The 72089-nt window shown below is 35.8% G+C and overlaps 3 protein-coding genes across 3 annotated transcripts; 2 read left to right on the forward strand and 1 right to left on the reverse strand.

Moving 5' to 3' along the window:
* Positions 1-3808: 3808 nt before the first annotated feature.
* On the forward strand, positions 3809-7291 carry LOC145017717 (probably inactive leucine-rich repeat receptor-like protein kinase At5g48380). Its single transcript, XM_078975694.1, has 3 exons — positions 3809-4064; positions 4957-5855; positions 5938-7291. The coding sequence occupies exons 2-3, from the start codon at positions 5031-5033 to the stop codon at positions 6952-6954; spliced, it is 1842 nt and encodes a 613-aa protein (XP_078831820.1). The 5' UTR covers positions 3809-4064; positions 4957-5030; the 3' UTR covers positions 6955-7291.
* A 434-nt stretch (positions 7292-7725) lies between these two features.
* On the forward strand, positions 7726-9312 carry LOC145017718 (UDP-glycosyltransferase 74G1-like). The gene is made up of 2 exons (XM_078975695.1): positions 7726-8435; positions 8528-9312. The coding sequence occupies exons 1-2, from the start codon at positions 7794-7796 to the stop codon at positions 9251-9253; spliced, it is 1368 nt and encodes a 455-aa protein (XP_078831821.1). The 5' UTR covers positions 7726-7793; the 3' UTR covers positions 9254-9312.
* A 20565-nt stretch (positions 9313-29877) lies between these two features.
* LOC145014886 (formin-like protein 2) lies at positions 29878-33231 on the reverse strand. Its single transcript, XM_078973325.1, has 4 exons — positions 31526-33231; positions 31236-31444; positions 30897-31141; positions 29878-30811 (listed from the first exon to the last, which is right to left on the reverse strand). Exons 1-4 carry the CDS (start codon positions 33082-33084, stop codon positions 30041-30043), a joined length of 2784 nt encoding a protein of 927 aa, XP_078829451.1. The 5' UTR covers positions 33085-33231; the 3' UTR covers positions 29878-30040.
* Positions 33232-72089: the final 38858 nt, after the last annotated feature.

Below are 72089 nucleotides of genomic sequence, written 5' to 3' on the forward strand. Positions count from 1 at the left end.
CAAATAATGAGTAATCGATATGGTGATAAATAAAACGTGTTTTGTTTATACTCAAAGGTTTGAGGCCATATGGGATTAGTATTATTCTTGTGTTTCACCTTGCATGTTTTGACTTCCAGAATAATTGAGTTTATTAAGAATAATCGAATTATTCAAACGGGCCACAGTCGTTCATATGTTGGAAGTAGATATGAATGAAGACTGTCGTGAATTGGTGTGTGGATTGTCTAGAAGAGTATTAGACATAAGCAAATGTTTGCTGCAACGTTCATGAGTGCTTATGAATATGATTTGAGCATTGGATTAAACCCACGCTCACTTGGATCACTCCATGAATTGTATTACGAGTGATTGGTGAGACGATAACATCTTATATTCTTGAAACTGAGATGTGTGAGTTGTATCTTGCGAATCGGTTGCACATTGATAATATGTAAACGCACCAGTAACTTGGTGTTATAAAACATATTGTTGTGTGTAATTCGGTGAGTGAGTGCAAGCAAGCATTGTATCAAAGTTTATCCGTTCCTTTTATCCAAAGTAGGATAAAAGTGATATCTTTGGGCCCCTCGATGGTTTAGTGATGACATACGTAAATGCTCGGCCGGGCTAGGGCTAATTTGATTTGTTCAATTAGTCTGTCGTCATAAATCGGAAATCGAGAAGTAGTACAAAGAGAATGATTAGAAATCATGTCTCAGACGATATCAAGAATGGAGGAATATATGATCCCTTATCTAAGGACACGCATATCTGATATGATCAGAGTTGACAACGGCTTTGGAAAGCTACGATTGCAGATCAGGATCTGAAGTCATACGCAGAATAGTTGTTAGACTTATCCAAGTGGGAGACTGTTGGATTAGTGTCTAAGTCCATAACTATTTTGGTATGTACTTGACCCGATGGTGCATGGTCCTTTTGGGTTGCCTTCACCAAAGCAACTTGATTGGAGAAATGAATAAAGAGAGAGAGGATAATATGATTTATTAATATGTTATAAGAATAATATATTAAAGGAGAAATCATATTTGTTTAATTAATATTGGTCAATAATTAATTAAGAATTAGTTTTGTGATCAAATGTAATTAATTAAACTAGAGGGGCTGATTTGTAATTATGTGATAGTTATAAAATAAGGTAAGGATTATCTTATATATATGGTGAACGAATTTGAGGTGTAAATCCCTTAGAATTCGAGTATGATAAGGATTCAAGGATTATCTTATTGGTTGCTTAATGGATAATCAACTAGATAAGGATAATGACTGAAACCTTATCTCTACACCTATATAAACACCCCTAGGGTCATGAATTCGTGTATCCCTTCCCAAGAGGTCCTAGATACGAATTCTAACCTCTCACCTCTCTCCTTATACCTTCTCCACTTGCTTATGGTGTTTGTGAGCCATTAGAGGAGTGACACTTGTGACTCTAAGCCTTCCAAAGTCAATACAAGGAGATTTGGGATTGTTATTGCTACATAACAATCAAGGTAACACTATAAACTTATTCTCATGTTAATATGATTATATGTATGCTAGAATTAGGGTTTATAGTCTTGGATTCAAAGCATGTACAATAGAGAAACCTAGATCCAAGCATTAGGGTTTGTATGAGCACATAGGATGTCTTATGACCAAAACCCAACAGTTTTCGCCTACAAGTTTCTAACGAGATTATTTACAACTTTTAATAATATAATTTTATTTATTTAAAATTTTATATTTTCGCTAAATTTCACTATTTGGTTTTTAATTGGAATCTCATAAGACTTCCAATATTTTTTGAGTGATTCTAAACATAGTTTTACTTCATTTCTAGTAAAAACCATCTGTTAGAACTCAACACTCAATTTCACATAGTATTTCACAATTTTATTCATTACAAAACACGATTTCAAAACGTGTATGTTACACAGGGTAGGTCGGACACCCATATATGCCTGACAGGGTAGGCCGGGCACCCATATATGTCTGACAGTATATGATTATGTGGTATGATGGGGGAACTCACAAAGCTTATGCTTAGGGTTTTCAGTTTTAGTTTTAGGTACTTCTTCTTCGAAAGGAAAAGAGCCGACATGATTGCAGCGCATCACACCATGATTCCGCACATGTGATCTTTGGGAGTTATACTCTGATGTTGTTTTATCATGAAATGTTTGACTATCGATACATTGGTTTGATATGAGTTGATATTATGGATGTTTTCAGAAAAATGGTTTTATAATTACTAAATTAAAAATAAAATTTTTGGTCTTAAATTTTGAGATGTTACAAATACCTACAAATCAATTCTAACATTTCCATGCTATTTACTACAACTTTGAATTTTACACATTACTACAAGTCAAAACTCAGAGACATTAATCACATGTGATAACCTTAACATTCACTCTTACAAATTATGTTGATGTTGAAACCATAGGACACAAAAAAAAAAAAATAAATAAATAAATAAAAAAATTACGAAACATATTATCATTTATCAAAATATCAAATTCGAGTAGCCTTAACATCAACTAGTAATAGCAAAGTAATTGGACGTCTGGATCTAACATGTATGATTGCTTTAAAGGAATAAGTTGATGAAGGTAAACGGACCGACAATAATTGCATAGTTTGATCAAAGCTATTTTTTGTTGGGGTGGGAGAATGAGGTTTTTGCAAGGAAGTAGCCAGTTGTAGACTGTAGAGGGCAAAGTGAAGGGCCAAAGTGGAGAGACTGTATAACGACACGGTTTCTGACAAAGTCACAAAGTGACAAAACCCCACACTCCCTTTATGCATTTGCTACTTGTTAGTGTAATGGAAAAAAGTTGTGTTTGGTTACAAAAATGGTTCTTTTTGAGTAATAATCATTTTCATCCTTATATATTCCTCCCTTTTATGTTAACTAGTCGATAGTTAATCGAGATATTTGGTACGGTAATTCAGAAAATATCAAATGATCTAAAGTGAATGATTAGATGTTAGAGAAAAAAGACAAATTTAAGTAAAGGTATTATTATTATTATTATTATTTTGAGATTAGAGAAAATTAAGTTTTTTTACTCAAATAATCATAATTTCGTAGGTCAAATCCGTGAAATAACCAAAACAATAGAGTTGTTTTTTTTTTTCAATCGTAATCGCATGTTTGACCTGTGAAAATGTCCAAAAATTTTCGAAAAATAAAATTATTTTTTCGGAAACCTCAGGTTATGAAAGTGCTATTCATTGCGATGTTGTTCATATTTTTACAAAAGCCATGGGTTTTTTTCTTGTTAAGAAAACATTTTTTTAGAAATTTCCAAAGATCATTTTCACAATAAATAGAGCATTATTTTGCTAAAACGAAAGCCTAAGTTTGGTGAATTCATATGTTTGACCTATGAAAATATGCAACATGATGGTTCAAAAACAATTCGCTTGTGAAATAAGTGCTTGCACCCTAGGAAGATCAGGTTAGTCAGGGGATATTAGTGAAGAAATAGAAAGATTGGCTGCATATACACGGTGAAGGGATGATTTTTTTTTTTTCTTTAAGTTCAATAATAACAATAATATAAAGCTCATGATGACATGATAACAGTTTATAAGCTTGAGATTATATATTACTTATAGTATAGTTATAAAAGTTAAAATCTATTGTTACTATGATTTATGAATAAGTATACAGTTATTTCAGATCACTTGCATAAAAATAATTCACCGCTTAAAAATAAAGAGGGGGAAATAGTAAAAAGTGTGTGGGTGAGTGTGAATTGGGTGCATATAAAATACCAAAATGGTCTGGAATATCATTTCCTTCAAAGTCCACACAAAAAAAACAATAAAACTTTCGTAAAAGTCATGGCTTCACACGGCTTTCGTTTTACTCGGTCAAGAACTGCTAGTCAATCATTCCATTTATTAGTGGCTGCAGCTTTCGGTCCAGTCGTCGCATGAATCTGCTATAGAAAATTTGTTCTTTGACTAGATTACCAACGATTTTCTCTTATATCCATTCAAAATTTCTTCTTCTTTCTTATCAGTATACGTAGCGGCACCTTCCTCCTGAAGATCCTCACTCCCTCACTGTACGTTCTTCATCTTCAGAATTCCCTTTTGTTGTAGTATAACTTCAAATTTACGTAAATTATTTGTTGTAGTGGTGGAATTGCTTCTGGGTTTCTTATTTTCTGAGTAACTGATGCTTAATTTTGTTCACTGTTGCCGAATTTTATGATTCAATCATTTGGATCCACGAAATATTCAATTAGGGTTTGTTATATCTCAATTGGATAACTGAAATTCGTGAATTCTAAATTGAACATAAAATTACGGGGTGTTTGTATGCGCGTTAAAGTTCTGATCTTTATTTGGGTCAAAATAATCAGAATTAAGTGTTTGGTTGCCTATTTTTGGAAGTTTTAGTGTTCAGAGACTCTTGTTTATCACTTCCCATAACGCTGTCCTTTTTGGTAATGAAATTCCTTTTGTTACTTTATTTATTAGTTCTTTATACAATCTTAAATGACATAAACACTTCCTAAAACACTATCAAGATAGGGGCTGTTACATTAGAGCTGATTATCTTATTCTTATCTTCTAGTCATTATCTTATCCTTATTATTCAATTTCACGTAATCATTCATTCTCAGTTCCCACAGCCATAACCCTCTTAAGATGAGAGTTGCAGCAAGAAAACTGAATAAAAGATTTCATAACGATGACCCTAGCTATAATACCAGATGCTGTTTTAATAGCTAATTATAATTGTTTAGGTCGTAATACTTACTTTAAAACTCATATCCAACATGCTCAGTGTCTGAATTCTGAGATAAGTTGTTTTATTCTTTGACTGTATGGGTACAGTAGCTTGTTTTCAGATTACAAAAATGAGTTAACTCAATACTATATGACATAAACATGTCATACCATCTACACATATCACTGAATACGGCTTGTTTGTTTTGCTATCTTTTGCAGGTTTGGTTCTTGAAAAAAAAAAGGTTTTCTTGGGTATTACTAAAGTTTGATATGTGCCACATTTGAAATCTTCAATGGCACCAAGTAACATACCAATAATTACCACTTGTGTCTTCATTCTTTTGTGTGTCACATGTACCAATGCTGTCCAGAGTGATATTGATTGCCTTAAAGCCTTTAAAGCTTCAATTGAAGATCCAGAAAACGTCTTAATTTCATGGGATTTTAATAACAATACCGAAGGATACATCTGCAAGTTTGCAGGCATCGAATGCTGGCATCCTGATGAAAACAAGGTTCTAAATATAAAACTCCCAGACATGGGACTCAAGGGCACATTACCTCTTGCACTCCAGAATTGTACCTCCATGACAGGATTAGATCTTTCTAGCAACAAGCTTTTTGGAAAGCTCCCAACCAACATGACAAAAATTCTAGGGTTTGTGACAACTCTCGATCTATCTTCAAACAATTTCTCGGGGAAAATCCCTTCAAGCTTTGCAAACTGTTCCTATCTTAATGTTCTCAGACTCGGTAACAACCGGTTTTCGGGTCAGATTCCTTTAGAATTACGTAACCTTAATCGCCTCAAAGAGTTTAGTGTTGTTAACAATCAATTATCTGGTCAAGTTCCATATTTCCAAAATGGTACAGAAGTGAGCTACACGGGTAATCCGGGGTTATGTGGGCATCCTTCTTTGTCCCCTTGTCCAGGAACCGTTAAAAAATCCAATACGGGTGTCATTGTGGGGGCCGCTGTTGGTGGGGCCACTATTGCTGCATTAATTGTAGTTTTTGGAATGCTGTTCTTTATGCGTAAGGTTGTTAGGAAAAGGAAAGATGATGATCCAGATGGAAATAAATGGGCCAAGAGTATTAAAGGAGCTAAAACCATCAAGGTAAGATATAATTTTAATCCTTTTTTATCTCTATTCTGTCATGTTTGGTGAATCAATCTGACAGCTTCTAATGTCATTGCAGCTTTCCATGTTTGAAAACCCGGTTTCCAAGATGCGATTGAGCGATCTAATGAAAGCCACCAACAGTTTCAGCAAAGATAATATCATCGGGTCAGGAAGAACCGGGTGTTTATACAAAGCAGAATTCGAAGATGGCAGTTTGCTTATGATCAAAAGATTACAAGACACTCAACATTCCGAGAAGGAATTCGCATCTGAAATGTCAACCCTCGGAAAAGTCAAACACCGAAACTTAGTCCCACTTTTAGGGTTTTGTGTCGCGAAAAAAGAACGCCTTTTAGTCTACAAATACATGGCAAACGGTAACCTCCATGACAAACTCCATCTATTGGAAAATGACACAAAACCCCTCGATTGGCCTTCGAGGCTAAAAATCGGAATCGGCATAGCCAAAGGGTTAGCATGGCTCCACCATAACTGCAACCCGCGTATCCTTCACCGTAACATAAGTTCAAAATGCATTCTACTGGATTCCGACCTCGAGCCCAGAATCTCTGATTTTGGGCTCGCAAGGCTCATGAATCCAGTAGACACGCATTTGAGTACTTTTGTAAATGGGGAATTCGGCGATTTGGGATACGTGGCCCCCGAATACGCGCGTACCCTCGTGGCCACCCCAAAAGGCGATGTGTATAGTTTCGGGGTTGTCCTTTTGGAATTGGTGACCGGTGAAAGACCAACACATATCAGTAAAGCTCCGGAAACTTTTAAGGGGAGTTTGCCTGAATGGGTTATTGAGTTATCGTCTGAAGGGAGGCTTCAGGACTCAATTGATAAGTCGTTTGTGGAGAAGAGAAATGAAAGTGAGGTTTTTCAGTTTTTGAAAATTGCGTGTAATTGTGTGGTCCAGGCTCATAAGGAGAGGCCCTCGATGTTTGAAGTGTATCAGTTGTTACGGGCGATTGGTGCTCGGTATAATTTTTCAGCGGATGATGAGGTGTTGATGATGCCGAGTGATAGTGGTGATGGTGGTCATATTGAACTTATTGTTGCTGGTGGTGTACAGAAGGAGTTTTGAAGATAAGGTATGATTTATATGTAATTAATTTGTTAGTTAGTTTGTTGTTGTTGTTGTTGTTGAAATATATATATATATATATATATATATATATATATATATATATATATATATAGATACATATGTTTACAGATTATGGTGTCCGTTTTGAGTTTGACCTTTGATAGAAAGTCAAGTGTCAACTTTTTATTAGCGATATTAGTTCACAAGTGTTTTTGATTTAATCTGATTAAATTGTATTTTAGGTATGTTTTGATTAGTGTAAAACTTTTATAGACTCTGTTTAAGCTGGAAGCTGTATTGGTGTGTAAATATAAAGATGCACTTTTGAATCAAAGCCGATTAATATAAGGTTGAAGTTAGAAAAAAAAATCAACACTTATTTGGTGCTGTAAAGTTACATATTCATTAAGATGATAATATCCTAAAATAAAACATTAAGATTGATGTTTATTAAGAGGTCAAAGGTATGGATATAATTATAAAAATGAAGGCGGAATTTACTATTTTAAATGCTCACCAACGTAAAACAATGATACCTCGTTCTTATCGTGGTTGCAAGATAAACGGTATGTTTCATTCATATTGAATAGTGATCGTCTCTAGATACATATTAATAAAATCATATTTTCCCATATTTGTTATGGCGTTTAGCGTATTTGGGATCATTTTGGTAATTAATTAGCCGATATATATATATATATATATATATATATATATATATATATATATATATATATATATATATATATATATATAAAACCATATGATTCAAATGCAAGACCTCTATCTTATTTTAGACACGTTTCAACCAAGCATTTAGCTTCGACGCTAACACAATGAGTTCAACACGAAAACAGCCTCACGTTCTGGTGCTCTCATACCCTGCTCAAGGCCACGTTAACCCCATGATCCAATTCTGCAAACGCTTGGTTGCCAAAGGCATCAAAACAACATTTGCAACAACATTTTCCTTCTCCAAAAATGTCCATATCGACCTTAACAACACCCTCATCACCTTCGAAACATTCTCTGATGGGTTTGATGACAATTGCCCTGATCAAATTGTGTCCCCAGATGTTTACTTCCCAAAGCTTCGTGAAGTAGGCCCAAAGTCCCTATCGGATCTTATTCAAAAACTAGGGGGTGTCAACGCCATTGTTTATGACGGGTTTTTGCCTTGGGCTCTTGATGTCTCCAAGCAATTCAAGATCATGGGAGTCGTCTTCTTCACTCAAACTTGTGCTGTCAATAATATTTACTATCATGTCAACAGAAACCTTCTCCAAATCCCATTGTCGGATTCGGATTCATTAGTCTCACTTCCTGGATTACCACCACTTGAATACTGGGAAACTCCTTCATTCGTGCACAAATTTGACTTGTTTCCTGCTGTTTCTGATCTAGTTTTTGGTCAATTTACCAACATTGATCAAGCAGATTGGGTGTTGATCAACTCATTTTACAAATTAGAGGAAGAGGTTGTGATTTTTCTTGAAACTATTTACTACTGATGCGTAAAGGATTTTATCTGATGCTAAAAATCGTAATTCTTTGATTGTAACATGCATAGGTGGTCAATTGGATGGGGAAGTTGTGGCGTGTGAGGACGATAGGCCCAACGCTTCCATCAATGTACCTTGACAAACGATTGTTAGATGATCGAGAGTATGGAGTGAATGTGTTCAAACCAAAACGGGTTGAATGCATGAACTGGCTAAACAACAAGCCGAAAAGATCGGTTGTTTACTTAGCATTTGGGAGCTTGATGCAGCCTGGATCTGAGCAAATGAAAGAAATAACATGTAGTTTGAGTGATGGTGGTTTTAGCTTCTTGTGGGTGGTTAAGTCTTCTTTAGAGGACAATATCCCGCAAGAGTTTGTCGATGGCATGTCAAAGAAAGGGTTAGTTGTGGCATGGTGTCCTCAATTGGAAGTATTGACTCATGAGTCAATAGGATGCTTTGTTACACATTGTGGGCTCAACTCAGTTCTTGAAGCAATTGGTTTGGGTGTGCCGATGGTTGCAATGCCACAATGGTCCGATCAGACCACAAATGCTAAGTATGTTGAGGATGTTTGGGGTGTGGGAGTCCGGGCTAAGCAAGATGTTAATGGGATTGTGACCAGACGAGTGTTGGATGCGTGCATAAGGCAAGTCATGGAAGGAGAGAAAAGCATCGAGATCAGGAAAAACGCAACCAAATGGAGGGATTTAGCGATAGAAGCTATCGAAGAAGGTGGAACCTCAGACAAGAACATCAACGAATTCGTAGCAGAATTGAGCCTACAATATTGATTATTTGTCTACAAGTCTTTAATACATTTTAAAAATAACATATAGCTTACATTTCTCCACCCACGTCATTAAATATTGGATAATTACACAAATCATCTCTCTAGTTTGGGGCAATTTGACCGTTTCATCCCCATTTTTTTTTTCACTCGGACCATACATGTGGTATTTATTTATCACATATTTAGTCCCCTCGACACAAAAAAAGATTGTAGTGCCTTTACTAGGGATGTGCATTTGGACCGAATACCCGAACCGAAACCGAAACCCGGACCGGACCAACCCGAATTAGGACCGAATAAATTATTTGGGTCGGTTCTCGGGTATCTATTTTTGCCCAATTCGGGTTTCGGGTTATTCTGTTTGGGTTACCTGAATAAAAGTTTAGTCGGACCAAAAAGACCGACCCGAAAAGTGAATAGTCATTTCAACCGAACAACCCAAATAAACCGGAATGACCCGAATAACCCAAATAAACCGAGATGACCCGAATAACCCAAATAAAGAAATTCTATATTTAGTTCATGAAAAAATTTATATTAAATTAATATTTTTTTTCTTGAATTAGATATAGAATTTTCCTTATTTTGGTTATTCGGGCCATTTCGGTTTATTTGGGTTATTCGGGTTATTTCGGTTTATTTTGGTTATTCAGTTCAAAAGCATAGTGTAAATGTTTTTTTGGGTTATTTCAGTCCTTTCGGGTCAATAACCGAGCCGAAACCCGTATTACCCGAACCGAACTGGTTTGTATTAGTATAATCAGTCCGGGTTTCGATTCTCATTTTTCATCCAATTTGGGTTTCGAGTTATTCGGGTTCGGGTCGGTTCCGGCCTGAAGTTGTCACACCCCCGTACCAGACGGCGGAAACGTCCAAGGGCTCGCGTGACTTACATTGAAATATCATCACAATAAATATACATGAAACATAAAATAAACATCACCATGCATTAATACATTACAACTGACATTGTTCACATCAAGTACATTGTCTAAATTTTACATATCCATAGCATAAATTGTTTGAGAGTCACAAAACATAACATCCTAACATACTTGGTAATTTTCTTCAGTTTATCTGTTATCTGAGAATACAAGTTATTTTGAAAATTGTCAACATATATAATGTTGGTGAGTTCATAGGCAGGTTTGATATGAAAATGTTTTGTATAGTTTGTAAAACCCACAAAATCCGATATTTTCTGAAACGGCAATTGTTCACGAAATAGGTGTGATGATCCATTAGTATATGCGTGAATAATTTCAAAACGTGTAAGAGTTATATGTTTCTCATAAAAAATTATTGTATTATAGTTATTGAAAGTAAAAGTGAATAATGTTGCTCCCCGAGAAAACCCGATGTTTTCCGATATGAATAGTATGATCTTTTTGTATTATTGTATCGTCACAATGGAATGAATATGATTCCCCATGATTACTTAGATGGTATTGGATCTCAATGTAAGTCGTTATAACCATGCATAATAATGACTAACTCGTCTGTCTTTGCATTCTTGCGAATGTCGGTATTGAATTAAGATTTTATCACCCTAGACTGGCCGAGTCTAACTATAGCAAACAACTTAGGTGTGAGGAGTTACCCCCGTCTAACTATAGCAAACAACTTAGGTGTGAGGAGTTACCCCCGTATAGATCTATACACAAACTCGCTCTCCCTCCAGGAGACTTTGATTATAACTACAGACTACGACCGACACTTATTGGTGTTGCGTGTTTATTACTCACTAAATCCAAATGAAATTGAATAACCTTTTTTAACGACCTGATTTATGTTTACTTAAATAAAAGGTAAGCCTAACAGATGAAGAGAAGAGGACACGGGGGCCCACTAATCACGTATGTTATTATAGGGTGTCGAGTATGCGACGAACATGTTAGCCCATCACACATATAATTGATTTGGACCTTACTAGCAATACAAATTGGCCACTACGGCCCAATAGCATGTAAAAGTCATTGAGGGTCCTTTAGGCATGTAATTGAGTCACTTGTAACAACAATAAACATGTGCAATTATGTTGGGCCCAAAAATCATGATATTGGGCCACAAATGCCCAATAGCACGAATAGAAGGTATTTGAGCCCAACAATTGAATCGCTTATGTTTTGATCAAGTTTAAGTTTGTATTGTTGGTATTTGTTGTATGCTAAATGTTTATTCACAATGTTTAAAAAAAATATCTTAACGTTCGAATTATAACGAAGTTATATATATATATATATATATATATATATATATATATATATATATATATATATATATATATATATATATATATATATATATATACTAGCAGTGTACCCGCACAAAGCTGCGGAGCACGTAGGTTCTTTCGGTGATAGGTTATATCAATGATGCCCAATTATTTTACCATCCTACACACAAAAAGAACCATCTGACACTTCCCATAAATAAGCACCCGTTTAGATAGCACTCTCTTTCAACTTCGATTGTATCACATGCCCTGCAAACCTAAAATGTGAATCCATAGATGTCGCTCAAACACATAACACTCTTAATGAACAACTATTTAACACATAAACCATAAAAAATGCATCAATTGTTTTATTTAAGTGATATTATTATTATATTATGACAAAACATGAAACGGCCATATAAAAAAAATGACCGATGATATTTTTTCAATATCGGTTTTCTGATTTGCATAACAAGTACATTTTTCTCTGTAGCTACAAAAAAAAAAAAAAAAAAAGAACATAATACGCATGATACTTAATGTTAGTCTTAATAGAACAAAAATGCCAAAAAATAAACAGAGCACATCAATCTAAATAGTGAAGTCTAAATCATAAAACATGAGAAAGATAAAAACTTACAAATGTGGATTTTCGTTCATTTCCAAGCACCAAACACATCTAGAAGATGAGCATGATGTCGAATAAGAAGGATGCACCTATAAACCCTGGATAAAGCCAAAATATTCACGTAAAGGTAAAATCTTCAACAAAAAACACACCAAATGGTGTTTTTTTTATGTATTTTATACTGGGGAAAAGAAAAGAAAAATAACCTCGTGTATTTCTTTAAAAATACTTGAGAAGAAAACCCATAAATCAAACCAAGTAAACAGAAACCAGAACCTTTATCTTGTTTGTTCGATACACTCTTGGAAGACTTCAAGAACATTTGATACCTAGGACATGAAATCGTGGGGGGTTAAATAAAGAAGTATGGAGAAGGAGGTGTTGTAGACAATGCGATTGAGAAAACAAAATGAAAGAAAATCACATCTTAAGAAAAAGTATACACGAAAATAAATCGAGTTACATGTGAACCGTGAGAGTTATGAATTGTGGCGGCTGTAGGTGACAGCAAACTTGGTGGTGAAGGTCTTGATGGAAAATCGTAAGATAGTGGTGACTGTGGCTCTAGGTGATGCCGATTGTGGTCGTCGTAGCAGGTTGTAACACCGGCAGCTTGTACTAACGTCCGTGGTGACGACAATGGTAGGAGGTAGGGTTTTTGGAGAGATTATGATGATAGAGACTATATTAGGGGAGGGTGGCTTAAAGAGATCAGGTAAGCGTAAATTTCAATTTGAATTTGCAGTGTGTGTTAAATTAGGGAGCGTATGATAAGAGATGGTCAAAAGCTTTCTAAAGATATGGGCGACATTTAAGCCTAATTTGATGACATTTGAATTTGAGAATTAAAACAAACGTGTAAACTTGATCTAGAATGTTTGGGTTTAAAAGTTTAATATTATTTTATTATTGTTTATTTGTACTATTAGCTTCATGGTTTGGACGTCTTAAAAAATATTATTTTTATAATGAATCTATTTTTAGAAATAGTGAGATTTCTTTTATAAGATAGTAAATATATATATATATATATATATATATATATATATATATATATATATATATATATATATATATATATATATATAATCATGTGTTATAAGCTTGATACTTTTAACCCAAAAAACTCATAATCGTTTATTTGGCCCAAAAACATTTAGATTGACCATTTTGGCCCATTTTTCTTTAAAAATGGCACTTTTAGTCCCCTTTTTAAGAAAATTGACATTTTTGGTCATTAAACCATTTTTCTTGACATTTTCTACCCAAACTTTATGTGAATAGTAATTTCAATCCAAAAATATTGCATTTGTCATTTCCAGCCTTTATTTGAAAAAAGTTTACATTTTTGGCCCATTTTCCGTAAGTTTTACAATTTTGACCCCAAAATCAAAAACTTTGCATTTTTAGTCCAATTTGGTAATAAAATCATTTTCAACCCTTGAAATAGTTTATTTACGTTTTAGACTCATGGTTTGTTAAGTTTTTCATTTCATCCCCTCAAAACTTCATTTTTTTGCGCAACCTTGGGCCCAAAAACTCGTGAGGCACAATTTAAAGCCCAATAAGTTAAAATTTACGTTTTTGACCCTTTGAAAATTATTTTTTTCATAAAAATCAAATTTTATACAAATAAACACCTTATAACCCCCATAAAACCGATAACTTACAATTTACACCCAATCTTTGTTATTTTTGCAAAAATCACACTTGTAAATTTCTTTGGCTTTGTTTTTCACTTTTTAAACTTAAGGACCCTTAGATCTATGATGTATATTGTTTATTATGTTTTTTTTTATGATTCTTTCACCCTTTTTGCTATAGATCTCAAAATGTCTCAAATATTTCATATTATCACAACCAAAAACTAAAGAAATCACACATAACATGCAAACACACATAGATCATCACAGAATACTTGTATTCTCTCTCCCCCCCCCCCCCCCCCCCCCCCGAAAAAAAAACAAGTCAAAACTAAAAACAAGGGGGTATGAACTCACCTTGCTTAGTTTTTTCGGTTTTGAAGAAGATGTGAAGAAGATTTTTGGTCCTAGCAACACCTTGATGTGGATCTCGAGCTTATGGAGCTTCTAAGTTGTGATCATGGAATAAAACTATGTAAGGAGGAGTTCTTGGTGCTAAAATGAAAGAAGGTGTTGGTTTTTGAGAATAACTTACCAATAATAGTGATTGTGGTGAACAATCCCCTCGGAAACACTCTAAATCTCGAAATTTTGAGGAAATGAAGAATGAGTTTCTCTTGAAAACTTGAGAGAGTTTTGGAGGAAATTTGAAGGTGTGTATGTGTATTTTCCTCTGACTCTCGACCGAAGAAGAAAAATAGGGGGAAGAAAGTTGAAGTGATGGGTGTATGGATGCATGAGAAATGCATGGTTATTTGTTGTGTAATAAAGAGGTGGCAATATAAGTCAACTCTCTTATTCTATTTTCTTATATATATATATATATATATATATATATATATATATATATATATATATAGTTGGGCCGAGAGGGAGAAAGGAGAGAAGTGGTTTGGATCTATAGTGCTTGAGTCCGATAATATGAAGCCCAAATTGATGGTTTTTGGCCCATTGGGCCCTTAGGTGGGTTTACGGCCCAATTTTGCATAAAAGAATGGATTTGTGGCCCATTAGGATAAACTGGATTTGTTATGGTCCAACAAGGCCCATTAAGGTAAACCAATTCATTTGGGGTCCGTTATGGCCCAAAATGTTAAGTTTCATAAAAGTGGGTCCAATTATGGCCCATTTAAGGATCCTAAGCCCAAAATAGTCAGATTGGAGACTTATTTGTCCATTAGGCCCAATAAGGAAATCCTAGTCCATAATGGACTTAAACCGGTATTTTTAGGGTTTCCAATCGTTTGTTGACCATTTAAAGTGTTTGTATAGAGTGTTTGATGGAATTTTTTGTCACTGCATAAACATCATGCATACTTTCAAGCTTTAACCACAAATGTTACTCTTGTTAATGTTTACAAAAACCTTAGAATTCCTAGTTGTGACAGAAGTACATCCCTAGCCCTTAACGTTTTTTTATATTTTAATTATTTAAATAAATATTTGAAGGATTGTAGTGTCCTCACATCACCTTCATTTTCTGTTATGAGATATACTAAGACTCTCCATTAAATACATAGGCTTGAAGAGGCCAGACAACTACACAAAGATGTGTGAAGCCATATATATATATATATATATATATATATATATATATATATATATATATATATATATATATATATATATATATATATATATATATATATATATATATATATGTTCAAATGAGAACCAAAAAAGATTAGGAATCTAAGAACCACTTATATTAAGGTTATCACTAACGTATTTTCGTATTTGTTTTGATTTTTTTTTTCATTTTTGATAAGTTGTTAAAAAGAAAAAGGGACATTGTTTGATCAGGTGTTTCATTTCACCATACTTGAAAAACACTTTTCATATTTCCTTTCTTCCATCCTCTGGTGATACCAACCACTGTCGCCCCTATCACCAGCAAACAACGTTACTCCAACGACTTTCCACCACCAACGCCAGCTCCTCTGTTCACTTCGGCTATCGTCTCCTCCGTTCACTTTGGCTACCGTCATCTCCAATCTCCGATGAACCACCAGATCTGCATCAAATCTGACTTGATTTACATCAGATCTACAATAAATCTCACCGGATCTACATCAGAACGTGATCTCGAAACTGCCACCATGAATTAGATCTAGATCTAGAAATCACCATCACTAAAAACAACGACTGATGCCTCCAGGGAACTAAAACCAACCACTGTTGTCCCACCGTCACGACTTCTCTCCTCCGTTGCCTTCTCCGGCGACATCAATTTTTTCAATGAAGCACGCGGACAGTGTTCCTTCCGCTACCTCCCGTTCCAAAACCTTAGGCAAAACCCTAGGCATGCAACTCCATCAACAAGGCTCTTAGATTTGGAGTGGTATGGTCCAAATCTATGATCTCCAGTGGCAAATAATAATTTTCGACTTTAGATCTTTGATTTACACCTCCAGATTTATGAGCTCTGATGATTTTGCCAGACCAAATCATAGAGGGCCGCTAAACGCCACCATCGCTGCTGTCATGCGCTTCGGTAAAACACCGGCAACTCCTCTCTCTCTCTCTCTCTCTCTCTCTTTCTCTCTCTCTCTCTCTCTCTCTCTCTCTCTCTCTCTCTCTCTCTCTCTCTCTCTCTCTCCAATAAAACACCACCATATATGCATCAGGTATGTTGACTTTTGCTTTGATTGTTTTCTCTTCTATTAAGTTGTGAATTTAATGTTTAAATCTATTATTTATTTGTTTACTTTTCTTAATAATATTGTGAATTCACACTTTAGCAAAATATAAGACGAGATCTGTAAAAAGTGAAAAAAAATAATAATAAAAACATCTGAGACATTTTTTCACATCTTTGAAACCACCTTGCTTCTTACTATGTGCAGAGTCTGTACAAAAAAAACTCACTTAGAAAAATGAAATATAGAATATCAATTCAAATTTTCCTTAATAAGGTCGTAAAGTGTAAAGAAAAAGAAGTAAAGTGTAAAAAAAAAAAAAAAAACCTCTTCACAATACATCAATACTTGTTTTTACTTTATTTTCAATTAAAAATTCTTCAATGAGAAATTTTAATTTTAAGTTGTAAATGCATTAGTATTTTTTTTCTACTTCCATCTGTTATAGATCTCTATGATATAATTGTTTTGTTTTGTTTTTTCTTTTAAAGTGTGAATTTGATGTTTTAATCTCTCATTAGTCGTAAAGTTAATCTTAGTTTTATCTTCTATTAAGTTGTGAATGTATACTTTTTTTGAATTAAACTTTGAATTTATTATACTAATTTGTGAATTTACTATATTTAATTGTTTATTAACTGTAATAAGTGGTTTAAGTTGATAATATGGATGTGAATACTAGTTTTTGTGTATTAAAATGTGAATTTAGTGTACTAAGTTGTGATTTCTGTGTTTTAAACTGTGAGTTGATTGCATTAAGCTTTGAATTTTCTCTTTAAACTATAAATTAACTGCATTAAGTTGTGACTTTTCTGTTTGAATTGTAAATCGACTAGATTAAGTTGTGAATTATGTGTATGAAATTATGAAGTTACTTGTATTAAGTTTTGAATTTTGTGTATAAACTTTGAATTGACTATATAAAGAGTGTTAAGTTGAAAATATGGTTGTGGATGCATACTTTTTGTGTATTAAACTTTGAATTTTGTGTATTAAACTGTGATTTTTGTATTTTAAATTGTGAATTAACTGCATTAAACTATGAATTTTCTTCTTAAACTATGAATTGACTATATTATGTTATAAATTGTGTATTAAATTATGAAGTGATTGTATTAAACTGTGAATAAATTAACATTAAGTTGTGATTATTTTATAATTTTTTTGTTTGCTTTTGAAATAATATAAATTTATTCCCCGCTTAATATATTAAATTCACAATTTAAAATACGAATGACTTATGTATAAATTTTTTTGTTAATTTTCTTTTGAATATATTTATTTTTTGTGTTGTATAAGTATGTAAGAATACATTAGTTTTAATAATAGTTTTGCATTAAATTCAAGAAGAGTAAAATAAATGGTTTATTATGCTGTGAATGTAATAGTATTAAAGTTATTAATGCATAACTTTATTTATAGATCTGTAATGAATTGATATCAAGTTGTGATTATTTTATAATTTTTTTGTTTGCTTTTGAAATAATGTAAAGTTTATTCACGACTTAATATATTAAATTCATAATTTAAAATATGAATGTTTTATATATAATTTTTTTTATTAAAATTTCTTCTGAGTATATTTTTTTATTGTATAAATATGTAAGAATACATTCGTTTTAATAATAGTTTTGCATTAAATTCAAAACGAGTGAAATAAATGATTTTATTAGACTGTGAATGTAGTATTTAAGTTATTAATGCATGACTTTATTTACAGATCTGATTTAGAAGAAAATTATAGTTGTGATGCTGATATAGATGGTTGGTGGCAGCGTGTGGTGGTGGTGGTAGTAGAGTTTGAATTTTTGATTTCTTTCAGTTTGTGAATTATTGTAAAATTGTTTGTATTAAGTTGTGAATTTTGTGAACTAAACTATAAATAGACTATATAAACTTGTAATTTATATAAGTTTTGTGTTCAAATATTAGAGCATATAAAATGAAAATATTATACCGTAATAATTACAATTTTGCCCTTTTGTATCAAAAAGAGAAAAAAAAAAGATTTTCACACGTTTAATAAAAATATCATGTATATATATATATATATATATATATATATATATATATATATATATATATAGAGAGAGAGAGAGAGAGAGAGAGAAAGAAAGAAAGAAAGAAAGAGAGAGAGAGATTCATATTAACTCTCTAAAAAAGCCTTTATAGAGAATATATATATATAAACACTTGTAGGACTAATGTGAGATACACTAACAATTAGTATAATACACTAATAATTAATGTATTATATTGTTATTTCAAAGGAAGATGAACTTGCTTCCAACTATATTTTCAATAGATAACTTATTAAACCTATAGAGATCATAACTTACTTGTTGATCCTTATTTGAAATCAAAAATTGATTCAAAAATCGTATTTGAAGCTTTTACACACCTCCATTTGTACGTCTAAACCATAAATAGTAACCCATATACAAAATTAGTAGGTTTCATAATATATTTAGGGATTGAACTCTCACTCTCGAAACTGGCCCAACGATTTCATTGGACACCTACAACTTGCAAATTTATTTTCACCCTCAAAACTGAAACTGAAACCCATATTCAAATTTAAAACCCACAACTTGATTTTCACCTTCCCTCTCGAGACTGACGGATGGAGTTAACAAGTAGCAGGTTTCACACTGTACTTGCGTTAATCGGAGTCGGGTCAGGAATTAATTTGAATTTAGTGATTGAAGTATGGATCATCGAACCGATGCAATCATTGTTTTTTAGATTTCATCTCCTCTCACTCATACACCATCAAATCAAATAAAATTTGGTTGGGGAAATATAGAGAAAGAAGATATGCGATATGTCATTTAAAAGCGATTGGTCAAGAAGTGTATGTCTTTGGCAATTGTTCTGACATTAAAGAGAAACAACGAAACTAAATGGGGACGAGGGAGATGTGGCCTAAAAATGGATATGGTAAGGGGTGGGAGAGTCTTTTCGAATTTGTCAATGACTAAAACCATAACAAGATATTAATATAATAAGGATTGTTCGAGAATTTGTAATTTATATTTATCACACGCTTTTGTTGCCACCACCAGATCTTCAAAAGAGTTTCTTATGAGTTATGGCATGCTCGTCTAGGCCATGTGTCCTTTGATGTTATTTATACTATGAATAAGTTAGGATTTTTGTCTATTCCTTCATTGTTACAAAAAACTATTGTTTGCACACCCTATCAACTTGCTAAAGGACAACAATTATCTTTTAATGTTAATTATAAACGTTCATCTCATCATCTAGGGTTAATTCATTGTGATTTATGGGGGCTAGCCCCTGTTTGCATCTTGTCATCTAGGGTTAATTCATTGTGATTTGTGGGAACTAGCCCCTGTTTGCTCTAATGAGTAGAGAATTGATTATATATAATGGATTTACAACAAATTCCATTACAAATAAGGAGATAAATAGAGGTACAAATAAATACAATAAATGAGATAATTATACAATAATATTATCCACTAATAGTTCCTTATGAGTTTTATTATGTTTAGATTACAAAAGCAAACAAAAATAAGATACAATAACATTACTAACCATGGAAATTCATGTTTACAAAAATATTACAGATTTTTTTTCTTAATAAATGGCTTTGATGCAAGTGCAAGTGTGCAACCCAACATAAATAATAATAATAATAATAATAATAATAATAATAATAATAATAATAATAACCATTTACATTATTCTTAATACTATAACAGTATAGCCCAAGAAAATGAAACTTATAGAACATATAAAACATGTATACCAGTACAACCCAATAGATTGTAACGTGCTGCATGTGGTTGGCCCATGCAAAGTTCCTTATTTTTTTATTTTTTCTCTTTGCTCTTGGCTCTTTGGCGTAGGATCTTCCAAAAATCAACCATTGTCTTTTAGTTTATTCATCAAAATTATCGTCATCTTCGATAAAAGTTTATTGGAAAAATATAATTAATTAACAAAACCTTGGAAGTATTACCATAATTCAATGATACATGTTTTTTCTTGAAATTGTTGTCCTATTAAAAATTCATCAGAGGCATCTGGTTTTGTTCCGGTTAACAATTTTTTTTTTAAATAGAATTTTTCAAAAAAATTGAATTTGAATAACTTTGAATATGTTATGTTTGGTTAGACGTTGGAATGAAATTTATTTAACGTTTGTTTTACAGATCTGTCAAAAAAATTGGATAAGTCTAACCAAAATATCATTTTATTAAAAAAAAAAAAAAAATTGGTATTTATTATAATTTTTTATATTTCAATTAAACGGAAAATGACTTATGATATTTGGTCACATTTTTTACATCATTAACCATTAAACTGTTAATTTATGTCCAAATGATATTCTTACGACCAAATTAAATTCTTATTTTGTGCTCAAATAATAAACTGACGGTGAGTTGTAGTAGGTTAACGACATTGGCATATATGTGGGACCTATATGGCATATGAAATTGAAAATATGACTTAAAATGGTAGGCTAATTGTCACTTTTTTTTTTTTTTTAATATTATTGACCATTAAACTCAAATTTTATTTTTAAATTATACATTTATGACCGACAATAACAGGTGTTGTCGGTTTCATCACTTCAAATCATAGAATATAATTGTTACAGCTAAACTCCCACTAAATCGATAACCCCCAAATGTAATAACGAACACTTTTTATATATATATATATATTTTTTTTTGGAAAGGGAACTTCCCTAACGAGGGTTTCCGGGCCAGCTTTCGCGCACCGACTAATCCTCCGCTGCAAACATAAAGCTTTGCCTCATGCCCTGGAGTCACTGCAGACGAACCTCCATGGCCACAAGGGCTGAATGGTGCCAGGATTTGAACATGGGTCAATAGGTTATCCACCATATCTTCCACATGCCTTACCAAGTTACCACAACCCAAGTGGTTTCACTTTTTATATTTGGGTAGTCATATCGTGTTTTTAACTGGCATGACACAACACTATAATTTTTTATATAACACGAATACGACATATTGTCATGTTTTATTTTATTAACACGAAAATGACTCAATTAAAATACGGTAAAAGCGATTAACATCACAATCACGAAAAATAAATAAATAAAATAAACCTTTAACCCCTTTTGAACTTTGTCCTCTAGCTCCTTGCAAGAGCTTTTTCAATTATATTTTAATTTTTACATTGTTAAAAAAAATTAATAAATAAATAACTTGTAAGTTATTTGATTCATAACTAATCATATAAAACACGGTAAACATATGTTATTACTGTGTCAATTTTACGTCGAAGTTTGAACATAAACATGACACAACATAACTTCGGATTGTTTATATTTGATATGACATGAAACGAAATCGGGATGAAATTGAAATTCAACTTCTTGTTCATATCATATACAAGAAAAAATAGATAACATGTACTAAAAAATGGTATAATTTGAACACAAATAGTTCAATGGTCAACGGTGTGCAAAAAAAAGGAAATGTGATGATTAATTGACCTTTTAAGTTATTTTCCAAAATATTTGATTTGACCATATTGTCTCACGTACTACGCAATCATATTTGGGATAATCTAATAAATAAAAATCTAGATTTCACGCAAAAAAATCTAGATTTCAAACATAGAACTGCCTTGTTGCTCCACTTATGTTTTAAATAGACAACTTGTAGAAGACATATATGGAAAAAATGTGTGTTTTGCAACAAAACAACAAGAATATATACACGATGGTAGTTAGATTCGGTTAATATGTCAGAGGGAGAGTCGAATCTATTCCTACCGGTTGTGATGGTTCGTTTGATGGAAACTATTGAACAAATATATTTGTTGTATATAGAACCTGCTTCGGGACCACCGCTTGGGAAGATGCCCTATGGAATCCCACCAGGGTGCTACCTTCGGACCCATGCGTTGTAAAAGTCATTGTAGCGTATAAGAGCATGCACTTTGCACCTCTAAATTCATATTGTAGCTAAAACTAAACTCAACTTGTCTCAAGTTAATTTTAATCATATTAAATGACTTAATATAGCGATGAACAATTTGTACTAAATATTGATCCTGTATCAGTACCGTATCCAAACCGGTACTGAACCGCACCAACTTTAAAAATATGGGATGATACTTGGTACTCCAAAATCACAAAATTCGAGATTCGGTACCGTCAGTCCCGGTACTAGTACAAAAAACTGGTACAATTTCCGGTACCAGTAACGTTAATTTGGTACGGTATTTAGGATTGATTTTCAATCAAATTTGGTATTCAGGAAATTAAGAAGGATACCGGTGGATACCGGTTTCGTCCTATGCTCATCATTATCTTAATGACATTAAAATCACGACACATTGTATCTAAACCCCAACATTTAAATAAAATCATGTCAAATAGGTAATGATGTAAATAAAGATGCTAGATGCTATTAGGGCTGTTAATTTCAAGCCAACCCAATTGGGTTTCAGGTTAAACATATTGGATTGGGTTTGAGGTTAAACATATTGAGTTAGTATGGTTTTGTTTAAAAGAAGATTCACCCAAAACCCCACCCTATTAAGCTTTGGGTTAGTTGGATTCGAATTAATAAGATCAGGTTACTGTATGTTTTGATCTTTTTGCTAATGAAAGAGCAATTTAATAATCCTAAAGAACCGAAACGGATTTCATAAATATAAGTCCATGAACCATCAATGAAACAATAATTCTAGAAACTCAAAGAAAAAAAAAACAATCTTTATAAATTGGATTTTTTTTAAAAGAATATGAATGGTTTACTATAACTATGCTCCCACGAATAAACTCTTACACATTTCAAAAACCAGGCATGTATAAATTCCAAATTGACCTAAACGATTTAATATCCCACGAGTCAAATGTGAATTGTGTGACAAGAGAAAATGGTGTTTTTCCTTGGCGCTATAAATTCGTCTGCTGGTGTTTATTAATTTGCAAATTCTTCATCGGTATTAAAAATAGACCTGGCAAATATGTCGTGTCAAGTTGGGTTCGTGCCGTGTCAAGACATTAAACGGGCTGCGAGTGCTAGACCCTAACCCGACCCGTTTAATCATGGGGGGCTTAGAGGGGGGGGGGGGGGGGGGGGGGCAAAGTGGGCAGCTGCACAGGACCCAATTTTTTTTATTATATATTTTTATCTATAAATTCAAAATTATAAGAAAGATAAGGGCTTTTTTTTTCTTGTTCGTCCTGGGCCTTTAAGAATATTTCATTTTTCCGGACCGTCCTGCGTTTAATTATCGTGTCATGTCAACCCGTTTATTTTCGTATCGATTTCGTGTCGGGTTTCAGATTAAGGTTTAAACATTATAAATATGTTGTGTCATGTCGGGTTGGAATATTTTAAAAGTTGAAAAGTAAGAGTCACGGAGGAAAAAAAAATGAAAAAGTGAAATGCTGGAGTCGGGATTTGGACCGGAAAAAAAAATTATATTAAGTTTAGAAAAGCAAATTGGAAAGAGTTAGAGTTGGAAAGCAAATGGGATACGTAGTAAGGATGAGTAAAATTAAGTCACTTTGAAAGTTTGAATTTTACTTTTAAATCTTGAGTTTGGTCCACTACAAATATATAATATTTAAAATAGTTATAAAAATATGAAATTCATAAAAAAACAAAAAAAACAAAAAAACAAATATATATATATATATATATATATATATATATATATATATATATATATATATATATATATACACACACACACAATCAAACGGGTCATATTCGAGTTATCTTCGAGTTAAAAGTCCTGACCCTAACCCTACCCGTTTACTTATCGTGTCGTGTTGTGTCAACCTGTTTACATAAACGGGTCGGAATCTCTTACCCAAACCCGCTAATTTCATGTCTGGTTCGTGTCGAGTTGTCGTGTCGTGCCAAGTTTTGTCAGGTCTAGTAAAAAGAATGAAGTTGGTTGATATTATGATGATAGTATAGGGTGAGCATTTAGATTAAACTGGACCGGTTTCGAATAATATTGTGGATCATGGATCTGACCGGATGAGACTTACATGGTCCAGGTCCAGGTTCGGTTTTTCTGGTTCTTGGAAATTGTTGGACTGGTACACCTTTACATGCATACAGTACAAGTCGTTAAAATGTTTTTTATTTGATACAGCTCGTTAAAACGAATATGTTGTTGGGCTTGATACGTTACAACTTGTTAAAATAAAAACGCTTACGTTTCTTGTACTCGTTGAACCGGTCAAACTTTGATTCTTTATACTATTTGTTTGAACTTTGAATCAAATAAGTTAATGACTTTTTCAATACCCACGGGGGGCAATGACAGTTCGTGTGGTCTAAATAATAGTTGAAAAGCTTAAATATTTCAACTTTGAAGTATTCTAACTCACTGAATATAACACCAAAAACAACAAAATCATAGTCTAAATTCATCTACAAACTCTAAATTATACGTTCGAAAAAATCTCATGTGAATACGACTTAAAACGAATCGATATGTTTGTTTAAAAAATTTCACTGAATACAAAATTAAATTTCTTGCTGAAAAGTTGAAATATTTCTGTTTTGATATCCCAACTTTGAAGATTGTAATTCATTAAATATAACACCAAAAACAACAAAATTATGGTGTAAATTCATCTACAAACTCTAAATTACACGTTGAAAAAAATATCATGTCAATCCGACTTAAAACGAATGAGATATATTTCTTTTAAAGAATGTCACATACTACAAAATTTAATTTTTTTGCTGAAAAACTGAAATATTTCAGCTTTAATATCCCAACTTTAAGGATTGTAACTTATTGAATATAACACCAAAAACAACAAAATTATAGTCTAAATTCATCTAAAAACTCTAAATTACACGTTGGAAAAAAAAAAACCACATGTCAATCTGATTTAAAACGAAAGAAATATGTTTGTTTAAAGAATTTTACAAAATACAAAAGTTTTTTTTTTTAAAATCAGGTCCAAAATCGGTTTTTACCCAGAACCGGCCGGGGCGGGCCAATTTTGATCAACTCCTAGAACCGAGAATCGATCCAGAGGCCCAAAAAAAAGTCTAGGTCCAATCCAGTCCACGAGGCTCAAATACTCACCCCTATGAGACAAGTAGTATAGATATCATTATAGGAGAAATTGATCTTTAAAATGATAATTGATACAACATAAATACAAGTTATCATTTCTTTTTTCTAGATTGGAATCCTTAAAATAGGTCAATGAGATCATTGATGTTTATTCATATTTTTATTTTTGTATTCGGAATCAAAATAGATATACTGGTAACTGTTTGGTTAGAAAGAGAAATATATACGGGTAAATTTGATAATAGAATGAAGAAATACGTTTACTCGATCACCACTACTGTCAGGTGGACAAAATCATAATAAACTTGTACAAAGAGAAATTGCAATGACTGTGGGCAGTAGCGATGAAGCAAGAGATTCAAACGTTTGTCAGTTGGTTTATAATAATAATAATAATAATAATAATAATAATAAATAAATAAATTAATTAATTAATTAATTAGAAAAATTATGGCGGGGATTAAATTGCAACAATTTCTACTTCTAAGACAATTCTCGAACACCACCAACGCCCGGTAATTATCAGTTTACTAGGTTATAATGTGTGAAAACTCATAGTTGGTATATTTAAAAATTTTATATAGATAAAAAATAATAAATGTTAAAAAAAACAAATATATTGTTGATTGTAAGTAATTATGAATTAATTTGTTAAGCAAAAAATAAACATAATAATATTATTAGGATATGATTTTGTAATTTCAAATTTTGAATTTAAATTGAATTTTATTTGTTAACATAAAAAAAGGAAATAATAAAAATAATAGAAAAATATCACGTGTCAAAAAGACATTCTAAAAAATTGACATGTGTTATGTTTAGGTTTCATTTATTAGAAGAGATAGATGTCTCTCACCCATTAGACGGGTGTGAGCGGGCAACGGGACTTCAAATTTTGATTGTAACTAATTATGAATTAATTTGTTAAGCAAAAAACAAACATAATAATATTATTAGGATATGATTTTGTAATTTCAAATTTCAAATTTGAATTGAATTTGATTTGTTAACATAAAAAAAGAAAATAATAAAAATCATAGAAAAATATCACGTCTCAAAGAGACATTCTAAAAAATTGACATGTGTCATTTTTAGGTTTCATTTATTAGAAGAGATTGATGTCTCTCACTCATTAAATGGGTGGGAGCAGGCAACGGGACTTCACGTTAAACTGATGTGGCACTAAAAAAAAAAGCAGTAAAACACCGTCTACACCACCCTCGGCAGGCGTTATCCGACGTTATGTTACGAGGCGTTAGTGTTGTAACAGCAGGAAACGGATTAATTTGGATCGAGATTCTCAACGGTAATAAATTGAAAATAAAAGCATATATATATATATATATATATATATATATATATATATATATATATATATATATATATATATATATAGGGTTAAGTTTAAATGAGAATACTATTTAATGTGACAACGAGAGAACACTACTTTATGTTACTATTCTACTATGAATTTTGTGTATATAACGATATGATATTATTCATCAACAAATATACGAACAATCACACATTAATATTCACATTAAAATTTTGTATATACAACTTTATGACATTATTAATCGCCGAATATATGAAGAATCACATATTTAACATTCACGATAGAATTTACTATATATATATATATATATATATATATATATATATATATACATATATATATATATATATATATATATATATATTATAGTAGAATACTAATATAAAATTGAATATATTCATAATATAATTACTATAATACTATCCATATTAAATTCATAGTAGAATAGTAACATAAAGTAGTTTTCTCACGTTCTCATATTAAATAGTATTCTCATTTGAACGTGTGTATATATATATATATATATATATATATATATATATATATATATATATATATATATATATATATATATATATATATATATATATATAGACAGACACACACGCACACACAAACACTTGATTTGTACCCATGCAAAGCGGCAATAACAAATATATTTTTCGACGAATAATATATTGCAGAGAAATAACTACTAAATTTTGTTATCAGTTATTATGTAATAAAAATTATAACTTTTATATAAATATTTATATTTATACATTACGTTTATATTGTCTCTTTATACTATTAATGTAAATTAATTAATATTGGTGTTTAGAGTAAGAAATATAAATTAATTTATATACATGAATTTAATATTTTATAATCTTTACTTTACTTTAAATTGAATTTCTTGATTACTTTCCTTAATTCAAGTCTTCAAACATTTGACAATTATTAATGAATTATTTATATATAATTTATTTGTACAAAAAGCTTTATAACTTTTATCTTTTAAAATTCAAGATATAACTAATATGTTTTAAAAAAATATATTATTATTATTATTATTATTTTATATATATATATATATATATATATATATATATATATATATATATATATATATATATATATATATTTCAACTTTAACTCTAATTTTTACACTTATCCTCTCTAATAAATAAAAGTTTTTTTACCACTTATCACACTCTCATTCAATTTATCAAATGTCATTTTGTGGTTATTATGAATTAATTTTTTTTCCACTTGTTATTTTATAAGTTTTTCTATTTTATTAAATTTCATATAATATTTTAATGTAATAATTGCAATAAATATTGTAATAAATGGATATTAACTTCTTTAATAAACTTATCTTTTAATTTCCACATTCCCAAAATCAAAGCTCATTAATTTCTTTTATTTATTTGAATTTAAAAGATAAAAGATGTTTTCATTATAATAAATCATTATTTTCTTATTTTCTTATAAAGTCAAAGTTTTCAAATATTTTGATTTTTATATTGAACTTTTTTTTAAATTAATTCATGTAATACATAGGTCTCAGAGCTAGTATATACACTTCTAACTTTATTTTTTAACTGCAATCCAAATTATTTCTATCGTCTTATTTTAAATCATCAATTAATTTCTCATTCTATCAAATATGGATCAAAACCTCAACACTCCTCCTCCAAACACAAATACATCTCCGCCTCTCGGTTTTACACAATATGAGTTGTACACAAACATCCTCAACACTCAATGCAACTTTTTCAATCTTGTCTCATCCCCACCACAATTCCCTACATATCTTCCACAAAACATTTTCAACACATTCGCTACAATGCAACATAATACTACACAACCACCACCCACGCAAGAAACGGTACCCGACACACAAGCGGGGGGAGCCGAAAAAAAGGCCAACAAAGGGAGAGAAAGAAAAAAAAGGAAAGCGGTTGCGTGGAGCAATCGAAAGATGAACCTCCAACATGGTGGACTATGGAGGAAGAATACGTGTTAGTGGTGTCATGGTGCGGGACATCAAAAAATCCAACTCAAGTAAACAATATGAGAAAAGTTGCTTTTTATGAAGTTATGATCGGAAAATTTCGAACCATTTTGAAGAATGATACAAAATATCGCAATCACGATATGTTGAGTAGCAAGTGGGGCTCAAATAAGCAGGAAGTGCACCAAGTTGAATTCCATCTACAACAAACTTTCATTGCACAAGCAAAGTGGTGCGACCGATTTTGACGTTTATAAAGTGGAGAGGAAACAATATCATGTCGAGAGGGGTCACATTTTTTATCACAAAAGATTTGGGAGATGGTCAAGAAAGACCCAAAATGGAACAAAACGGATACATTTATGGAACAACAATCCAAGAGGTCTCGCGGCTCGGGTTCGGTCGACGTTTCGGACGAATGCACGAACATCAACCTCAATGCGGACACGGATGAGATACCGGACGACTTCAACGACATCGAAGAAATCTCCCCACCTCGACGACCGATAGATCGCAACAAAGCGAGACAGACTCAACGACATGCGACGGAAAGCCGAAGTAGACTTCAAGAGCAAGCGGAAATGAAACAGAAATTTGACGACCACAACGAAATCACACGTAAAAGATATGAATTGCAACGTGAGCATTTGGAGTTCCTTCGTCGTGAAGCCGATGAAGATTGCATTGCGAAGGATTTGACAATTCTTAAAACTAACAAGGAGAATACGCCACTCAAACGGTCGGAGGTGCTCCAAAAAAATGAAGGCGAAAATCGAACGGAAATATTTAGACAAAGGATAGTGTATCAATTTTATGTTTTCCAAATTATTAAGACTATCGTATTGGTATGTTTTTATCAATGTTTTCTTTCTTTGCTTTGTAACGCCGCTTTTAATTTTAAAATGATATGTTTAATTTAGTAGTTAATTGAATTATGTCTCATTAACTTATATGCTTTTTTTAATATTATGACATAAATTAAAAAAATAAAAAAACAAATTCGAAAAATATGATCAGGATGATAAAGATGGACAGGTTGTGATAAAATGTAATAATAATATTTTCCTACATCCATTAGCCTTAGAATATGCTCTTCAAGAACAATTACAGTGATTAATTTCTTCATTAACTTACCAACTTAATTAGATCCAAAGCTTTTTTACAGTGAGTTCAAAACCTACCCAAAATCATCTAAATTTGTCTACGTAAATACAACAACAAAGAACAAGACAGAAGTAGCAGATAACCTAATACACCTACAGAGAAGAAGAGCTTTCATCATCGGAAGAACTGTACTGTCGCTTTCCATGAAATCCATCAAAAACTGGACCTCGGTTTTTTACCAATACTGCCACTTTCTGAGTGGATTCCATGTTTATGCAACCAACTTCCTTGCACACCCTATCAAGAACAGTCAAGAAATCCCTCACCACCATAAAGATTCTAAAAGGCTGAGCTTCAAATTTCACTGAGTTTCCATGGAAATACTCCGTGATTTCTTTGACTACAGAAAGTGACACCGCTTCCTGGGCATGAATCTTGATGACCTCCTCTTGTGCCATCTTCAAGAACTTCTTCATTGCATTGGAAAACGTCTTGTTGTTTGAACCTCCTGCTTCAATCAATCGAACAACATCCATAACATTTGCAATCCCGTTTGTTAATCTCACCACATCCCCATTCAGAACCTCTGAATCCATTCCAGCAGCTTTCTTGACATTTGAAAGACCCGAACTCAGACTAGAAACAATTTGAAGACCAAGTTTCTGGATTTGATTGTCATCATGGTTAGCTGTTGTGTTTGAAAATCGGGCACCTTCAGTTCGAACTATCTCTTGAACAACAAAGTGCAAGAGGGTGGTTTTTCCATCAGCACCCTTAACATCAATGAGTTTCAAGAGGGTATCGAGTTTGAATGCCTGAGCATCTCCACGGTTTGTGCCAATATTCATACGGTTTCCGGTTTTGAGCACAGCTTCTAGCAGCTTTAGGAACATCCTGCTGTTTTTAAGTTCTTCACAAGCAACCTGATTTAGATTGAAACATTTGGGAGCTATTAAAACACTAAATCATGAATATTGTCATTTACAATTGATGTTAAATAAAATTTACCTCTAGAGTTTGAAACGATTGTTTGAGGTATTCGACTTCTGAATCAAAATTGGAAACAAAGAGCATTGCACCAACTCTTCTAAATGCAAAAGGCACATCAAGAACAGCCTTGAGAAATTTCTCAGCTGGACCAAGTTTGAGAGGTGAATCGTCTTGATGTTCTTGAAGTTTCTGTTCTTCATCTTTTGTTGGAGCCATCTTCATTAAACTTTCAAGGAGCTCGGTGCCCAGTGTATCTGCATTGCCTGTATAATCGGTGCATAATGTGATTGATACAGTGTCGTTTATAAATTATGGTGTCGTGTAAATGGAAATGGAAATGGAAATGAAGAAGCTCACCTTCTAAAAGTGCATCACAAACTTCCTCAGTTGTCACGCTAAGTGCCCTCAATGAGATTGCGATGTTCTGAGACTTCTTTGGATCGAGAACTTGGTTTTCATGGCTGATTGTTGAGGAAAGAATCTGGCGTTTGATTGTTGATTTTTCGTTTGAATTTGCATTAGGTGGTTTTACGATGAATAATGTCTCTATCATCTCTTCATTTAATCTGTTATCAACGGCCCCAAATCATAACATGAGAAGAACAGACAAAAACATATAAGGAGGAGAATATCGACAGGTTTCTTACTTAAAGGAGCTGGATTTGAGGTGATCCCACACCATTTCATGATCAGAGCTTGCTCTCACTTTATCCCAATGAAGAGGTTTTAATTTTGGTTTTGGGGTTTTCTCGTTTGTTTCAAGATTTTCTTGATTTATCGACAACATTTCTGTAGGAGAGATCGCTGGTTGATGGCTAGATATAGGCACATGTCTTGCAGGTTTGATCAAAACCGGTGGATTCAGCCGAGTTGCTGGTGGTGGAGTTGTGGGGATTAGGGTTTCTCTGTGCTTCGTCGGTGGCTGCGGCGGTGGCGGGATTCTCGCCAGAGGAGAGCTTTGATCGTTTGAAGAGTTTGATAGTCTGGGTGACGACTCTAAGCTGTTCTTACTCAAACCAACATCCGGAGACGGGATTATTAAAGGATGCGGCGGCAGTGGTGGTGGTGGAGGTGGCCTAGACGGCGGAGGAGCAGTTTGAATTGCAACAAGGTCTGGCGATTTCAGTCTTGCATTTCTCGGGCTCAGGCTAACCGGTGGAGAAATACTTAACGAAATGGACCTCGCAGGAGATCCTGAACTTGACGAGGAGTAGGACGAAGAAGAAACCGACCCAATACTCCTACGCGACTGATAATTACCGGTCGCCGCGGCGACGGTAAATGCTCGTCTAGCACCGGATCCACCACCGTCCGATGCTCTCGGAGAGTAAAATTCGTCAAACTCTTCGTCTTTCGATTCCACCTCAGAGGTTTCATAACATCCATTTTGCATAATAGTTTGACTACGTCCGCCACCGCTACCACTTAACGGCGGTAACGGGCGGAGCTCCGGCGAACCCACCTTTTGCAAACTCGAATCCTCTTCACCCCGATTATGACGACCACTGGTACCAGTAGCATCGACCCCACCATGAGAATTAACAAGCGTGCCCAGATAAAGGAACTCCGAGCTCGATTGCGACGGACGATTGAGCTTCGGGATTCGATTATAACTACTATTTCCACCACCACTTGCAACATTATTCGCAGCGGCACTAAACACACTGTTAGTATAAGATCTTTGAGGTTTTTCATCACTTAACGACTGAGAATCGTCATGATACCTTCGCTTTTTAATCCTCAAGAAAGCAACAATGAAAAGAACAACAACGGCAGCAATGGCGAGAGTAATGGCAATGGGAATGAGTTTGGATGAAACGCGTTTTGGTTTCGGGGAGGTGGGGAGATTAAGGGAGGAAATGTTGGCCGGGAAAGAGGCGGAAGAGGAGGCAGACGGCTGAGGAGGTGGCGGTGGCGGTGGCGGCGATGGGAAAGACGGGAAGAATGGTTGGTCATTGGTCGGGGTTGTTGTTGGGGTTGGGGTAGATAAAAAAGGAACGTTTAACGATGGTGGTGAAGATGGTGGCTGAGCAGAAGGAGGTTGAACCGGAGGGAGTATTGGGGGGTCCTGCGGGAAGAAAGGTTCGTGTAGCGTCCGACGGTTAAGGGAGGAGACGACGGTGGTAGCGGTGGCGCAGGTGGATGTTAACACGAGAAGGAAGAAAAAGTTGTGCATTCTCATGGTTGGATTAGCAAGAGGATCCATGATTGAAAGCTGAATATCAAAGAACAGGGTTTTCCATGGCGCTCTGTGTTTTACTGTGTTTAGTGCTGCTAATGCGTTAAAGATTTTACAGTGATGGGATGGGGAGTGTTCGTTCTGACCCCCGAGGACTCGAGGACTGTTTCCAGCTAAGATTCTTGCTATGAAAACTCCAGAGCTATTATTGACATATTTAGATCCTTGTTGTTTCAACCACGTGTACTTTATGCATTCAAAATTGCATTGTTTTTCTGGATTTGTAAATTTAGGTTTGCAAAAAGCCGTGACAAAGATTTAGGTTTTTGCTAGTGTGGCGCGTTTCTCAATGGAAAATTGGATACCGATACGTCCAATTACTTTCTCATTTTAAATAAAATTACACGGTCGGTTTTATAGATTACCTTGATAGATTGATAGGAAATTCCGAAATTGAGTAAATTAATGATTATAAATAAGTTTTTAAAAAATAAAAAATAATTTTAGAAAATGACTATATTTATTTTTCATTTAGCATTTTACAATGCCGCGCATTGCGACGGTTATTTGAGAAGTAATAAAAAGTAAGTTGCTCCATCTCAAACCATGAATTTAGAAAGATTTAATCTTGACAAACCATAATAATCTGAGGTCAAAACAATGCTAATAAAGATAATAAATCCGAATTATATATGAAATGCATAAGTAAGTAATATTTTTTTAAGTTAACGAATGTAAGTTCAAATAATTAAAAAGTATCATATGTGATCCGGCTTATACGTATAAAAATAAGCGCGGAAATAAAAAGATACATTTAAATGTTGACGGACTCGAACTTATATCCCAACAGGTACATTAATTTTTTTTAAAATAAACGAACTAAAGTTATAAATTAACGTCGAAACAATTTACGCTGAAACATTGACCACCTCTAATTTATACCAACACATATGAAAGGTTAGAAAAATCGGAGGGGTGATAATTGTAGGAAAATCAGAATCATACTATGGAATAAAACAAAAGTTTAGAAAATAAAAAAGGTAAAACTGATATTTTTAAAGTTCAAATATAGGGATGAATATGATATTTTAAAAGGTTAATGGTTGAAAATGCTATTTACTAAAATATGAGAATAATAGCAATTATGATATTTTAAAACGTTAATGGTTGAAAATGTTATTACTAAAAATATGAGGATAATAGCAATAGCAAAATTAGTAGGATGATTTAAACTACTAAAAGCTAAAAATGATTAAAAAGTGAAAATGAAAAATAAGAAAAATTGAAAGGAGTAAAAACAAAAGAAATTTAATATGGGGACATAAATTGCAATATTAAAAATGATTGAAGAGCTAAAATGAAAAATAAGCAAATGTAAAAGGGAGTAAAAGCAAAAGAAGTGACTACAACTTTTATTTAAAATAGATATAATGTGTTTGATCTTTAAATTCTAAAAAAAGAAATTGGTTTTTTCAAAATAAATCCTTTTATTTATACTGGAAATGTCTATTTGAAAATTTTTAATATCATTGTTTTAATTTATATCTTAATATCGTGTATATTTTAAATTTATTATGTTTGCTTAATTTTTTATTTGTCTTAATTAAAAAAAAAAAATTTGAAAATTTCGAGATTGTTCCTGGAATTTCGGATTTTTTTTCGAACTCCAAAATTTATATCTGAAATTCTGAAATGTCATTCGGAAATATATTTTTTTGTCAGAAAAAATGTTTTTTTTTTCGTTCTGGAATATTCATTCCGAACTTAGTGGTTATTTTTATTATAAACAATTTTTTATTTATTTTTATTCAAATACACGTTAAGATGATGTTTATGATTTCATCTAAAAATAACTTATTGCTTTTTTGAAAAGTCAATAAGTCAAAAAAATGCTTGCAAATATGATAACGATTTTTTAAAATAACTTCTCATTAACCTTTCATAAATAAGATTTTAATAAGTTAGGATTTCTAATTTTTCAAAATTTCTTATAACTTTTGAGGTTGTAAAAGTCAAATATCCTTTAAAACATGTATAAGTTAAGATAGATATTTTTTTAAAAATAAGTTATTAACTTTTTATTCCATAAAAATTAATTCAATATTTTTTGAAAAACTTATTTTCTTATCAACATAAGTCAATAAGTCATTTTGATGTTTAAAATGACATCTCAAACACCATCTTAATTGTTGTTAGATTACTCGACTTCTCTTGATTGATCATATAATTATCAAAACATCTATCATTTGGCCTATGTAGTTTTATTTATTGTGTGATGAGTTTTTATGGTTGCATTTTTCAAGAAAATTGATCTAAAAAATTATATTAGTTTTTATATATAAATTTTATTTAAAAATAATAATATATTTGTTAAAGAACACTTATCCTTCACTATTCAAACTATTAAAACCCTTCAATATCCAACTTCCACAGTCTCCATGTTAGATTTACAACACCTACACCAAAGGGACTTTAACCTAAAGGTATCAAAATGTTGAAAATATGTTCATCCCTTAAGAGGTTGAAGGTTCAAGTCTCATGTTGACAAAATGAGTAGTTTAGAAGTAAGATTTTGTAGGTTTGTATGTTAATCATTCAAAAAAAGATCTACAACACTTATAATGCCACCATCCTCTACCACCACTACCATCATTTGTCTCCTCCACTAGACATTTTTGCAACCCTTTGACCTTCTCCTACGGCCAGAAATCAACCACACTACTATTTCCCATCTTTTTCCCTCTTTTTCCCGCAAAAGACCTCTGTAGTCCAAGGGCGGCTCAACCAATTTGGGGGCTATAAGTAGACAAAAAAAATGAAACCTTTCGGTTTTGTAAATTAAATGAAAGGTAAGCTAACATATTCAAACCTGAGACCCTTAGTTTATTAAACCAACGCTTTTATCATCAGGCCAAACTCTAACTTGTCTTTCTAACCCAAAAAATACGTATATATACAAATATAATTAACATAATAAGATTTAAAATTTGAGTCTCTTTAGAATCGGAGGCCCTAAGCCTTTGCTTAGATTTTTAAATGATAGAATCGGCTCTGCTGTAGTCCCACCTATTTTCCTCTAGTCTACATCAAACCGTAGTTAAAGCTCGTCGTGTGTGTTCTCTCCAAATCGAACATAGTCGCTCACGTCAATGTTCTCTCAATATTTAACACAACTACAAACCCTAGTTTAATGTTGTTGTAGGTTTAGATTTGAAATGGTTACTAAATATGACTTGTTTTATGTGATTCTCAAACTTGATTCTGACCCACGAACCCGAATCACGAACCTTATGAACTCGTATAGTTAAGCAGGTTAGGCGGGTCAAGTCAGGGTTTGATTCATTCGATTTTAAAGGTTGAACAAGATGAAACAAATATTTACATGGGTCGTATGTGGGTTGAGCTTTCTAACTTACTAACCCAACACATGACATGATTGCCATTCTTATATATAAAAGAGGTAACTGATTACTACTTAATCACTTTGAAACGTAAATCTATTTAGTTTTAAACTTAGAAAATAAGAATATCAAGAAAACAAATAAATAAAAATATTATGATAGGCCACAATAAATCAATGATTTCAAAAATACATATAGTTTGGGACTAATACTTAACATAAAAACGTAAATGGTTTATAATAAATAAATATTTATTTGTAAATTTTTTTTATGGCAACGTTAAAACATATTATCGGAATATATAAGTGAAAAAATAACAAATAAATAATTGTAAAGTTTTAGTTTAAACGATCAAAAAGTTATGTTAGAAGAAAACTGTATTTGTTTTTAACAAACTTGAATATTGTTTAGTATCTTCCATATATGATATAATGTTAAAAGAAATGCAACATTCTATAAATAGATTTAATCTTGTTGTAAGGTATTTCTTTTTGCTTGGAACAAGAAGGTGCTATATAACGGATCTATTCATTTATTGCTTTTTGGAGACGTTAAAAGTTAAAATGGTGTTATTCTCGTTCCCATAAAAAGATTGCATCATTTGTTTTACTTAATAAAAATAACTTTTGACTAATATCATGTAATTATTAAACAACGATATATTTGAATGAACTCCTACATGATGACTCATTGCTCCGGTAGCAATAACCTCTCAAGTGTGAATTCTGAATATTGTAGATTTTCTTTTTGAACGTCAAACTTTATCATGGAGTTATAAGGCTAGTGTCAGTCGTTTATTATTATGATATTTATGTTTACATTTAATTTTTTTTTGGCATATTACCATATATATTTGAGAAAATTACTAATACAGTCAACTTTGTTAATTATATTAAAAAAAAAAAAAAAAAAAAAAAAATTACACACAACAGCCATCAATTTCGTAGATTGATTCGGTCCTTATCACATGTCATTCCTTGTGCGAACTTCTTATGTTCTTTCAAATTTGTATTCCTTGTGCGAACTTCTTGTATTTCATTCAAAGACTTGTCACCCTTTGAACTTGACGATGTGGCTTTTCATTTCTTTTGTAGTAGGTGGTTGAATTTCAAATAGGGATGGGAATTTGGTCCAAAAACTCGAACTGAACCAAATCGAATTATGTCCGAATAAACAATTTGATTCGGTTTTCAAATATATCTATATTATGCTTATTCGGTTATCGGTTATTCGGTACGGTTACCGAAATAAGAGCTTATTCGATTATAAATATCCGATCCGGAATTGAAAAGTCATTTAATTTTAATCATAAGTACTTTCCCTTTTTAGTCACTAGTAAATAGTATTTCCGAATAGTTATTTCGTGTTTGACAAATGTTATTTTGGATATGGTTAAAAACTTAATATTCTTATTTTAGTTCGGGTGTTGAATGTTTAATATTTAACTTATATACTTATATATAGATTTTTAGGTGTTTTGGGTGTTTAATGTTTAGTGTTTAGTATATTGTTTCATAACTGTATTCCGATTTTTTGGTGTTTGGCGTTTACACTCTTATATCGCAAGTATAGTTAATTCATGTTTACATTCTTACCACACAAATTCTAACATTTTTTGCACCCTATACATTGTATTATTTTTAATTAAAAATTTTGTTTATTTAAAAGATTTGTTATGGAATCATAAGCTACAAAGGTCATAAAAAATACAATGTTTATAATCATATTGTAAATGTTATTCTGGTTATAGAATCCTAGTATGGTTTATTTGGTTCTTTTCAGTTATATTATGTCATTAATCATCTTGTATATGTTATTCGGGTTATTCGAGTAATAATTGAACCGAACCGATTAATACTTGTACCGAATTGAATCCATATTGGCTAATCGGTTCGGTTTACGGTTCATTCAATTGCCCTTATTCGGTTTTCGGTTTATTCTGGTTCGGTGGATGGGTCCAATCCGGTTCCGACCTGTATAACATCCCTAATTTCAAGTATATCATCATTGTCGTTGAGGTCGAATCTGACATGAACATCTGATGTTGTTGTGTAGTTTGAGTAGGATGTTCAGCTTTTTTTTGGTACCACCCTCAGCCTCCATCACCTCCTTTTCACTCTCATAGAAGTCTTAGCCTCTATTGTTGAAGATCTTGAGCTTTTATTGGTATCTTGGAGTTTTGAAGGAGAAGGAAACTCACTTGGTGTATAGATATAGCTTGCAAGCCTCATCATCATCTTTAATCTTATCTTCTGGACCTTTGTAAGTGTTCAAGGTCCAAGCTTTATAGTTTTATGTATTTAGATCTAGGTTTTTGTCCCTTTTCTTCAAAGATGAGCTAGTTAGAATGTTGGGACTCCATAAAGTTAACAACTTTATGGATCCTTGAGGTCCCTTTGTGAACATAAGGTTATGATCTGAAGTGTGTTGGTGTTTTGAGCTCCATGCATGAGACTTTGGTGTTATTCTCCATTTTTGACCTACCTTGAGCTCTAGACTTACATTGGACATGCATTACTGAAAAGCATCAATCTTTAGGTTTAAATAGACGTTGGGAAGCCTTATGGAAGGAGTGAATGGACGACTTAATGAATTGAGAGTTGAATCCATTAAGTTAAGAAAGTCAAGTTCCCACGACGTGGCAGCCTACTCGGCACGACATGACGACTAGGGGTTTCATGACTGTTTTGGACGGACCCTTCCATGACGTGATTGTTTGATTTCCACGACATGGAAATGTATTTGTTTGTGAATGAGATTTTGGATCGGGGTTGATTTCATCAGTTATGACGTGTTCATGGATTGGCCACAACGTGGAAGCCTGCTGAGGTTCACTTTGATCTTTAACTTTATGACTTGGTCGACTTTTGACCAATTGGCTAGTTTTAGAAGGTAGGATAAGGGTTTACCTTGTATGGTTTATTTGGAGGTGTATACCATCCAAGTCATTGACTAAGAGAGCTATTAGTTGTTGATTACGTCTGCGAGGTAAGTCTTCTCACTATACTATGTAGGTTGCTAGATTGTCTTTGTGACTCTTACATGAAAGATTATGGTTGGATCCCAGCACATGTATGAAAGATTATGGTTGGATCACAGAAAATGTATGAAAGACTATGGTTGGATCACAACATTTGTATGAAAGATTTTGGTTGGATCACATCGCTTGTTTGGCTTTGTGACATCATGGAAGACCATGGTTAAATCATGGCATAAAGGTTATAGTTGGGCTGCAATCTGGAAGTGATTGTAAGATTATGGTTGGATCATAGCGTTCACATAAGATTGAAATAAATCCCTATGACTGGGCCCACTAATGTTTATGGTATGTGGTATTTTAGGTAACTCACTAAGCTTTGTGCTTACGGTTTTGCAGTTTAAATATTTTCACGTACTTCTCATTCCAATGGGAAGGGCCCAGGTTGACTGAACAACATCCCCTGATGGCTTTTCCGCACTAATTTTTACCATTTTACTTTGATTGAGAGATACATTTTGTTATGATTGGTTTTAAATAAATGTTTGTATAGTTTTGATGATTTCAAAATGAAACTTTTTATTAATATTTTTAGGATGTTACAAGTTGGTATCAGATCATTGGTTTGAGGGATTCGAGCACACTCTTAGGTGTGTTTGGGCGCAAACTAAGGAATTAATATTCTTTTTTTAATGAAAAAGAATAAATTTTCTAAAAAGGTTTTTGCCAAAGAAAGGGGTGTGATGCGTGCAATCAGCCGAGGTCAAGTAAGTGATTCCCAAAATATGCATACCTGAGTATTATGCTTAGTATGATATTATGTGAGTTGCATGCTAGATTAGGGTTAAGGATATCCTCAGGAATTGCATGGTAGAATTTTTTGATTTGTGTGATGCCTTGTAGCTTATAAGGAATTGGATGTTATGTATTACTCTAAGTCTATATTGACAAAGTTAATTGCTAAGTGTATGTTTGAAACTTATATATGATTAGGATCACATAGCCTTAGAATGATTGATTTAGCCTTATTTCTTATTCCTTATTTGGTTGTGGTATTAGGGTGGAATCATCTATTCGACAATCTATTTGATCCTGTATTGTGTATAATTTGCATGCATAAGGCAACAAACGGTGTTGGCAGAGGTTCCTAGTATTGAAGAAGCAAGTGAGATGAGGAATCCTAGGAGAGCCTAGGGAGTATTGTAGCAAGATATGTATTATGTTTATCATAAGGATTATGATAGTTTCCATAGTGAAGTGACTTAAAGGATTTGGGACGATTCTTGAGGAATGTATGAATATGTGTGGAGGGTAGTATTGGGCCCGTACTACTGAAAGCACTGGATCTGTACTTGAATAAAGGAAAATCACGAATATCCTAAGGAGCTTGTAGTGTGAGAGTTACCTCAAGTATGATCAGATCATTTATATGTTTGCTTTTAAGTATGGTGGTAAGTCCTCGAGGAGGAGGCTCTGGTGGTGAACCGATTGATGAGAGGATACATGAGTTCATTACGTCTAAGATCACTCGTGGTATTTTGGATGCGACTCATGTGATGTTTAGTTCCATCATGGAGGGGAATATGGAGCTATTGGATGACCACTTGGGGTCCTTTCATGCAGAGATTGTAGTTGGGCAGTTAGGGGCACACACTCTCTCCTTTTAGGAGTTTAAGGCTTGCAGAGCCGTAGAGTTCTTCGGAAAAATGACCATATTGCCAGCAGACGATGTATCAATGAGATGGAGGATGCTCAACAGACGATTTTTTACCCCGATCGGTCGAAAGGTAGGATTTTTATCTTGCATTATAAGGGATGGAGTCCGCGACTGGTGCAAGGAGGTTGGTCGCGCTTTGGGAGTTGAGGTTGTGGCGGCCATGACTTGGGATAATCTTGTGACAAGATTTATAGTTGAGTTCACATCTCACTACAAGAAAAAGACACTTTTACGACACGTAAACCACGACACTCATTAATTTACGTTACGCAAAAGAGAGTGACATTAAAAAAGTGTCATCTTCAAAAAAAAAAGATAGGATTTAAGTCACGCATTATTGTGTGCCCTTAAATTAGTGTCATAAGAAAAAAAAATTAAAACACGGACGACGTATCTTAAATGCACGTCCTGTATAAGTGTCGCTTTATAGTTTTATGAAACGCGCGTTTAGTAGATACAGAGGCAAATGAAATCCCCAAAATTTTGAAAACCCGCCTTGTTCTTTTCTACCTTATTTCTATCTTTCATCTTTGCAATCGCTTCTCCGCTACTCCTGACCTTACTTGTTAATTGTCTTATCGGATATCTGGTCTAGGTAACTTTGACTTTATAAATCTGGATGTTGGAAGCGATTAAGGAAATGTCCTGCTATAAGAGTGAGCACATTCCATTATTTCTTGATGCAATCATCTTTTTCTACCCACATCGACTATTGTGACATCCCCAAAATCACGGCCAGAAAAGACCAGTTTTGTTTATACTTTATTTTCAAAATCAGAGTAATCTTTTAATAAAAGAGTTGCGGAGTTTGTTCCAAAACAATATTATGATAAAGATTTATCAAAAGCATTCCCATAGAAATGTATTTCATTAAAAAGACTCGGGATGTCATGTTCGATATAGTACATAAGTATAAACAATATAACATAGGCCTTACTACATTATTCCGTATTTACAGGCCTAAAATCCATTAATATCTTATCCCAATACATCACATCTATGCTCATGCGCCACTACCTGTAATACAAGAAACTGAGTGGGTCAGGCTTGGGAGCCTGGTGAGCACATAGGGTTTTCAACCCGCAATAAATATGTTTATTAACTTTATCAAACCAAATAAACCCAATTACTCATTCCCGTTATCCTCACTTTACGTCCCTAAGACATCTAACACAAGGGACCTAGTCTAAGGACTATCATCGGGATGGACACTACTGCTAAGGGGATTCCTCAGCCGTAAATGTCCTTAAGGCAACCATGTGGGGGATGGAGTACATCTGGTGAGCATACAATTCAAATAAACACACAGTTCGAATAAACACCTACAGGTTGCGAGCCTTCTAGTGTTCCACTGGACTGTCTAGAATAGTCTGTGGTCGTCATCTATACTCCGCTAGATGACTGGATCATCATTATCATCTATAACGAGGTCTTTCATTATTTTATTTTGTCACAAAGCAACTATTACATCTACTCATGTTTTACCCAACACAATTTGTAGATATAAAATACATATACAGTTTAAATCTTTGAAAACATGTATAAAACGTTCATATAGCAAGTATTCAGATAATATGCACACATAGCAGGTAATTTATATAAAATACTTCATATCTATGTGTAAGCTGAAAGTAACTATGCACTCACCTGAGAAGGTGGTGACTTGGTACTCGGATAGCGCTTCGTTTACTTTAAAATAATTTTCTTCGACGAAACCTAGTATTATCACCACTAGATTTTAGTCTAATATTATCGTGACTAATTATTAATCTTATTATTATTATTATTATTAGAGTAAATTACACGGATGGTCCCTATGGTTAATGGTTACTTGCACGCTTGGTCCCTAAAAAGTTTTTTTAACTCGGACCATCCCTAAAACCTAAATTTGTTACCCGTCCAGTCCCTAAATTAACTTCACCATCTATTTTGCTGTTAGTAACCCCCACGTGAGTAGCACGTTAGGGGCATTTTTGTCCTTCCATGTTTATAGCCACTTAAAGACCTACCCAACCTTCTTTTTATCAATTTCTTCTTTCTCGTTCTTCTCGGTGCACTGGTGCACAGACTTCATCAGTAAGCTCCAAATAATAACATGCCTGAATGTTGATTTTTTATATAAGTAGCAAACTTGAAAATCTTTTAATAATAAACTTCAATACCATGACATGTATCCGAGTCGTGAAGGAGGAAAGGGGGAAGAAAATGAAAAATGAACCTTGTTATTTGGTGTACAGCAAAAATGGGTCTGAAGGGTAAATTTGTTTTAATAGCATCATTCTCCTTTGATTCTAACGTGGGTTCAAATCGGGCACCTACACTAAAAAATCCTTCTTTACTATTGTAAATCCAAGTTGGAACTTTCACCTGTTATGAAAAAATCAGCAATGAACAAAAGATTAGTTAAAACTCATAAAGTCATATTCACCTGTTATACAAAGAGTTAACAACAGATAAGATATAAAATCAAGTTTCTAAGATGTCTTAAAACTAGCTTCATGGACTAACTTGATTTGGACTGAATAATTCCTTCCAACTAAGCAATCCATATAAGTTTTACATCATAAAATCAAGTTTGCATATTGCAAGCTTCTAAAAGATGTCCAATACACTGAATTGGAAAATTTCACGCAAAGAATTCCTAAATTTTTACTTCGTCAAATGCTAGAATCCAAATTGACAAAACCTCATATCTTTCTTTGCTTCTTTCTCTCCCTCTCTCTCCAACCAAGAAGGAGCTTTGAAAGCAGTTGTCTTCGAATTCCTAATGTCTGCCTCTGTATCCAGACAACAAAATCCTTGTGCATATTCCTCTACCTAAATCGATCCCCAGGTGCAAGGCTGCCTTTGTATGGATGAATCCTCTCTAAATCTTAAGACACATTGTCATTATGAATCGTGAATCGTTTCCAAATCCCAGAAATCGATGACAATGTTCATTGTTTCCACAACCTAGAGAATCGCTGACGTTTATTGTTTTCGCACCATAGAAATCATCGATGTTGTTTATCGTTTCCGTAGACTCCTCCATCATCAGCGTTCTTCATCGTCTCCACACCAAAAAAAGCGTTTTCTTAGATTCCGAAATCGATCTATGTGTTTACTTTTTCTTGTGACAGACTTGTTGTTCGATTTCAAGGAGAAGAAGCGAGTTGCGATGTGGCAGATGATTCGGGAGAAGTGAAGAAATAAGAAGAAGGGTAAGGACGTGAGGGCGTTGGGTGGCGGTGATTTCTTTTATCTCTTTCTGTCTTCTTATATTAAATATAAAAGTAAGGGTAGATATGTCTTTTCACCATAGTTTAACAGCAAAACAAACAAAAAGTTAATTTAGGGACCGGGCGGGTAACAAATATAAGTTTCGGGGACGGTCTGAGTTAAAAAAACATTTTAGGGACCAAGCATGCAAGTAATCCCTAACCATAGGGACCTTCCGTGTAATTTTCTCTAATTATTATATAAGCGTTTAAACAATACTTTCCAACCACTATGTACAAACACGGGACAAACATAAAACACCGGAGGGCAGGACCATTTTGGCGTATAGCACTTCTGAAATCCAATAACCCTATGCGACCCTTTAAACCAGATTCCCCGTACCACGAGTAGTTAAAAAGATATTATAATGAAACTTATATAAGTCATAATAATAGCTCAAATATTTATTATAAATTTATAATAACAATACTAATTTTAAATATAAACTATATTTAAAATAGGGTAAGCATAATTTTCTTACAATGGGATTTTAGCTAGGAGTCGGGCTCTGCAGGGGCAGAACTTCGTCGCTGAATCTTTCTAAGAAAGATTCGTGCAGCGCTTCAGCGCTCACCTTACTATAGTAAAACTACAGAAAGAGAAGTCGAATCACGAGGGACCGAAATGCTCGGGGGATAAGGAGAGAAAGACTCTTCAATCAAGAGAATGGTGCAAGAAATATGAAAACCGAAGCCTCTTATTTATAGTAATTGAATTTACAAAAACTACCCTCTATAATTACTTAATGACCTTATAGTTATATAAACAACTAAACACCCCTACATAATACTATTTTAAATAGATTTAACGATATTTGCACTAAACTAATATCGAAAGAACTCAACATTAGTCTTATAATGATCGCATCGTCGATACCTTTCTAATGTTATATACATATGTGTATATATATATATATATATATGATTTATACTTTATTTTAATACGTAGATATGCTGTTATAATTTGTAACTCGTTCATACGAACTCCATTTTTGACGTTATTTATATTCACGCGTAGGTGGAGACGTACTCTACAACTTTCGTTTAGACAGGATTGGTCCGTTAAAATCTCATAACTTCTTTATCCGATGTCCATTTTCGTCTGTCTTTTTATCGTTACGCTACTAATAACGAGATCTTCGATTCTCGTTTAGGTTGTGTCGGCTAAAAACCGATCGATCTAATACTCGAACTTCGGGTTGTACACCGCTAAGCCGAAACTTCGAAAAAATCATAACTTCCTCATAAGAAGTCAGATTTGGGCGTTCTTTTTATGGACGCTCTCAGGTTAACATATTCTACGACTTTCATTTAGATTACTAAGGCTAAAAGAATCTCTATCATAAATTCACTATCTACCACTACTAGAAAAAAGGCCTTTTACGACGCTCATTGCGCGTCGTAAAACACTCAGACGACGCGCAAATGCGTGTCAAGGAAGGCCCTGTCATAAAGAGAGACGACGCGCATTTACGACGCGCATTTATGACGCGCATTTACGACGCGCGGTTATGACACGCATTGCGTATCAAGGAAGGCCCTGTCATAAAGGTAGACGACACACATTTGCGTGTCGTAACCTTACGACGCGCGTGTTTATGACACACAATGCGTATCAAGGAAGCCCCTGTCAAGAAAGGCCATGTCATAAATGAAGATGACACACATTTTTGCGTATCATAATTTTAAATGTTCTAAAAAAAATATTTATATATTTATTAATTTTTAAATTAAATTTGCATTTAATGTCTCATAATAGAAATAAAATATCATATACAAAAAATACAATCCATTGCATAAAATTTAATGTCATACAATTCTATTTTTTACAATATCTAAATTTGCATCTAATCTACTCTCTACATCAAATTCCAGCTAAGTAAAGTTGCATCTTGCCTTTCATAATTCTTTAAGACTAGTGTTGCAAGATTTGAATCAAGTGGCTTCATATTCGTTTCTTCCACCAACTTTACCTGATGCACAAAATACACAGAAACAAAAAAACATTGTAGAGGAAGGGGTAATTTGGGAAAATGTGAGGGGTATCCTTTGCAAAACAAAACAAAAAATATCCTTTGCAAGATTTGCTCTTTAGTATCCTCTGGAAAACAAAATAAAAAATGTATATCAAAAAATTAAATTTTTTATAGTTTTATATTATAATACACAAATAACTAAAAGTAGGTTGCGATTTCTTAAAAAGTAATTCAACTTTGGCATATTATAGCTTACCTTCTCTGTTGGTGGCAACTGCAATGAGTTCTTTCACAGCTATATCAGAAACAAGATAAAACTACAGAAAAAAAATGTAGGTTAACTCAGCAAATGATAAACCAATAGTTGGTAATTTTAAGTCCATTGTAGCTTAATTAATTGGGCTCGAAGTGACTTCTCAAAAGCATTGTGAGAAACAAAAACAAAAATTTTCATCTTTTTTTTTTTTTTTTTTTTTTTACAAAAAATGATTTTTTATTAGATTTGTGATTGAAATCAGACTTACTCTCTATATGTACTAATTTTAAGTCCATTGTAGCTTACCACAAGCCTAACTGTCATGCTTATGTCCTCCCTGCAGCATATCACATCAAAATTCAAATACTTGAATTAGATGATAAATTAAATTAACCATACTTTATTTTTTTCAAAATGTAAAGGAATTATATACTGCTATTAATATTCTAGGTAAAAGATTATCATTCATGGCATAATACCTGAGAAGATCAGAATAAAAGTTATGATGCTTGTTGACCTTATCTTTGGGAAGAGAAGCATAGTTTTACCTCAGCTTCTTACAGATATCAAGCATTTGCTACAAACGGGATCAAACAAAGAGTTGAAAGGAATGATGAAAACTGTGAAGATACAAGACATTGATGTTAGTATAAATATTATGAATATCTTTCTTTTGATACTTTGTAATTACAGATCATTTAATCTTGTTTTTATGTTTAGAATTTTCAAGATGAAATGATGGACATGATGGATATAAGCAGTGAGATACAAGAATCTCTTGGTAGAAGTTTAGTGTGCCAGATGATATTGATCATTTAATCTTGTTTTTATGTTTAGAATTTTTATGTTTAGAATTTTCACTTGTATCTCACCGCTTATATCCATCATGTTACCTGCCCATATGCAAAGATACAACTATTATATCCAGACAAACAATTCTCCACCATTGGTAGACCAACCATCCTAAAAAGAGTTTCCTGCACAAATTCATACTTCTTGTAACACATTGCAATTAAGAGAATCAAATTCATGTAGAAACAGAACTCAGTATTGCTCATTTCTGGTACCTGGTCAATTGTTTCACAAGCAACATGGTCAAAAGTAAATCGTGTTTCCGGATGCCCTACCCAGGTCAGGCATTGTGCAGTTTCTTGTTGTAAACACCTGTTGTAACCTTGAGCACTGAGTTCCATGTTGTTGAGCGGACGAATTCGTATCAAAACCTAAAAAAAGCAAACCCCATAAGCTAAACCTTTTGAAGTTGAATGATTGTGGAATTAGTATAAATGTTATGTCAAAAAGTGAACTTACTTGTACATTATGATCCATCCAGAATGATGGATCTTCTTTGAGGTCGATAACGCTGCAAAGCTTTTACCAGAATTCATGAAATCAGTGCTTTTACCAGAATTCCGACGCAAGAACTTGAGATCTCGCAACAATCTGGTTAACAAAGGAAATAAGAATTTGAAAAGAGAATTGGAATATTATAAGTAAAGACCAAGTGCAACTGAAAAATGTAACATTTAAACTTAGACTGATAATAAGTTTTTTTTTTTTTATTTTACTGAGAAAAGGTAAAAGACCAAGTACAAACCTCTAATCTAACATAATTGTTTTCTTTATTGTCCTGTGCAGCTTCCTATTGCCATTTTCAAGAAGTTACTTCATAGATGATGGGTGAAATAGGAAAGCTTAAATACCAAAACTTGCATATCTTACATTTTTGTAACATCCGGATTTTACCAGGTATAATGTAAGTTTAATTGTGTTATTTTGTAAGAGGGACTCGGCGAGTTGGGGCTCAGACTCGCCGAGTAGGGACGCGGGATTGAGCGAGGGTGCGCACTTGGACTCGGCGAGTCCAGGGTATGGACTCGGCGAGTCTGCGCTGTGTTATGAAACCCTAAATCTCCGGGTTTGTGGCCTATTTAAGGGGCTTTATGGCCGTCATTTGCACTCACCCAACCCCCAGAGAGTGTCCCTAGAGTTCTTGAGCGTTTTGTGAAGGAAAGAGAGCCAATCTTGATCTTGTGTGTGTTGTTTAGCAAGAAGAAGGAGGCCCTAGGCAAGAGGAAGCAAAGGAGGTTGCTATTTCGTGGATTTGGAGCTTGGATCATCACTCTAGAGGTATTATTTTCGGACCATTTTCTGTTTGGTGAAACTTGATGCAAGTTAGGGCTTAATATGATCATTTATGGGGTGATTTGGTGCCCTTTGGTTCCCTCTTTGAGTTGAGACCATGGATCTGGATCCATAGAGGTCCAGAGGGCCTCACTCATCAAGCTTTATGGGTGGAAATGGAGTCCTTGGCCTTGTGTTGAAGTAGTAGAGTCAAAAACATCATTTCTGATCATGTAGAGGTTATTTACGCATCAAGATTGTGACTTTACGTGCTAAATAAGCATGGGGGACTGGATCTATGGATTAGTGGACTGGATCTGGCCTTTAGAGCAAGATTGAGTCAGTGCATGGCACGGACTCGCCGAGTCCGAAGAACAGACTCGGCGAGTAGCTTGAATGTTGCACGACCACTCAGCGAGTGGCCTTGCCGAGTTGGGATGAGTGAACTCAGTGGGTCAAGGGGGAGTCAGGATGGACAGGTGGACCGAGTCAAACCGGACTCGCCGAGTTGATCTTGAGACTCGGCGAGTTGAGTCGTGGTGGCCCCACAACTCGTGCCAGGTGGAGCTCGTCGAGTTGGGAGGGGATGCTCAACGTGTCAAGAGAGGATTCCAGGGAAATTGGTGAATGCACTCAGACTCGCCGAGTCGCTATAGTGCACTCGCCGAGTCCGGTCAAGTTGACCGTTGACCAGCGTTGACCTAGATTGTCCTGTTATGGTATAGTCAACCCTAGTTGGGAAAGTGTTAATTAGAGATATATTGTGCTATAGGGGGACTTCAGCTCGGCAGATCGAGTGTTTAGCGATTTCAGGGTTACGGTTTACCGAGACACGCGAGGTGAGTCTTCTCACTATACTTTACCTTGAGTAGGTAACCAGAGTTATGTGATAGAGTATTTGTATGCCATGTATGTTATGTGTTGTACTGCATTACTTTTATGTGTTTGATGCTGTGCATGTTTACAGAGTTAGAACCGGAAGGTTCACAGAGTTAGAACCTGAAGGTTCACAGAGTTTGGGTGCACGGACCCACAGAGTTATAGCCTCGAGTGGCTAATACGTGTTATATGCAGTATTTTGGGAAACTCACTAAGCCTTGTGCTTACAGTGTTGATGTTATTTGTTTCAGGTACTAGTGACGACCGTGGGAAGGCGCCGGCTTGATCCGTACACACACGTTTGGATCTTGACATTTTGATCTTGGGATTTTGTACTATTTTGTTGAACAATTAAAAAGGGGTTGTTTCTATGAATATTGATGGAATTATGTTTTATAAAAATCGAAAATTTTGTTTGAAAAATTGGTGTTACAAATTGGTATCAGAGCCTTGGTTTGAGGGATTCGGGTACACCTTCGGGGGTATTTGAACTCAAACTGAGGAAATGAAGAGATATTTTCAAAATAAAAACCAAAATTTTCTAAGAGTAAAGGGTTTTCCAGGAAGAAACGTGTGTACGATCAGTCAGCGCCCGAACGGTGAATTCCCAAAATATCTTTTGTTATGTGATAACTATTATTGTGATGTGTGTGCATGCTAGAGTAGGCTAGGTATTGCTGATAGGGCTAGAGTGGCCTGTTTTGTGATGCCTTAGCTTAGGGAATGGTGAGCTGCTATGAGACGCTGAGAGTAATTAGGTAGCAGCTAGGGTTTTGTGTGAGATCTGTTCAGAGAGATTTAAGTATAATAGAGTACTTGGGGACTGGGATCCGAAGAGGACGATTTGGGGTGTGTACCGAGACGGTGCGGACAGTAGTATTGGGCCCGTACTACTAAAAGCACCGGAGCGGTACACAGTTCAAATAAGAATCTGGGGATGCCAAGAATCAAGGAGGGGTGGATTGTTGAATGTAAGGGTGTTCGAGTGAATTCTAATTATCGCATGTTGTATTTCAGAGGTTGATCATGGTGAGGACACGACACATGCCGGAGGATGTCGGATCTAGTGATGAGGACATTCGACAGCTCATTCATGAGGAGGTGGCTGCGGTCATCAGAGCCGAGATACCAGAGATGTTCGGGTCCATTAAGACCGCTTTGATTGAGACGTTTGACGAGCGCTATGCCGATCTTTCTGAGGCTGCGGTTGCAGCAGCTACCGCAGCGATTGCTGCGGCGAGACCCCAGGGAGGTGATGCGATGTTGTTCAGGGAGTTCAGCAACACCAAGCCACCAGAGTTTGATGGTACGCAGGACCCGGTGGCAGCTATGAGGTGGATATCTGATATGGAGGGATGCTTCTTCACTTGCTCGTCCCCTGAGCATTTGAAGGTTCGGTTCGCGCTGAACCAGCTTCGCTTGGGAGCGAAGGACTGATGGAAGTTTGTGACTGCGCATTTCACACCGACTGAGCTTTCGGCAGTGACCTGGGAGAGGTTCACTTCCATGTTCCGAGATGAGTATGTTCCTCAGGTGGAGAGGGAACGTCTGGCACAGGAGTTTCTGACCCTCAAGCAGGGTACCGAGTCAGTTACAGCGATTACGAGGATGTTTCAGGAGAGGGCGATGTTTTGCCCTGAGCACGTGTCCACCGAGCAGGCACGTATGAGCCGTTATCTGAGCATTTTGAGGCGGGATATTCGGGAGTTCGCTGCGAACTCCTCGTACCGGACATTTGCCGAGCTTCAGGCAAATGCTCGGAAGAGGGAGATTGAGCTTGAGACTCAGGCCAGGGAGGAGGCGGAGTCTATGGGGAGGGATCGGCGGCCGGCACAGTCCCAGCCGGCAGCCAAGCGGGCCAAGCCCGTTGATCCCAGACCCGGGAGCCAGAAGGGCCGCACTTGTGGGAAGTGCGGCAAGGGTCACGATGGCGCCTGTCGGGCAGGGTCTTGCTACAAATGTGGCAAGGAGGGGCATATGACTAAGGACTGCCCCAGGGGATTCGCAGTGTGCTTCCACTGCAACCAGACCGGACACCGGAAGGCGGAATGTCCGCTGCTGCGCGGGGCATCTCAGGGGTTTGCTCCCGCCGCCATCAGAGCTGCTGCTGCTGCAGAGAGTCGGCCCGTGAAGGCCGAGGCACCGAGGGCTCGGGGGAGGGCCTTCCAGCTGACTGCGGAAGAGGTCCACGCTGCACCCGACGTTGTGGTTGGTATGTTTCCTTTCATTATTGTTTATGGTGTTGAGATATTATGCTTATATCGTGCTATGCTTAGGTACCTTCCTTGTGAATTCTGTACCTGCTTTAGTGTTATTTGACTCGGGTGCGAGTCGATCTTTTGTGTCCTTGGCATTTAGTCAGCGTATCAGTGTTAGTCGTGGAGTATTGAGTCGGCCCCTGCGGGTTTCCATAGCCGCCGACAGAATGATTTGTGCTACAGAGGTCTTCCGGGGATGTGTATTGGAGATATTCGGGGTCGAGTTTCCGATCGACCTGATTCCGATTGCGATGGGTGATGTCTGTGTTATAGTGGGCATGGATTGGTTGAGCCGATTCGGTGCGGTTATCGATTGCGAGCAACAGCTGGTGACTATACGAGATCCTAGTGGGGGAGTTCTTTCAGTATACGGCGAGGGTACACGTTCTGGATCAGCCTTTTGTTCGGCTGCTAGGGCACGGCAGTGTTTACAGCAGGGCTGTAAGGGTTATGTAGCGTATGTGATGGATACGCGAGTGATCTCCGAGAGACCGAGCTCTGTGGAGGAAGTTCCGGTGGTGCGGGAGTTTCCAGATGTATTTCCCGAAGAATTACCAGGTGTGCCTCCCGCGAGGCAGGTGGAGTTTGGCATCGATTTGGTTCCGGGGGCCGCGCCTATTGCTAAGGTGTCGTATCGCCTTGCGCCTCCGGAGATGCAGGAGTTATCCTCGCAACTTCAGGAGTTGCTGGGGAAGGGGTTTATTCGGCCGAGTAGCTCGCCGTGGGGAGCACCCATCTTGTTTGTGAAGAAGAAGGATGGCTCGCATCGCATGTGTATTGATTACCGGGAATTGAATAAGCTGACGGTCAAGAACCGTTACCCGCTACCGAGGATCGACGATTTATTCGATCAGCTTCAGGGAGCATCTTGGTTCTCCAAGATTGATTTGAGGTCGGGCTATCATCAGGTGAGAGTGCGGGACGAGGACGTCCAGAAGACAGCATTCAGGACGCGTTATGGGCATTATGAGTTTGTGGTGATGCATTTTGGGCTCACTAATGCCCCGGCTGTGTTCATGGACCTCATGAACAGGGTATGTCGGCCGATGTTGGATCGGTCGGTGATTGTTTTCATTGATGATATTCTGGTATATTCGAGATCTAGTGAGCAGCACGAGGAGCATTTGAAGGAGGTGCTTGGGGTTTTGAGAGCGGAGAAACTTTACGCAAAGTTCTCCAAGTGCGATTTCTGGTTACGGGAGGTCCAGTTTCTGGGACATCTCGTTAACCAGAAGGGGATACTGGTCGATCCGGCCAAGGTTGACGCAGTGATGAGGTGGGAAGTGCCGAGGTCACCTTCTGAGATACGGAGTTTCCTCGGGTTGGCAGGGTATTATCGGAGATTTATTAAGGATTTCTCCAAGATTGCGGTTCCACTCACCAGATTGACCCGGAAGGGTGTGGCATTTGCATGGGGTCCCGAGCAGCAGACCTCCTTTGAGACGCTTCGCCAGAGGTTGTGTGAAGCTCCAGTATTATCCCTTCCGGAAGGTATGGAAGGTTTTGTGGTATTCTGTGATGCATCGATCCTAGGATTGGGAGCGGTATTGATGCAAAGGGGTCATGTGATAGCTTATGCATCGAGGCAGTTGATGCCTCACGAGACGAGGTACCCCACACATGATTTGGAGTTGGGGGCAGTGGTGTTCGCCCTCAAGATTTGGCGGCACTACTTGTATGGGGTTCGTTGTACGATATACACGGACCATAAGAGTTTGAAGTACTTGATGGATCAGCCTAACCTAAATATGCGACAGAGGAGATGGTTAGACGTGGTCAAGGATTATGATTGTGAGATCTTGTACCACCCGGGCAAGGCTAATGTGGTAGCCGACGCGTTGAGTCGCAGGGCGGAGAGTACTCCCCTGCGAGATGTATGTTTGAAATTGACCGTGATAGCTCCAGTTCTGGATGCCATTCATGGGGCTCAGGCCGAGGCCGTGCGCCCGGAGATGCAGAAGAGAGAGCGGGTTGTTGGGATGGTTTCTGAGTTTATATCGGATAGTCGAGGCCTTATGACTTATCAGGGCAGGATCTGGGTACCGTTTGTGGGCAGTACCCGTGCTACATTGATGGAGGAGGCTCATAGATCGAAATTTTCGATCCACCCCGGGGCCACGAAGATGTATTTGGATCTAAGGAAGGAGTATTGGTGGCCCTGTATGAAGAGGGATGTAGCATGGTTTGTCGAGAGGTGTTTGACCTGTCGAAGGGTAAAGGCCGAACACCAGAGACCGCATGGCAAGTTGCAGCCATTGGAGGTTCCCGAGTGGAAGTGGTAACAGATCATTATGGACTTTATCACCAAATTGCCGAGGACTGCCAGAGGAGTTGATGCAATTTGGGTGATTGTGGATAGATTGACAAAGAGCGCTCACTTTCTTGCCATCAGTGAGAGTTCTTCAGCAGAGAAGTTGGCGGAGGTTTACGTGAGGGAGGTTGTATCTCGGCATGGGGTGCCGATCTCGATTATTTCAGACCGCGATGTGCGTTTCATTTCCCGTTTTTGGAAGAAATTTCATGAGGAATTGGGTACTAAGTTGCATTTTAGTACCGCATACCACCCCCAGACCGACGGTCAGAGTGAGCGGACGATACAGACACTCGAGGACATGCTTCGAGCTTGTGTATTGGATTTTGGGGGTAGTTGGGACTCGTATTTGCCTCTAGCGGAGTTTTCCTACAATAACAGCTATCATTCGAGCATTGGTATGCCGCCCTTTGAGCTGTTATATGGTAGGAGGTGTCGGACTCCCATATGTTGGGGAGAGGTTGGGCAAAGGGTAATGGGTAGTACAGAGATCGTGAATCAGACGACAGAGCAGATACAGCTGGTCAGGCAGAGGTTATTGACCGCTCAGAGCCGACAGAAGAGTTACGCGGATAGGCGCCGGTCCGAGTTGGAATTTCAGGTCGGCGACTTTGTTCTCCTGAAGGTCTCTCCTTGGAAAGGAGTGATCCGGTTCAGGAAGAGGGGCAAATTGGGACCCCGGTTTATTGGCCCGTTTCGTGTGATCGCCAGGGTGGGCCGGGTAGCCTATCGGCTGGAGTTACCAGCAGAGTTGGGACAGATTCACAACACTTTTCATGTATCGCAGTTGAGGAAATGTATAGCCGATGATTCGGCAGTGGTTCCACTTGAGGATATTCAGGTTGATGCGAGCCTGAATTATGCGGAGAGACCAGTGGCTATTAGGGATCGGAAGATCAAGGTTTTGAGGAACAAGGAGGTACCTCTGGTATTGGTTCAGTGGCAACATCGGAAGGGATCAGAGATGACCTGGGAGCCGGAGGGTATGATGCGTGAGCAGCATCCGGAGCTGTTTTAGAGCGGGACTTCGAAGGCGAAGTCCAGTTCTAGTGGGGGAGAGTTGTAACATCCGGATTTTACCAGGTATAATGTAAGTTTAATTGTGTTATTTTGTAAGAGGGACTCGGCGAGTTGGGGCTCAGACTCGCCGAGTAGGGACGCGGGATTGAGCGAGGGTGCGCAGTTGGACTCGGCGAGTCCAGGGTATGGACTCGGCGAGTCTGCGCTGTGTTATGAAACCCTAAATCTCCGGGTTTGTGGCCTATTTAAGGGGCCTTATGGCCGTCATTTGCACTCACCCAACCCCCAGAGAGTGTCCCTAGAGTTCTTGAGCGTTTTGTGAAGGAAAGAGAGCCAATCTTGATCTTGTGTGTGTTGTTTAGCAAGAAGAAGGAGGCCCTAGGCAAGAGGAAGCAAAGGAGGTTGCTATTTCGTGGATTTGGAGCTTGGATCATCACTCTAGAGGTATTATTTTCGGACCATTTTCTGTTTGGTGAAACTTGATGCAAGTTAGGGCTTAATATGATCATTTATGGGGTGATTTGGTGCCCTTTGGTTCCCTCTTTGAGTTGAGACCATGGATCTGGATCCATAGAGGTCCAGAGGGCCTCACTCATCAAGCTTTATGGGTGGAAATGGAGTCCTTGGCCTTGTGTTGAAGTAGTAGAGTCAAAAACATCATTTCTGATCGTGTAGAGGTTATTTACGCATCAAGATTGTGACTTTACGTGCTAAATAAGCATGGGGGGACTGGATCTATGGATTAGTGGACTGGATCTGGCCTTTAGAGCAAGATTGAGTCAGTGCATGGCACGGACTCGCCGAGTCCGAAGAACAGACTCGGCGAGTAGCTTGAATGTTGCACGACCACTCAGCGAGTGGCCTCGCCGAGTTGGGATGAGTGAACTCAGTGGGTCAAGGGGGAGTCAGGATGGACAGGTGGACCGAGTCAAACCGGACTCGCCGAGTTGTTCTTGAGACTCGGCGAGTTGAGTCGTGGTGGCCCCACAACTCGTGTCAGGTGGAGCTCGTCGAGTTGGGAGGGGATGCTCGACGTGTCAAGAGAGGATTCCAGGGAAATTGGTGAATGCACTCAGACTCGCCGAGTCGCTATAGTGCACTCGCCGAGTCCGGTCAAGTTGACCGTTGACCAGCGTTGACCTAGATTGTCCTGTTATGGTATGGTCAACCCTAGTTGGGAAAGTGTTAATTAGAGATATATTGTGCTATAGGGGGACTTCAGCTCGGCAGATCGAGTGTTTAGCGATTTCAGGGTTACGGTTTACCGAGACACGCGAGGTGAGTCTTCTCACTATACTTTACCTTGAGTAGGTAACCAGAGTTATGTGATAGAGTATTTGTATGCCATGTATGTTATGTGTTGTACTGCATTACTTTTATGTGTTTGATGCTGTGCATGTTTACAGAGTTAGAACCGGAAGGTTCACAGAGTTAGAACCTGAAGGTTCACAGAGTTTGGGTGCACGGACCCACAGAGTTATAGCCTCGAGTGGCTAATACGTGTTATATGCAGTATTTTGGGAAACTCACTAAGCCTTGTGCTTACAGTGTTGATGTTATTTGTTTCAGGTACTAGTGACGACCGTGGGAAGGCGCCGGCTTGATCCGTACACACACGTTTGGAGCTTGACATTTTGATCTTGGGATTTTGTACTATTTTGTTGAACAATTAAAAAGGGGTTGTTTCTATGAATATTGATGGAATTATGTTTTATAAAAATCGAAAATTTTGTTTGAAAAATTGGTGTTACAATTTTGGATCTGATCATGAATTTTGTCTTCTCTAAACTTCAACATCATCTTTGTGCACTTATTGTCATCCTCTCTTTGACGAACCTAAAAGTAAATTTCAGTTTTAAATACAATATGCTAGTGATGTCATATTATAGACCAAATTGGATAACAATTTACCAGTCGATTTAACTGTTCTATTTCTGCTTCAAGTTGTTTAATAGAAGCTTCCGACATTTGATCTCTTCTCAAGGCTCCAGTCAATGAAGTCTCTAAAGATTTCAGCTGAGAAACAGAATGAATACAAGTAAATGAGAACCAAAATGGTAAAATCATCAAACAACAAGGTTTTGTCGTCTTTGTAGTATCTAGTTGAAAAACAAGTATAAATAGTAGCTAATCGTTATAATTTCTTGTGAATTAGCACAATGAAATAGTAGGTAAAACATGAAACCCCCTAAATATTACTTAGTATACCTGTTTAGAGGAAACCTTCAGGATTTTGTTATCATGTCTAGTGCAATCATTCTCGTGTTCTTGGGTAGCCTCTTCAATGACTTTTGGACCAAATGCTAAAGACCTGGATATGTTGTTCCTCTTAAGGATAGCAAGCTCCTCCTGACTGAATAAAAAGATGGTTATTTCATAGAATATGGATACAATTTTATTGGGTTTGAAAAAATAACAACAGAAGAAAAGAATTACCTTTAGCGGTTGTATTTGCTGTTGAAGCACCATGATATCTCCGGAGGCATCTTCATTTACAACACCCTTGGAAACAGAAAACAAGATGAAAAGTTTAAAAATCGTGCTTTGAATAAGATCAAAAAATTAAAAGTTTACAGTATTCACCTGTAGAAGAAATGTCAATCTTGAATCTCTATAAGGAACATGACGTGTCCTTGCATTAGCACCATCTACTAGAACCATTATCACATGACTAGAAAGATAGATTTCGTGTTACAAATATGAGAGGAAAACAAAACAAGAAAAAGTACAGCAAATAAAGTTGTTCATACCCTAGGGTAGATAATGATTTGTTTATATTTAATTTGTAGCTTCCTTTAATCATTCACCTTCAGCACCCGAAGTTTTTTGTCTATTAAGACAAAAGGAAAAGGTTTGATGAGTAACAAAACAAGAAACTATAAAAAAAAGATTGTAATCAAATGCAACACCTTTTTGAACCAGCCAGATCAACAAGATTCAGCCTTGCAAATCTAAGGTTAGATGTCGAGTCTTTCTCCCACCTACTTTCAATCACACACGTGAAAACACTGTCATTGCTTTGATACCCTTTAAAGTTGCAAGTGCAGAATCTAAAGCATTCACTTTAGGGATATTTCCTTTCTTTAGATTTTTGTATGTGTTAATAAATGGTTCAAGGGTAAGAAAATCTTCCAAAGAAAATGAATCACCATTGACTGCTAAGTTGACCACAACACTAGCCAATTGGTTCACACTTTGGGTACCAGAAAGTACATTTGCCTGATCGATTTGTGTCGGCAAGAGAAGGGTATTTCCGTAAATTACCATAAACAAAAAAGAAAAAAAAAGTAACAATGATACAAACCTTGACTTTGTCCCTAGGTTGAGCACTCCCTTTAAGAGATAACTTTCTGGATTTGAGAATGTCTGAAAGCATAATAGCTAACCAACCTTGGGAAATGGGAATGGAAGAAGGTCCATAATCTTCACAGATACGAGAAAGGATTGTGATTGCAGAAGATCTAATAGCATCAGATGAAGTTTCCCTAAATACCCATGGAAGCAGAATGCAAGAGTTTATACAAAAAGTTCCAGCCATTATTTACATCAAAATTCATTAACAGGAAAACAAATAACATAATTTTAATATTTCCTAGCAAGAATTACTATCTTCTGTGCGGTTAAAAGATTTGCCAAATACCATTTTCACACCAAGCAAATCAATAAAGAAAGAGTATATTGGAAAGGGTCTGTGATGAAGGAGTGTAACAGAAGAAGAACCGAGCAATAGAGAGAGTGGGTGAACCGGTGAGTAGTGATGTAGGATACGAAGCATCTTAAATAATTATTGGAATCGAGATTCACCGGAGGAATTGGATGTAAGAATCGAAGAAACATACCAGGAATCGATGAGATCGATACTTTATCGTAGCATCACGTTTTTTCACAAGTTCCCGCTCAAACCAAAATCGGCGATTCCAAGTCCAAAATTGGCGATCCTAATCGCGTTTCCGTGCAATCCGGATCGCCGATTTCATTGTTCCATGACCGAATTAAAGATTAAACGGGATCGCAGGGTACCCGTATCAGATAGCGAATCGGCCACCGACTGGAACGAAAACGCACCCCGTTTGGGAACGGGACATTCGGAACGGAGATCGTGAGTCATATGGCGATCTATGTGACTATGTGGAAGACCACTTTTTTCCTTCTTCAAGAGACAAACGCATGTCCCCTGAACAAAGTGATTCCAACCCTTTTGCTAATGATTCTTGAACAGACTTATGATTCATAGTCCTTTTAGCAGTCTCCCTCATTAAATGAAGACCTTTTTCCATAACTACCCTTTGAGCACCAGGGCACCTCTCGAGAGATAGTAAAAATGCAGATAAAGCCACACGAGTTAAAGAGATATCATCGGCTTTGCTTGCTTGAGAAACGGTTGTAAGAAGGGTAGAACTCCAATCAGAAACAAAATCATTCATGGGGAGATTTTCGTCTTTTAACAACAACTGAGCTTTTTATAACAATTTCAACATCGAAGAAACAATGAAGAACAGGACCACCTCCGATTAGGGCTTTTTCTACTGCTACTTCTTCACCATCTTCTATTTTTTCTGTATTTAGACTTGAGAGTATAATTAGGGCTTTTTCTAACAATTTCAACATTGAGTGGGAGATATGGTGGTTCCAGTAGGTAGAAGTGAGGGAAGAAGTAAGCAGCAGTCAATGTCGGGAGGGGGAAGGAAGGAGCGTCCAGGGCAAGAGGGAAAGGAGAAAAAAAAGGAAGGCGGGATTTTTAATTTTTTCAGAATTTCATTTCCCCCTACTGTTAAAGGATGGAACGCGCGTTCCATTAAAAATTATAAAGCGACATCCTTAGACGACACGCATTTTATTATAGGTGCCCTCCGTGTTTTTTTTAGACACTAATTTAAGGGCGCGCAATAATGCGTGTCTTCTATCCTTAAATTTTTTGAAGAGATGACATTTTTCTAATGTCACTCTCCTTTGCGTAACATAGATCAATGAGCGTCGTATTTTGCGCGTCGTAAAAGGCCTTTTTTCTTGTAGTGTACGTCTCCCGGTGCCGTGCCGGTTTTGCCATAAAAGTTCGACGGGCCATAACTTGTTCGTTATAACTAGGATTTCGACACTCTTTATATGTACGGAAACCTTGTGACATATACTAAAACTTGGTTGAGATTATTTATTCTTAATAATCTTTTATCGAGAAGTCATTTTCGACCTCTATTGCCTCTAAATTGACTAGCCCGGATCTATGAGCGTTACAACTATCACTGCTTGTTTCCCTCGTACTCCGACTGCCATTGCCTTCTCTTTCCTGTTGTCGGCATCCATAAAGGCAACAACATGCGTGTCATCGCCAAATTTATTCTTTGCTCTACCCAGTTTCCCTTCTCATCACACACTTTCTTTCCCGCTTTCAACCTTATTTCCTTGAGACAAACCCACCTCCTCTAGCTACTTCTATCATAGAGTCGGTGATTTGTGGCATTGCGACTTCTAATCCCTCACAACATTTGTTACTCATGATTTTTTTCATCCTTACAAGCCCTAGGTCCGATATATATTTTCATTCCTTTCATCAAATGAAGAAATCTTCCTGATAGAATTCCTTTCATCGAATCCAAATCTATGATATTAGTGATTGTTTTGATGTTTCCAATCTTTATATCAGTGTTGTAACCCACTATAGGGACTAGTGTTATGATTACTGAGTTCGATTATGTGGTTGCGTTTGTGATTCTAGGGGAAATTGGTGAAGAGTTTCCGGAGTTATGAGTGGTAAAATGGTGGGGAATTCAAGTGAGGAGTCTGGGGTTAGCAGATCATTACAAGGATCATCAAATGGGCAACAACGTTCTGGTGAAGCATTGGCTAAATGGCGCTATTCTGAAAAAGTTGACAATGGAATCACTTCAACTTCACCTCCCTACTGGGATACAGATGATGATGATGATTATAGTAGGCTTCTTTGTTTTATCTTTTTTATCTCTATTTTCCACTCTAGGTTTAGCATATATAGAAAGTTTAATCAGCAGAAATCAATATTTTTTGGTAACTCTTTCTTTGAGTCATGCCAATTTTAGAACTCATACTTAAGTTATGAGAATACATTCTGAAAGAATAATGATTCATGTCATTGGTTTGCAGTAAGGTGAACTTATGATAAATCATAAATCTACTCATGTTCATGTTCATTACACGTAACCTATTAAATTACTTTTATTCTTGTTAATGTAACTCACTTGAAACATGATACCTATTGCAAGATCAACATGTAACATAAAATTGTCAGCAACCAAGTTTCACAAAATTGCAATTAATAGGTTCTTGTGACAGTAGATTTTAATGTAACTTGTTTGGATAAGGATGCTCCACATTATAATATGTATTTTTTTACTAATTTTTTACCTTTATTTATATCACTTGTGAAAGTATGTTGTTTTAATATTAGCTTAAAATTCATGTTTTAACTAAACATATCTATCTTTCCTTACTGTAGGGATAGATACAATGATTTAAATACTTTCTACATGCAGGTGAGCTTCCTTTACTTATTAAGCTTAAATTTTGTGATTTTCTTCCAATATTTTTTATTTTCAATTTTGTATTTGTATTTTTCCAAACATACACACACACTCACACCAGGCTACTTCAGGTACTAAAGTTGGTTCAAGTGGTTCCACATTGATTAATTGGCAAGGAAGGGCAATTGCACTGAATGCTGGTAGCAAGACTTCTAGTGCTTCAACAATTTTCTTTCCTCTATAACGCGTCAATAAATAATTATCAGACTGTATTTTTATTAGTTTTAGTTATAAAGAAAAAACAAAAAAAAAATCATAAATTATATCAATAATATTGCTGCAGGTGGTGAGGGCTTTAAATTTCTTTCAAAAGGAGAGATATTGTGGTCAAGATAAGTGGAAGGTTGTCTCAATACCTCGTTGTACCCTCCATGTTTGTTTGATTTAACTTTTAATTAAATCATTAAATGAGAGTTCCTGAATCTTGATTTTGCTTACCCTTTTTCAAAAATGATTTGTATTTACATTTATGCCACTGCTTTTATTTAGGCAACTTTTGTCTATAAATGATTTGATGAAACCCATAGGCTAGGCCTGCAAACCGAAAGAGAGCAGGTTTAACGTTTTATACTTTTATTATTCTTTATTCCTTTTTCTTTTTATAAAAAAAAACTTGAATTGTATTTCTGTATTATTTATCAGCTTGTTCGTCGTGCATCTCCACTGACTGAAATGGGAATGCTTGTTGTTGATTATGTGGTATGTCATAGCTCATAAAATATAAATATCACCATATTTCATACCAACAAATACTAATTTATAACAAGTGTATATACAAGTGACTACTCAATTTCTAAAAATGGAGACTTTACTTGATGATAGTGTGGGCCAAAATGTTTAGTTACAGTTTGAAAGGGGTGGCGCACCTTTAACTTTCTAGTTAAAGGTAAGTAATTGTATTCTCTAATTCTCTTCATGAATCAAGCCATAAGATGTAGTAAAAGTTAAAATCCTAGTCAATGATACTAATTCTCGATATGTTATTGTTATCTTTAGGTGGATGATTTATACTCCATAACTCCAAATCATTTTCTTGAAGTTAGTGGCGCTGTTTTACACCTTCTCTCCTATCAACAGGCTAGGAATTTTCGTTTTCCCTGTGGTCTTGTATATGTATCAAATCCTAGGTAAGTTAAGTTAAGTTGTCACAAACCCATGTGCAACTTTAAACATAAGCTCAACCGATTCTTCACGTTACAAACAACATCTAGAAAATCTGTTATCAAAATTACCTATTTGCCCTTGCCCGTTATCATATAATTAATTACAAACAACTCGATGGAATTCTTTCATTTGTTTTTATGAAGGATATTTTAGGTATTTGATGAGTCATATTAATTTAACTACAACAAAATTCATTGTTCAGTCTTTACCTGTATAAAATCTAAGACCTCTCCGGTTGTCAATATACAATCAACCTCTGTAGTCATTTCACCCAGATTCATCATGAAAAACAAAGACCAAAATTGAAAATTGAAATGTTCATTGTTGGACTCTCCGGTTGTCAATACGGAATCAACATGTATTAAATCTAAGAATTGTTTTCTTGATCCATTTTAATTAGGGAAATTAAAATGTTCATTGTTGGACTCTGAACAAAGACCACAATTGAATTTTTTTCCAATTGTGAAGTAAAAATCAGGAAGCACATGCACCATTTTTGTAATTTACTGATAAGAAAAAGGTAGTGGGGTGATGGTTCTTGTGTGTTTATAGATAATGCATATGACACAACTGATAAGTGGCTTCTGAAAGAGAATTTTCCAACAAGTGGTTGAGTTTATATTAAAAAATTCAAGACAAAAAGATTTCATTCTTGATTCATTATTCCATGATCCTTACGTTGGTTGTAAGTACACATACATATCCATCATCACAATCACATGACATGACATACTGTGATTGTGATCCAAAATTGATAATTATGTTGTTTTATTATTTATCCATTTTAGATTTCTGATTAATGGTTATAACTTATATGTTATGTATTATCTCATTTTCAACCAGTGCTTATGTGCCAGGGCAGCCTTCCAGGTCTGGTGGTATGTTTTATGTTGATTAATTGCCACTCTTTGGATATGTATATGTATATGTATATAAAGGAATTTTTTAATATGAACAAGGATAAAAGTCTAATGGTTTGGTTGGTTTTCTTTTCTGATTAGAACTGTCAAACACTCTCCTGCAAATTCAAAAGGAAGATGGCACAGGCAAGGAGTATCTTTTGGGAGCCGCCTTTGAGGCCATCAAAAATACTTTGATTCAAGGCAGTAACAAACTCTTATTGGTAGATCATTTTGATTCCACTCTCATACATACATACATACATACATACATACATACATACATACATACATACATACATACATACATACATACATACATACATACATAAATACATACATACATACATACATACATACATACATACATACATACATACATACATACATGCATGCATGCATACCATGTGTATTATTAATTAGTTGTTATTGATATTCTACAACTGACATGATTATTGTGTAGGATTTCCGTGTTGTTCTTGATCAAGAGTTGGGATTGATATTGAAGCTAAGATACATGATGAACGGTTGGATACATGAAGGGTTTCGGAGCTTCTTAATACAACTTAATGATGAGTTACTTAAACAAGAAGGTGCCTCATTATAGCAATGTAGTATTAGGTTATATAGTTAGGGAAAACCTCTTAATAACAACGTACAATCAGATCCCTTTAATATCAGTGTATTACAATTTTTTGACATGATGTTAGTGGATGAAATTGATTGTTTTGGTATATATTTATTTATATTTTTTTGTATTATGCGTAAAAGAGTATCGTAAAGGCATGTCGTATATGCATATCGTAAATGGTTGCAGAAGTTTATGACACGTAAATGCGTATCTTCATTTATGACAGGGGTTTTAATGATACACAATGGCCAATGGGTGTCCTAAACGCGCGTCATAAGGTTAAGACACGCAAATGTATGTCGTTTTCCTTTATGAAAGGCTGTGACATCCCCATTTTTACGGTCGGAAAAGATCGATTTTGTTTACACTTTGTTTAAAAATCAAAGTAACATTTTAAAGGAAAGTGTTGCGAAATTTGTTCCCAAAAGAAAATATGATAAAGTTTCATCAAAGCATTTTCGAAGAAATGTATTTCATTAAAAACCTTGGTAGTCATGTTCGATATAGATCAAAAGCATAACCAGTACAATATAACGCTTACAACATTTATTCATAACTATGGGCCTATAATCCGTAATCCCTCATCCAAACATCACATCTATACTCGTGTGTCGCTACCTATAATACAAGAAACTGAGTGGGTCAGGCTTGGGAGCCTGGTGAGCACATAGGGTTTTCAACACACAATAAATAAGTTTATTAATTTCATCAACCAACAATAACCTGATTACCCGTTCCCGTTATCCTCACTTTACGTCCCTAAACACCTATTATAAAGGACTTAGCCTTATGATCATCATAGGGATGGACACTACTGCTAAGGGGGTTCCTCATCAATAAATTTCCTAAAGGCAACCATGAGGGGGATGAAGTACACCGGTGAACACATCGTTCACAAACACCTACAGGTTGTGATCCTGCTAGCGTTCCATTGGACTGTCTTGGTTGTTATCTATACCTCAACTAGATGAATGGAAACATCGTCAACAGGCCTCTCATCATTTTATTTCATCACACCCAACTATTACATCTACCCATGTTTTACCCAACACATTTTGTAGATATAAAGTACATATACAATTTAAATCATTTAAAACATGTATAAAATATTTCATCCAACATAGACAACAAGTATTCAAACAATATGCACACATAGCACGTAATTTGTATAAAATATATCATATCTATGCGTAAGATGAAAGTAACTATGTACTCACTTGTTAAAGTGACGAATCAAAATTCGAGCAGCACTTCGTTTCTTAACAATATGATATCCTTCGACGAAACCTAGTATTATTACCACTAGATTTTAGTCTAATATTTATTGTGACTAATTATTAGTTTGGATTTGTCATTAACTCAAAGTCTACTTCACGATCCATCAACTAAGGAACAACCGTGAAGGATCATATCGGAGGTAGGGTCCGTTTGGTATACGAAGTATACTGTTTGGAAATCCCACTTTAAACACCTCACTAAATCAAAGTCTAGACATCATTCCCGTAAGTAGATCAATCAATATCATGACTTTGAATCACTGATAAATCTTATTTATAGGTTCATACTAACAATATTATATTTAAATATAAGCTATATTTAAAGTATGGTAGGCATATTTCACTTACAGTGGGTTTCACTAAAAAACTGGGCTTCGCTGAAGCAGAGTTTCTGAGCTGAAAGCTCTTCTTGTCAGAGCCTTCAGGTGCTCCGGGGATTTCCTCTAGTGCCTTGAGGCTAATAGGGCTTTAGGAGGGTTTTTGGTGGTTTAGAGAGTGTATATATATATATAGAGAGAGAAGTGCGTTTTGGTGTGAAGAATGAAGGCACTCTTGCATGGTATATATAGGCTGAAATACAACTGAAATCGTCGATTTGGTCCGCCAACTCGTCGAGTTGGGTGCCACATGTCACCATCTGGTGGCAAGACTTAGGGAGAAAGCAATGGCTCAGATCGCGCCACGTCACCCGCTTCGCAGCAACACACTCCCGACTTCTAAACCCTGTAACTTTCACATACGAGCTCCATTTTTGATGTTCTTTATATCCACACGTAGGTATTGACAAGATCTACAACTCTCATTGTGACTCCATTGGCAAATTCTCAGGTAATTTTAAATTTAACAGTATGAGAAGATTACACTCTTAAATGACCGTGAAGAATTCATAACTTCTACATACGAACTCCGTTTTCGTCTGTCTTTTTATCGTTGAGCTCTTATTAATGAGATATTCAATTCTCATTTAGGTTGCATTGGCCAAAAATCGATAGATCTAACATTTGAATTTCAAGTTGTGCATTGCTATGCCATATCTTAGAAAAATCATAACTTCCTCATAGGAAGTCAGATTTGGGCGTTCTTTTTTATGTATATTCTCGGTTTAACGTATACTACAACTTTCATTTAGATCTATAAGGCTGAAATGTAGTTTATCAAAAAAATCACTTTTTACGATTCCCGGTGTCGTGCTAATTTTGCAGTAAAAATTCAATAGGTCATAACTTCTTCGTTATAACTCGGATTTTGGCATTCTTTATGTATCCGGAACCGTTGTTTTGACCACTAAAAGTTTATGTATAGATATGGGGTTTATATAACACTTTATTTCCGATGCTTATTTTTATTATATATTTATAAACTGATATATAAGCACATAAAATCACATAATTCACATAAATTTCAATTAATTCATCTTTATTACTTCAAAATAGGTTAAAATGGTTGGCCTTGAATATTACATCATTATACTAATGCGTAGCCCAGAAACACGGGCGTTACAGACACGAACTTCCTTGATACGAATTGTGTGTCGTAATTGAGCATAGTAAATGTGTGTCGTAATTGTGCGTCGTAAATGCGTGTCGTAAATAGACGACACACAAAAGCATGTCATCTTTCGTTATGACATGGCCTTCCTTGATACGCATTTGCGTGTCGTCTGAGCATTTTGCGACACGCATTGCGCGTCGTAAAAGGCTATTTTTCTAGTAATGCTTACTATTGAGGTTCAATAGTTGGCAACAGATTTTTAGGACCTTCGCCAGACGACGGATACTATGGTGGAGATCACCGCCAAGTTCCGGGAGAGGGATTTGTTGGTTCCGCAGTATTCTGCAGATGAGGAGATGAAGAAGACGAGATATCACAACATGCTCAGGGATTCCATTTGAGAGTTTGAGCATATCGATACCTTAAAGGATATGATCGCCAGAGCCAAGGAGCAGGAGATTGAGTTGGAGCTCCGGATGAAACGCAATCCAGAGCAACTTTGGAAAATGATGGACCCGGTGAAGAGGCCTACGACTTTTGATTCTCGTTCTAGGGGCCAGCAGGTTCGTGACTGTTACGGTGAGTGTGATAAGGCACATGACGGGGCTTGTCGAGCAGTGGGTTCTGTTTGTTTTAAGTGTGGTCAAACATGACATTTTGGTAGGGATTTCCCTCATAGATCATTGATCTATTTCCACTACAATCACATGGGCCACAAGAAGTGCGACTGCCCAAGATTGAAGGGAGGAGCACTGATGGCACCCGCATAAACTACCTTGAGGATTAATGATGGCCGACAGGGCAAGGCCGAGGCTCCCGTGGTGAAGAGTAGGGCATTCAAGTTGAACGCCGAGGAGGCACGAGCAGCATCAGATGTGATTACCGGTATGTATCTGTTGGATAAGGTGTCTAAGTCCATAACTATTTCTGGTATGTACTTGACCCGACCCGGCATGGTCCATTTGGGTTGCATGGCACCATGCAATTGGATAAACTAAATGAGAGAAATAACGCTTGGAGATTATTAATATATTATAAGTTCTAATATATTAATAATATTATTTGATTAGTTTGATCAAGAATTAATTTAGAATTAATTAAGTGATCAAAAGATAACTAATTAAATATATGGGTTGATTAAGTAAATCATCCATATCTTGTATAGTGGGCTAAAAGGCTCCATGGATCATCAAGTTGGGTTCCACCCATAGGATGCTCCATGGATGCTCCATGGGAGTTACAAACCCATGGGTCATGGAAATGAAGAGTCATGACACATTAGGGTTTAACCCTAGATGTGTCAACACTATATAAGGAATATAATCTCCACCAAAATCGGTTGCAACAAAGAAATAGAGGGCTTGGCCGATTTGGAGAAGTGAGTATTCTCTCATAAGTTCTTCCAAGAGTATTTGGTGTTGTGTGAAGCATTTGAGGCATCACCACTTGAGGTGCTAGGCTCACAAGGTTTCAAGGAACACAAGCAACAACAAGGTAAGTTATTCTATCTATACTTTATGTTAAAATTGTTCCCCATGTATGCTAGATAGGATATAACCTTGGAATTCAACTTTGCATGACAAATTAGACAAACATAGATCCAAGGTTATTAGGGTTGCATGTACACTTAGGAAGTGTTAGTATGCTCAAAACCCATCAGTGGTATCAGAGCCTAGGCTTGTTTGTTCTTATTTGTTCTTAAAAGTTGAAAACAGAATCGAAAATTTGGTGTCTGCGATCGGACTCGCCGAGTCCATAGGGGGGACTCGCCGAGTCCATGTGTATCTTCAACCAACTCGGCGAGTCATGTTCATGCACTCGGCGAGTAGGGTCGAATGAGTGCAGAATTTCGATTCAGTTGCTGGAAAATGAATTAGAAACATTACCCTAAACTGTTTTAGTAAATGTAAACTTGTTTTTGGTGGTGTAATGTTTTGCTAATTCATTTACAACAACTAGTTATCAAAATTACAAAGTTTTATGTAATTTTTGATTATGTTCATATTCATGTTCTTGTTCTTATGATGTTTTAGATGATCATAGGAATTATTTGTAACCTATTTGGTAGTTTAATTCTTGATCATAATGTGTTTTAATGGAGTCCATAACTTATCCTTAAGTTATGGAAAACCAAGAGTCACTTAAGTTAAAAAAAACCATTAAGAAAACACAAGAGTTATAAAAATGAAGAGTCTTCATTTTATGACTCTATTAAACTCATAAGTTACAAGAAATGAAAAGTTTTGAAAGTTACAAAACTTGCCCTCAAGTTTTGGAACAAGTAAACTTAAGTTAAAACTTTAGTTCCAACCCCTAGAATTTTAAAAGTTAAAATTCAACCCTTATACTTATATTATGATAATTTAATAATTATATATATATGTATAAGAACAAGTCGTCTTACCGCTAGTACGCCTCATTCACGAAGCCGGTCTATAAGGTGGGTATAAGGTTGTTGCCTATAAAATGGTGACTTAATGGGTGTATATTCTCACCCACCGCTTGCTTGACTGGTGGAGGGTCGTTAGCCGAACGGGTAAGACAAGGACTTATAAATTCTCATTCAAAGTATGATGAATATATAAAGTAACTAAACGTTTATTAAATTCCCAATCTTAGTTACTTTAGGAAAAATGTGAATAAGGTGCTAATCCATGAAATTACACTTTACACTTTGTCTGAGTCGTTGGTGGAGCGTGTGTGGTTAACCGGCACACTAACTTGGACTTAACAAGGTAGGTAAAGGGTGACTTAAAAGTTTATTATAGTATCGGTGGAGCGTGTGTGGTTTACCGGCACATCGATTGAGTGATAAACTTTAAAGGTACCAAGTGATTTGCATGGTTACTTCACACCTCGTTTTGTGATCCTTGGCATCCCAGTCACAAAACCTGGAGGGCACTCCCGAGATCGAAACATGCCTTTGAAAAGTTCATTGGATCTCAAAGAATCTAGGAATTTCTAAAACCAATAAAAAACAAAATATTTAATATTTCGGTTTTCGTGGTGGAAATTGGTGAATCGTCATTCACCTACCTTTCAAATATGGTATAGCTTAGATTACGGCATACCTCTTCTAAGTTATACTATATTGTGATTGGATCCTAGCCTTAATATTACATTTGGGTGTTTTATTAAGGACTCTCTTAAATCTAAACTAAACTTGTTCTTCTCTTTCAGATGTCTTCAAATAATGCTTCTGGCTCGAATCCTAATGGCTCCTTTACTCTTATGAGTCTGTGCGGGAAAGTCACCTTTGATGGATCCAACTTCAATAAGTGGATCAGAAACATCAGGATGATTACTCGCTACGAGGACAAAGAATATGTCCTTGACAAGGAGCTTAAGGAAATTGACGAGTCCACTGCAACTCCCCAGGAGATCGCTGACTTTCATACTCATGAAAGAGATGCAACCAAGGTGGCTTGCATCATGTTAGCCACCATGACAGCTGAACTCCAAAAGTCTTATGAAGACTTCTACCCTTATGAAATGCACCAAGATTTGATGGAAAGATACCATCAAAGTGCACGACAAGAGAGGTACGAAGTCATCTGCTCCATGATAACAACCATGATGAAGGACGGAGAGTCCGTCACGAGCCACATGCAGAAAATGCAAAGGTATGTGGATCGGTTGCTGAAGCTCAATGTGAACTTCCCTGAGGAGCTTGCAATAGATATCATTTTGCACTCCTTACCATCGTGCTATGATCAATTCCGCATGACATATCACATGAACAAGGAAGAGGTCACCCTCAGCAAACTTCAGGGACTTCTCAAGACCGTAGAAACAGGTCTTAAGGGGAAGTCGGTTGCTATCACTCCTACTCCAGAAACAACTCCGGTCTTGGCAATCGGGCAGAGTCGAGGGAGGAAGAGAAAGAGATCTTCAAAGGGTACCAAGGCTCGGACCCTTGATGGCTCTTCTTCAAGTGGAACCAAGAAAGGTTTCATTACTCCTTCTTCTGACCCAAAAGAGGCGGAATGCTTCTATTGCCACGAGAAAGCTCATTGGAAGCGGAACTGCCCAAAGTACCAGCAAGATGTAAAGGATGGGAAAGTCAAACCCAACCATGCAGGTATTTACACTATCATTTCTAATAACTCACCCCATTCGAAATCTTGGGTCCTTGATACAGGTTGCGGAATTCATATTTGCTGTGACTTGCAGGGACTAGGAAGAAGTGAGAATGTGGAGCAAGGAAGAATAAACTTAATCATGGGGAATAGGAAAGTTACACCTGTCACCAAGATTGGAGTTTATACTTTATCGCTAAGTAGTGGGTTAAATTTAGATTTGAATAAATGTTGTTATTCGCCAGAAATGGCAAGAAATATTATTTCCTTTCATGCATTGTACAAACAAGGTTTCACCTTTTCATTTGATAATGAAGTTGGTTCGATTAATGCTTTCTTTAATAATGTACTTTATTTTAAAGCATTACCTTGTGATGGTGTGTATGAAGCTGTATCTATTATAGATAACTTAGGAAATGATGTTTTGTGTATTGATTCTACTACTAATAATAACTTGGATAAAGCATCATTATGGCATTGTCGTCTTGGACATATAAGCAAGAAACGCATAGGCCAACTCCAAAAGGATGGAGTCTTGGAGTCGTTTGACCTAAAGTCAAATGATAGTTGCGAATCATGCTTACTTGGAAAAATGACAAAGTCACCCTTCACAGGTTCATGTGAAAGAGGTGAAGGTTTGTTGGACCTTATACACACGGATGTGTGTGGACCATTCAAACATGCCACAAGAGATGCTAATCGTTATTATTTGACTTTCACTGATGATTACAGTAGATATGGATATGTCTACTTAATCAAGC

The sequence above is a fragment of the Lactuca saligna genome, chromosome 9 (assembly GCF_052625555.1).
Source record: "Lactuca saligna cultivar CGN05327 chromosome 9, ASM5262555v1, whole genome shotgun sequence".
Lineage (NCBI taxonomy): Eukaryota > Viridiplantae > Streptophyta > Magnoliopsida > Asterales > Asteraceae > Lactuca > Lactuca saligna.

Excerpts from the sequence above, each read along its gene's own strand:
- LOC145017717 (XM_078975694.1), top strand. The coding sequence starts at position 5,031 with ATGGCACCAAGTAACATACCAATAATTACCACTTGTGTCTTCATTCTT. Across the intron at positions 5,856-5,937 it reads AAGGAGCTAAAACCATCAAG|CTTTCCATGTTTGAAAACCC; the intron begins GTAAGATATAAT and ends ATGTCATTGCAG.
- LOC145017718 (XM_078975695.1), top strand. The coding sequence starts at position 7,794 with ATGAGTTCAACACGAAAACAGCCTCACGTTCTGGTGCTCTCATACCCT. Across the intron at positions 8,436-8,527 it reads TTTACAAATTAGAGGAAGAG|GTGGTCAATTGGATGGGGAA; the intron begins GTTGTGATTTTT and ends TAACATGCATAG.
- LOC145014886 (XM_078973325.1), bottom strand. The coding sequence starts at position 33,084 with ATGGATCCTCTTGCTAATCCAACCATGAGAATGCACAACTTTTTCTTC. Across the intron at positions 31,445-31,525 it reads CTCAAATCCAGCTCCTTTAA|ATTAAATGAAGAGATGATAG; the intron begins GTAAGAAACCTG and ends CGTTGATAACAG. Across the intron at positions 31,142-31,235 it reads TTGTGATGCACTTTTAGAAG|GCAATGCAGATACACTGGGC; the intron begins GTGAGCTTCTTC and ends CCGATTATACAG.